The 72,089-nt window shown below is 38.3% G+C and overlaps 1 protein-coding gene and 1 long non-coding RNA gene across 2 annotated transcripts; one reads left to right on the top strand and one right to left on the bottom strand.

Moving 5' to 3' along the window:
- Positions 1–15,693: 15,693 nt before the first annotated feature.
- On the bottom strand, positions 15,694–47,969 carry RAB11FIP2 (RAB11 family interacting protein 2). The gene is made up of 5 exons (XM_048310801.1): positions 47,397–47,969; positions 36,233–36,675; positions 35,080–35,539; positions 23,911–23,956; positions 15,694–20,316 (listed from the first exon to the last, which is right to left on the bottom strand). Exons 1-5 carry the CDS (start codon positions 47,747–47,749, stop codon positions 20,089–20,091), a joined length of 1,530 nt encoding a protein of 509 aa, XP_048166758.1. The 5' UTR covers positions 47,750–47,969; the 3' UTR covers positions 15,694–20,088.
- Positions 47,970–51,780: 3,811 nt separating this feature from the next.
- LOC125329789 lies at positions 51,781–63,359 on the top strand. Its single transcript, XR_007205276.1, has 6 exons — positions 51,781–52,206; positions 53,626–53,756; positions 56,795–56,909; positions 57,995–59,635; positions 60,854–60,903; positions 62,297–63,359. It is a non-coding gene; the product is annotated as an uncharacterized LOC125329789 (long non-coding RNA).
- Positions 63,360–72,089: the final 8,730 nt, after the last annotated feature.

Here is a 72,089-nt window from a genome sequence, read left to right as displayed (position 1 = left end):
TTGCTGAGGCAGAAATGAAAATGAAAAAAGAGAGGCAAAATTAAAAAATTTGTCAGAAGCACATTAAAAATAAAATAAAATCAGTGTTCTGTTTAATGTTCTTGCCCTGAGTAAATCTCCCAGTGGAGTCAATGAGAGATTATCTTGGGCAGGGAGTACTGAGCTGGCCTTAACACATTAAAAGATAAATCATACATGGCTGACGCAAGTCGGGGAGGGGGGAGAAATGTTACAGGAAATGTTTATCTTTTCCAAATCTTTTGTGAGGGCAGTGTTAAAAAAATGTTGATGTGATTGAAGCATAATGTCATTACTTGCCAGGGGAAATACAGGATGTTAAGAGGCTGATTAACCTGCCTTCACAGTGCAAGCATGTGACCCTAAATTTGTACCATATTAACTTTTTGTCTTCTGAAGTTCTCCAACTGCAAACTCATAGGTAAACACAAAAGGTGCAGCCACTGCAGGTAGAGGGTGAGATGGGGGCTGTGGGACACACTGAAAGCCAGAACTCAGCTGAACTTTTTGCAAATACAAGGAGGGTCAGCTGCAGGAACTTCATTTAGATCCGTGCTTAGCTAAAGGTAACCGCGGGCAAATTATGGCCCCTTCAGCCAGAGAGAGTTCAGAGCAGTACTGCTTTTGTCAGCATTGCTTGGGCTTGCACTGAGCTCCTTGATGCAAAGAACAGAAGCTGATCTAAAACATGCACATTTATAATCTGCCCTCTACGAACTGTGTGCATAATTTCTTTATGCTCCAGGACAGACCTACTGCTAAATAAGTTTTTTTCTGCGGCCTCCCCCAGCTTTGTAACTAACACTTTTCTTTGATTTACAAAACAAAGTTCTCACCCTTGGCTGTCAGGGCTTTCTATTTTGGGCTGGGGCAGCACTCTTGGAATGCAGCAGATCATGACTGGGTGCTGCACCTTTGCTCCATGTGGGAAAGAGTTTCCCAGGAGAAGCACTTAAAGGTTTGAGGAGAGCTGACTGCTCCAGCACAAAACACCAGAGGCAAATAGATGCTTGCCAGCTCATGCCTCTTAAAACTGTAAGAACAGGCTGTTCCAGACATATATCATGAGATTCCCGGTGCTGCTGACACCTCAATGCCTGTTGGAACACCAATGAACGGCATCATTACTCTTAAATTCATTAATAAGGTCGCTTACTCTCTGGTGACTCTGCAAAGGTGTGAGCCTTTGCATTAGAGTGAGTCCATAACTTCTCCCAGTGCCAATAGAAAACAGCATTATGGCAAAATTATATCAAACTTCTGATTAAGAAATATTAAGAATATAAGTTTATAAAGTCAAATGTTCCAAAGCTGAGAAACAGAAGAATTAATGGTGCCTTATTATTCACATCTGATTTTTTCCACAGGATGTACTATGAAATTAAGAGCTGAAATTACACCTCTTGCTCTCACCCCACCCTTCTCAGCTGGCAGATGAGCTTTAAAGACTCATTTCTTAGAGACGTTTACAGGCTCTCAGCTGTCTCAGTGTTTCATATTTCTTAACTATGTTACAACATCCACAGGAGTTGAATTGGTGCAGCAGTGGATGAGGAAACTCAAACCTCACAGTTGGTTTGGAGTGATGGATGAACAAAGAAGAGATTTTACAGGGAAAGGAAAAATGTGTGACACGTATTTGAAGACTATCACACTGGGAGAGTACCATTCTTGAGGCAGGTGACTCAGACTGCAGAGCACAGTTGAATTTTATTTTTCCAGTCCCCATGGCTATAACCACTCCAAGACAGTTGTCAGTGTCCCTATAGGCTTCTGTGCCCTGTTGGACTTGCAGATTCTTACCACACCTATTTGTAAACAGCTGCCTGGGCACACCAGTGGGTCCTAATTAAGCCTTTTAAAGTTCTCCATTGCAGAGTCCCTGAGGTCTGTCATGGATAGGATAACCTACAAACAAACCTGATCCTCTTCACTGGGACCATCCAGAACAGAACAGCAAGGCCAGAGGATGATTTGCTAATTATGTCCCCAGCCTGAAAGATAGTGGCTTTGGCTCAGTTTTCCTTCTTCATTACAGTTTTCTGCATGATTTGTGGCAAATCCCCAAAGCCATCACCTGCCAAAGGATGCAAGTGAAAAAAGCAAGAGAGGAATAAAATGTAGGCACTGGGGAACAGAAGTGTGACTCCTCAGGTCACATGTGCACCCACGTTTTTAACAGTAAGAAACCCTTGATGTTTTTAGCCCAGCACCACCATCACCCTCTGAGTGCTCAGTGCCCAGCTCCAATACTATGCCAGAACATGAGTGGCCTTGCCTTTAACACTGAACATTCAGCAGCAGCTCTTGCAGGTTGAAGGCATCAAATATGATCATCACTGCATCAGAGAACTGAGACCCTGCCTCCTGCCTTTACCAGCCCTGTACTTTGTGTGCTTTCTGCAGTGCTGGAGAAGCTTTAGCTACAAAGTGGAGCGTCCTTGTGCCCAGGACTACAACAGCCAGTGGCAAAAGCCTCTTCCTGGGAAGCAGATGGTTTGGATCCCAACACAGTCATGCAGAACAGGATAGAGAACTTGAATTTCTTACAGCTTGGCCAAGGCTTCTAATCACTAACGTGGTTTTTATCCTCTTCACACTCCTCTTTCCCTTCATTAAAATTAAATTTTTAAAAAGCCACTATAACTTCAATTTTTAAAAGGAACTACAGAATCATCTTAATTAGAGAAGAGAGTCTAGCTGCATTATTATTTTGTGTGTTTGTGTAATTATACACAGAATAGTAATACACGCCACACATTATTTTGGCCAAATCAGTCAAAATACCAGCTTCAGCATCTCATAGTGCCCTTAGATTCATCTGCATCAATGAACAGTCTGCAGTGCATTGCAAAAGCCTTTTTCCACGTATGCCAGTGAATGTAAGAAAACTCAATAACCACAAACAAAGTGTGTGGCGCCAATCAAATAATTTTAAAGTGAATCTAGAGAAATAGAAGCGGTGTCATTTTCATGCTACAGGGTGCATTTTATGTTACTTGATTATCGAACCCTTTATTCCATTTGCTGTAACAAAGGTTCCAAAATTGGAGTGCACCCACGGGAGCACCGTTTACAAGATTCATTCGGAGATGTATCAACAGTTCAGGCCCACGAGGTACAGGAGAACATTGTAGAACATTCACAGTTCATAAACCCTAATATAACAACTGCCAAGCCCTATAATATCTTGCTTTCAGAAGAACAATTCACTCCTTTATACATCAAACAGCAATTTTCCTAACTGCGGTAATTTTATATGTGATGATAAATTCGGGTGGAAATTAGCCCGATAGTTTCTCAGGAAATGTAAGGCAAAGAAATTCCCTAAACTTACTGCACCTTTTTCAATATTCATGTATTATTTAAATACTTAACTATAATTGCATTTCTTTGGAAAAACTGGGTACCTGTGCTCTTAACACTGGCTCAGGTCTTTCTCTCCCAAGATTAGTCTCAGTGTGGTTTGCAGGATTTACCATGACTACTTATAATCACTGGTTGAAAAATTGACAGGCAAGGTATTTTTCCAAGAAAAGTACTCTGTAGGGCTTAAGAAATAGATATCTTGGTAATCGAATTCAGAAGGGGAATGCTCATACATGTAAAGAAAGGTCATTGTTGGCTGAAGTGTGACAGACCTAGTCTGTATTAATTTATACTCACCTCATGAAAATCCATGACTTCCCCGAATTTTGGACTGACTTCTGACAATTGCAGATCCCAGCCAAATATAACAAGCTTTTACTACGGTGACTTTCAGGTTGACCCATTTGGGATAATGAGCTGCACAAATACTGAGAGTGTAAAACTTAGGAGTTCTTCCTGACTTAAAAAGATCCAAGGAACAAGACCAGCTGCAATTTGAACTCTGGTTTGCATAAGCCTTTATGATATCTTGCAGCATCAAAATAAATCCTCAATTTTTTAATTACTGCACCCTAAGTGCCCTAAGTCTTCCTTAGCAAAAAAAAAATTAGTCCATCAAACCCAAATTAGATAAAGTCCATTTCAGAAGGAGCTGACTTTGCACTGGACTCTAAAGATTAAGGAAGGCCCCAAAAGCTGGATTAGGTATCTTAGATTTCATATTCTTTGTTTTATTTCCCACTTTAAATAGGGATGGGTAACAGAAGTAATTTTAAAATGTTAGATTTTAAAAAAGGCTTTCAAAAATAGTTACATTTACTTAATTCGCAATATTTTTTAAATTTAAAATTAAGAAATATTCACACAAGTTTTCTCTAAACTTTGAAGGAAGTTAAGCTACTGATTATTTGAAGTCCTGGCTAAATATCTGTATCAGTTAGTCAAAGTCTAATCCATATTTTGACAACACTATCCTTTTCTATTGTAAAAAAATGCCTTCCTTTTACCTCAGTTTTTTCCAATAGTTCTGATTACTAATTAGCTCATCCACAGCTGAGAAAAAAATCAAACAGGAATTGCAAAATGGAAGAGATATTATTTTCTTCTTTCTGTCTGTATAACAATACAGTGTAAGAGGGAGAGATTTATCATCTCTAAAATTATGACAGATAAGGATGAATGTAAGTAAATTGATTCAATTTTCTAACTAAATACAATATTCCCTTTGTTTAATAATTGAATTTAGATGAATTTATATTGTTTTCTTATATATCTAGCCTACCCAGGATAATTTATTTCAGTAGCATTAAGATTAATTCCTAGATTTTATATCCACTGGAATTATAATTTATACATAAATGAGGATATAAACATAGTCCAGCCATAATAAATGCAAATAGAAACAAATCTATACAAGAGCCTAAATAATAAATACAAGATAGTGTTCCCTATATATAAGCAAGTTATTGCAGCCTTAAAAGTGTTCTGATTGTTTATTGGTATTATTTTAATTAGTTTTTTATTATTTTGGTTTAAATCAACTCAACATGGCTCAGTCTTTCTAGGCTGCATTGCAAGCCTCTAATAGCACATCTCCATTCTTACCAGAAGGTTGGGCTGGAGGAGCTTCAGTCCTCCCAGTGTGCTAAACCCACCATTTTCCTTCTGTTCCTGTTGGAGAATTTTCCATTTTTCCCTCCTTAACCTCATTATCTATCATACTTTAACTGTGCCTTTCACACTTTGTTAACAAGCATTTGTACATCAAACCTGGGGGTTGGTTCATAAGAGTTCCATAATACTATTTTTATATAAATTTTATATGACCATGATTTTTGCTAGTCCAAGGAGTGCATTGCTTAACTCACACTACATCCAGAGCCTTAAGGGATACCAGAACAGGATTGTCCAACTTGCCTCCTGAATTCACTCATTCACTTGTGTTCAAACAGACTTTAGTTCTGTCAGCCCAGCTCCCTCTATATCCTCTGACTCTTGGGTAAACATCAATTTAATGCTAACCTCACAACATCTTAAATTATTTCCCAAATTCCAGATTATTATAATTTCTATCTCTCTAATATAAGTAGGTAAATCAATAAATTGAATATTCCATGTTTTATTCTACAACTAAATGTATTTATAGGTGCTAGGTGACTTGAAATTTTTTTCTCCCTTACAGTCAATGAGAACTTTATTTGACTGTATATTCAGACAAAGTTTTATCCTTTTTACGAGTTTCCCTTTCTAACATAAACCTTGGAGAACACAGAATCATACATGATTGTATCATTTTTTATAAACTTGTTGTTGTCTTTATTGCTACAGCAATAATTTTTCTGCTAATACTGATTGACTACTTTTTATCAGAATAAAAACACAAAACTCAATATTACCTGTTTTAGAGCCCATATTAGCTTTTATTAAAGTTTGCTCTTAGATTTCTGGAAGTAGTTGTCACTTCTAACCTCAGCACAGAGACAAGACCTTGTTGCTGCCTACTTTTACATATCTCTGGGAAGTTCTGCAAAGTTTGAGTTGAGTTCATTATTGAGTTCATTAATATCAGCTAACTGGAAGATGACCCAATTCCATTCCCATTCCTGACAAACACAGTCCTGTTAACATAAAGAAGTCATTGTAAAAGTATAATGGATTGCAAGAGGGTTTTTTTCGTTGGTTTGTTTGTTTTTACATCCTAAAAGATGTTACCCAGTGCAATTCTGCATTCTGAGACACAAAACCATGAGATGTTACATTCCCGTGAGGAAACAATTTAATTAACACAGATTTTCTGGAAAGGTGATGCTGCCTGAGGGTATGGGAGGCTGGACGAGATGATCCAACCTGAGGTCCATTCCAGCCTGAATTATTCTACAATAGACATCCCATCCCAGTGAGTCACCAGATATTTTTTAAACTGACTGGGAATTTCTTTTCCCCTGAGTGCTTTGGTCATGAAGAAATAATCCAGCTCTCTTGGTTAGACTTGCTAATGGCCTTGTTGCACAGACTGTCTCTTCTACAATGGACATGAAGAAGAGAGATGCTCAAATTCAACTTTTCCTCCTCTCTAGGGCTGCGCCATTATCTTCCCAGTAGCAGCTTTTCCTCATGCCTCACCAGGCTGACCCCACATGGAGGCACGGGGAGTAGAGGAAAGTGCTTTTGGTGTGGCAGATCCTGAAGGGGAAGGAGAAGCTGCTGATTCAGGAACAGCTTCAACCAGGAGTCCACCTGCAAGCTGTGGAAGGCAGAGGAGATGTCTCGGGGGCTAAACAACATCCAAAGATGAGAGAAGATCCCAGAGGGCGACAGAAGGAGTCAGAGTTTGAATTTACTTTCTTTTTCAACGGTTCAAATGAATTTCAGCAATATTTACAAATACACTTTCCTTGCATAAGGAAAGGTGTTTGGTGCAGTAGAACTCTTGCAGAATGAACTGAACAGCAAATTCTCATGCACTCAGCTTATTACACAGATGCACAAGACTTTCCTTCCAGGTGCCTCAGCCCTGCTTGGTAGGAAGCATCACTGTCAAAAACACTTGATCAATTCCTGTAGCAAATTTGTCAGATTGGAAACTCAGTTTCTGGGATATTTGAAAGATAAATGCTCTGCAGAAGAAACATATCGGGTTTTTATCTCATCCTTAAGACATTTACAATAACTTATTATTTGTTCAAATGGCAAAAATCCCTTTTAATTACATATATTTTCTGAAAAACTTCGGAGCTACACTAGTTTTGTGAGTCATTTGTTAGAAAAGATTGAGGTTTTTAAGAGGATCCAGCTGTAACTTGCCCTGAGCACTGTATAAATTCTTCAGTAAGTACTTGTGTCTGAGTGATTGAAAAACATACCCAGTAGTTTTGTTTATCAATGCAAAAACTTGTTTAAACATATTCAGAACTGTGTTTCTGCTTTTATTGAACATAATCTCTCTGTTTCTCTTATTAAGGATGCTTTCATACAAATGATCAAAATTATGAAACCTTATACCTCAGATTCACAGAGAACTGGAGAAAATGTAATGGTGGTAAGTTTTGATGTTTTCTGAAGTAGGAAAACTACAATATCTCTCTACAGTGTTTTGGCTTGGGGATAGGTGCTTTGAAAGCATAGCACATGATGTTCTTTCACCCAGAAAAAAAGTAGTAAAGTAGACTTTTTTTGGCAAAATAATAACTATCCTAACTTCCATACAAATCATCCAAGTAAACCGAGTCTGATCTCTTCATTCCCAGCCTTTCTGGGAATCACCACTTGGCACCACTGTATGCTTGTGCTTTCTAATTATTGGAAGGAAAAGATAAATTACAAATGAGAGAAAGTTAAGATCTTCTTCTAAGATCTTCTGAAGAAGCACCTAGCTGTGATGGCGCTTGGTTTAAATATTAAGAACACAAAGAGAAAAATCTGCTCTGCTTTAGTGGGTCACTTGATGTGCCTCAACTGATTTATTTCTGGATTCAGAGGTGTTGTCTCAATGTTCTGCCTGTGCAAGCCAATAAAATGCAACAAGGTGCCAAATGTCTCCCAAGCCTCGTGCTGGGTTTGCTGCTCTCACTGAAATGCACTTACTAAACATTCCTGGGATAATGGCTTTCCTTTGGAGCTACAGACCTCAAAAGGAAAGCTGTTATTCCAGAGTGCATTGTTCTCTCTTGAGATAAAGGGAGAAACAAAAGAGAACCCCTCCTGAAATGCCTCTGATATTTTTACCCAGGCAACCTCCCAGGTCCCAGTGGAGACTCGAGGCTGTAACTCAATGCATGATTTTGCATAATTGGACCCATCTTAAATTGCTGTCTCCTAGTGTTGCTAACGCTGGAGTCTGACCTTGGCTTTAATTTTTAAAAGTTTACTTTGCTGAGGCTTCTCCTTCTCAGCTTCAGTGATACTCAAAACAACGGTAGAGCAGCTAATAACTACAAAGTGGGCAAACAACAGAGCAATCATCAAACTTTTGTACTCAGATACCATTTTAGACACCAGTGATATTAGGAACAGAGAAGGATTTAAATGTGCTTTGACATGGGAGATGATACCGGGGAAGATAAATGTTTTAAATCAAACTCTGTTTAAGATAAGCACAGCATACAAAGTAGCTACTTGACTCTTGATTTAAAAGTGCAGTTATTCTGATACATACTTAAATATACAGAACTGTATCTGGAAAATAATTCCAATGAGCTATTATATGAGTAATGAAAATACAACATGATTGAGCTGAGTGCCATTTTATTTATTATTATTCTTCACCTAATTTTTACAACTTGCAGAAGCTCATGCTCTGCACTTATTTGAAGCCAAACACAGGTACAGGTGCACGAACGTGTAAAAGTGTTATTAAATAGCTGAAGGAGAAGCTTATATTCACAACTGAAGCTGTGGCAAATCAACATCTTTGCCTGCTTACCTCTGTGCCAGAAAAGGAAAAAGACTCAGAAAGCAACAGAATGATGCTGCTGCCAACTCACAAAAATCCTGGGCTACAAACACGTTGTATTTTGTGCAATTTTAATATTAGACAAGCCAAAATATTTCATTCCCAAGGACCAGGATTTATATCTAGCCCTAAATTTTCCTTTTTGTCAGCAAAGCTAATTGCTACTTTGAAAACAGGTGGGATAAGGGTCCACTCCCCTGGATCTAATATAGTCATTAAAACAGGGGCAAAGTGGGAATAACTGTTAATATTGGGATTTAGTAGCCTTTTAAGCTCTTTTTGACCTGGTATAATGCCAAATTTGTGCACTAATACCAAAGTTTGAAAAAAATAATTAGGAATTTCACAACTTTGTAAGGGTATGGAGACAAAAAAAGGAAAAAAAAGTTTTGCATAGAACTGAGCCTCCTGAGTTTTGCTGCTCTTGAGCAGCGGTCTGATAAAAGAGATTCATGTTTTTTAGCAGATATGCTGCCAGCTTTTCCCACAGGGAGCAAAAGGCAGTGTAAACTCCAGGGCCACATCAAAATAAACACATTTTATACCTGTGGGAAGCAGGGAGGCTCAGTGCTCCAATAGTCTATATAATTAATGTACAGTAGTTGAGGGAGTTGACAGGTTAGGTATTAGGGAGAAATTCCTCCCTGTGAGGGTGGGGAAACCCTGGTTTCCCAGAGATGCTGTGGCTGCCCCACCCCTGGAGGTGTTCAAGGCCAGATTGGTCTTATGGAAAGTTGGAAGTAGATCATCTCTGAGGTCCCTTCCAACCCAAATCATTCTGCATTTCTATAATACAAGCTGATACAATGTACAGATAACAATAATCCAAGTGTCGTGCTGAGATCCTCTCCTGTGCTAACTGCGAGGGCTACAAACTGCTTAAAGGCTTTCAGACCCTGACTGTGCTGTCCAAGTACCAGTCCTAGGTTAGCAATGAGAAAAATACGACATCCTGCATATTTTAGAATGTGATGATCTTATCCCACAGTAATTGTCTAAATGCTCTAATGAGAAAGCATCGCCTTCTAAAATACTTCAGAGAAAGCATCACTTTGTACCTGGGACTGCCTGAGAGGTGATTCCAGCTGGCGAGCATCATGCCAGTAACTCTTCCCAAGCTAGAATGTCAGCTGCTTTGTATGGGGATTTATTGAGGGAAGTACAGTTCCAGGACATCACAAATAGCGCTCCTGGCAGAAGACCACCATTGCACTGAAAGATTTTAATTGTAATAACAATTCTGCTAACCTGACATCTTCCCTTTATAACTGCATCACTCTTTGTTTATATGTCAGTCTTTGAACAGCTCCATTAGCCTTTAGTCAGACAATTTTTCTTTCCAAGACAAGTCAAACGTAGAATCAAAAAAAGAAGTAAAATATTTAATATTTTTAGTATCTGCTATTGTCCTTTGGGCAACAAATAAATAAATAAAATCAAAGGCTTGTACTTGAAGTAATTTACTTTGGAGGACAATTTGTGTGATTTTTTTCCCAGGCTCCAGGAAAATCTGAGAAACCTGTTATTGTTTGTGTTCACAGCATCCACCGCTCTCCTGAAGAGCAATGCTTACTGCAGCCAGCCAGTTATTGCCTCCTGAAAGGAAGCAGCTATTGCTTCTCATCCCCTGCCCCTGGAAAACTCAACAAGCTCATTCTGCACCTTTTATATTCTGAGAGAGATGCCGTTCCCTTCTACAGCTACCTCATGTATTAACATCTGATAAGTTTTCAACACAGCAACTACCCAAACTCCTCCTCTCCCTCTAAAATTAACATTTCTCTTTCCAGCTCCCGATTGCTACAGACCATCATTGCTGAATGCTTTTCTCCGGCTATTTCTAAACATCTTGAAGTTTTGTGACCTTCAGAGATGCCATGATTGTGAGAGAGGCTTAGGTTTCTCACAGAACTCTCTTTTTTTTCCAATGCCAGCTTTTTTTAAGACACACACAACCACAAAGCACAGCTTTCCACTCAGTTACAGCAGCTGTTTTTTGCAAGTCTACATGCTTCTCGGAAGGATTCAGGGAAATCCTCTTTATTCAGGTCTCCTCTTTATTCAGATGAACTGCCTAAAACTAATGAATCAGAGCTGAATGTTCTCATAGTCCTAAGTCAGATGAGGAAGACACTGAGTGTATTTAACAGAACATGTCCTCAGACTTGGCAGCTTTCCAAACAAGTCAGTGATGTCCCACATGACACAATCAGCAAATGTTACCTTTCATTTTGAATGCTCTTTGGCTGACACACTTCTGTGTAGTAAACCCAGACAGGAAATGCAAAGGTTTGTGGGCTTGCAGACAAAGAACATCCTGAGCAACCCATCCTGACTGATACTTGAAATTCATCTGCTGATTTGCTCCCTTTCCCCTAGAATTAAAGTGACTTTCTGGTCTTAGGGGAACACACACCTTATTCAAGAAATCTGTTCTCACCTTGCCATTTATTTCACTGCGGTTGGCTCGATTTAGAATGTGGCTTTGAGTCATCCTTCCAAAGTTCAGGATAGTTTTCCAATGAGATCCTCAGAAACTTGCTTTGATCCCGGTTTTGGCAGTCAGCTCTCGTCACATATTTCATTTGTTACTTTAGATGTAAGGCCCCGTCCAAACCAGCCCAAGAGCAAAGAAGAGGAACGGCCTCCAAATATGGTCAGAGCTAAGCCAGTTTCTGGAGTAGTTTAACACATGGGCGTGAGTAAGAATGAAGAGAACTGGAACAAGTTTTAAATAATGCTCTAAATAGACTGTGGTGAAATGTTCAGCACTTAAAACTAAACATAAAATCCTGAAACAGATAAAAGAATAACCGTGAGCCTGTTAGCAAATATAACTGTGGTGATCAACTCCAGCAATAAAATTCTGCTTAAACCATCTGAAATCATATCCAATGAAACAAAGGTTAAGTCCCAGACCCTTATTGAGTATTTGGTTTATAAAGAGCTAATAAAGTTTATACCATTAAACACAACAGATGAGTTTTTTCTAAAGCAATTATACTGGACAGTTATAATAAAAATACTTACCAGAAAAAATACTCTTCAGTATCTACCAACTGAATCTTAATTCAGATCACACAATTCTTTTGCTTTTAATTAGGATTATTTTATGTCTCCCCACTATTGATGGATATTCCTTTCATCAGTCTCTCAACTTCAAATTCACACTATTTCACAGTACTCTGTGTGTGGATTATGAGGCCAATTACAAGAGGGTCTCAAACAGCAGTCACATTAATCAAGAGAAATGTTACATGCATTGTAGCCAAATATAATCTGGCCATTAACAAAAAAAATTAAAATGTTTTTCAATGTGAAAGTATCAGAAAATAGGAAGTTTTCTATCTGATCCTGGAAACACAAACAAGCCTGGTATTTACACGCCACCTACTTCACAAACACCAAAAAGCCAAGACCACGCCTCACAAAGCATCCACTTTTGTAACTTGGTCCTCACAAGTAGTACCCAGCATCTGCTGCAAACTGATTCCTACTCTGTTGTCCTTGAATTATAAAGAAATAAAGCAAATTCGATGTTATCCTGTTGGATAAAGGAGTGCCTGAAGCTACATACCCAAATCGAGCTGCACTGCAGCTCAACACAAAGGCTTATACAAATTTTTAGGAAAACCTTACTTCTCCCAGAGCTCACTTTTAACTTTTACAAAACACAAAAGAGTCTATCAGATACTTTGGCTTTGTGTACTTTGGAAAAGAATAATTTGAAGTCTCACAATATATCCTTACAATTTAAAATATGTAACTGTGGTAGCTTTTGAATCATAACTATAAAATATTGGAGCACATATCTATAAAGGAATTAAAACTATAAATTGCATGAACACTTCAAATTGTTTCTTGTTACAGAAGTTTAATTATTTAGTTTAAAATAGCATGTAAAAACTCCTTAAAAATAGCATATTTAAATTGCTTATCCAAATGCAATTGCTATGCACAAGGCAAGACTTTTCTTTTAAAAAAAACCCTGACATTTTGTATTTTGTGCTTCAGTGTTTCTTAAAAATAAGCACTAAGTAATCTACAATTAACAAAATATAAGCATATTTAAGCTATGAATTATAAGTTAATGAAATAAGCTGCTTTAATGGGAAAACATTTTATTAGGAAATGGAAAATACCCATAGCTGGAGAGTCAGCAGTTGCTTTTAAAGGATGCAATTAAGCTGCCATTATTTTGGCAAAGCTCTGGTCTCAAAGAGGCAGATTTTCCTAATGCATTGTAGAAGTCCTTGGCAAATTACACAGTATTCATTAAATTTAAATGGAGACCCTTGATGTCTCATGTAAAGATGTCCCAGGGAGTCAATTTTCAAGGAATTCATAATGTGAGCAGCAAGTTATCGGAGAAGGAGACATTCAGCACCTCGGAAGGCCCCAGATGAATGATTTAGAGGAGGTGATACGACACATTTTGGCCACTCCACAAGACGCTGAGCCAGACACCCACTTCAAGTAACAGCAAAGGCAACCTGGCCAGCCATGTGCTGCACACCCCAAATTTCCTCAGACACTTCCTAACTTTCCTAGGAAGGTGGTTTTTCCTGAATTCTGAAAATCCCTGAATTTAATACCACTGTCAGCAGGGCTGAAAAAGCAGAAGTGACAGCTCTGCTTCTGCCCAACACCTGTCCCACAGCTAAAACTTTGGGAAATCATCTCCCTGTTAAACTCCCACTTTTAGGGGGCTTTCACCCTGCCACCAATCTTGTTAGTAAGGGATGCTGTGTTACCTCTTCCCATTACAAACAGAACCTGGCACACACTGGGCAAATAGATCCCTTAAAATCAGACTCCTAGTCCTACTAACTTTTTATTGTTGTTGGGGTTTTTTTGATCCTAACATTGGAATCTCCCCAGTGTTGCTTCTATTCATTCCCTGCATGTCACACAGCAGACACTGTTTAGGCTGAAACAAACAAAAAACATCCCGCAAAGTTTCTCCCCTTTTTAGTATTCAGCTTCATTTAAACGTTGCATGGCCCTAAAACCTTTTTAAGCTGCTTACTTTTAAAGTATAAACATGTCAGTGTTTAGCCACGGAGGGTACTTTTCTGTCCTAAATCATCATCCATTTATCAGAGACTGATCTACATTACTAAATGCTGTAAAAACACATTATAAATACATTGCAATAATCCCCATGTAATAGCCACTGGTTTCCAGCACTGAATATATTGGTATTTGTTTAAATATTACACAATCAATGCCACACAGTTTCCAGGTTGGGCTGCACTCAGTGTGGTAGCCTTCTCGCATAATAACTCAATAACCAATACAGAGAAAACAGCTTCCTTTAGCAGACAGACTTATTCCTATCTCTCCTAAAATGGACTATCACAAAACAATCCAAAAAAATAATCCAAATTTTAATTCATTAATCCAGAAAAAGAGATGGGATTTATCATCATTTAACTTTACCAGCATGCCCAATGTTACACAAAAGGGTAACGTATCCCAAGTGAGCTGCAGCCAGAACTTGCACAATACTCCCATAAAAACAAATTAAAATAGGGAAATGAAATCCTGATCTTTACTCTCTATGGTTCCATAAAAAGTAACTTTAATAAGTGCAACTGGAGAGAGAACTGTCCTTAATGATACTTTTAGTTTACATCTAATTCCAATAGTTCTTTTAACTGCTAAACTATATTTAAAATATCCTTGAAAACCTTTACTAGGGGCTTGAGGTGGCTACTAATGAAAACTCCAAAGACAACTTCATGCTGGTGAAACTGGAAGCTGTTTAATCAAGCTGGGCTCTCATATTGTCAGTAGGACTGCAGCTGGTATCAGCTAACAAACATTATTCCTCTGAGGGTGGGAAATGGTGTGGCTCCCTTTTCAAACGGGCACAGGAACTGAGATTAGTTACCAGATGTGAATTACAGATGGTATTCAATAGGCAGTGTGGTGCTTTCTGAAACCTGCCTTCCTCCTGCCCTCATTCCTCACCTCTCACACACCGGGACAGTTACAAAATCTGTGAGCCATGGGGTGACACAGCTGATGGAATCTGCATAGAAACACATGTGGAAGTCCATGGACAGCTCATAACTGGCTGTGATTTCCCATCACCACCACACTGCATGGACACCTCTAAGAGAAGAACCCTTTCTGAGCTTTCTAAGCCCATAGACGTATTGACAAAGGACCTGTTCACAGAGCAAGTTGACTGCAAGGGAATCCCTGTGGAATTCAAGGCTCCAAGAAACTGGGTGAAATATTCAGAGTTCTTCTCCCAAGCCTGGACTGTTTTCCATGCCTCCTTTACCATCCAGAAAACCTGCTGTTGTCAGGGGACAGACTTTGCTGTTTTGCTGCTTCATGGGAGAGGAGAAAAACTTGTGGGAGCATTGAAAAAAATACTTCTGGGTGATGGGGGAGGATGCTCCAGTTTTCTGTCATTCTGGATGGGTTTTTGTTCTGTCAAGTATTAAGAGAAATATGTCACATGTTTTCCGTATCAAAATTTGCACAGTGTTTGTTCTCATGCTAAATGCTGTTCTGGCCTGCAGTGCCAAAGGTCTCCTGGTAATATTTAGACAGCCATGGCATCAGAGGAATAGTGCATTTAAAGGGATCACAGATACCATACTAAAAAGGACATACAGATTAGTACATTTAGGAATATGCCATTTTTTTTCACTAATTCTAAGCTTTGGACACTACCGAAGAGATTTCCCCTAATGGCTACCCTGCAAACATCTGGGATATTCATTTAGAGCTGTCCCTAAGGAAATGCCCCCCTCTGTGGTCTGAGAGCCTCAACACCGTGGAGTTTAGGAGTCACATGCTTTGCATAACACCAATTAATGTCACAAATCAAGAAATACTGCGGTAGTGCATTGTGGTGCTTTATTAGTGTTAGACATGCAATATTTATTTAATGAACAGAAATGAAAATATTAAGATAACATTTTAATCAAATTAAAAGATCTGAAGTTGCAATAATGGAACAAAAATAAAGTTTTTCATGCATTCTAAGTTTATAGTTCTCACAAGTGCATATAGTTATGATTCTGTACCATAATTTAAATGTAGACAAACTACCATTGATTGCACGAGACAAAATAAAACCCTTAAGTTATAAGTAATGTTCATATCTTTTACAGACTTCCTATATAACCTGGATCTTCAGCTTTTTATAATACATTGTAATACAAGACATCTGGAAGCTTCTAAGATGAATAGGAATGGCTCGGCCACTTGTAACATACAGTGGCTTCTTCAATGTAGAAATTATAAAAGATAAAGCAAATGCCCACCATGCTTTAGGAAACTGTGACCTTTTCAACAGAAACAAATCTCAAACCCCTTCATAAACAGATTAAAGTGCTACCTATTGCATATTAAATACTTCCAGTGACTGTATCGAAACTTTTAAGTTAGAAATCCCTGAAAATAGGGTTTCATATGAAAAGTGCTGACAGACCCTTAAATCTAGCATCATGAACACAGCAGTGCTATAATCCTTCAGCAAGTACTTCAAAGAAGGGGAAGTTAGTCAACATGCTCTAAATTCACCACTGTGAAAGCCCAGCTAACGCCTCTATCGTAACTACAACAGCAATGGTACATAAAGAGCAGAAAAGCATGAGCTCACTTTACATACTTGATGTAGGACAATAATCTTTCTTTAAAGCTGGAAGTGTAAATAAACCCCCAGTGCAGCAGTAAACACATTAAGACAGCAGTTCTGTTTGTTTTAAGATGCATCTAAGAAAGGGCATCCTGTACAGAAAGAAATGCAGGCTAGTATCTAATGAGCATGATTTTCATCAGGTCCCCAAATCACGAAACCTTTCTAAATACAAGGCAACATTTCCACAGCTGGAAAATTACAAATAGTTCTTGACACAGAGCCAACAGCAATAAATGTAGTTATGTATAATCTAGGCAGAATGCTACATTCATTAGGAGGTGGAAAACCAAGCTAAACGTAAAATACAGCAGCAAGAGGTAACATATATAAATATTAAATATCCTTCTTGAATGGCAGAAAGTTTCTATTTCTGACTTACAACTTACATTAAAGTATGGCCTTCATATTTGTCCTTTAAGTAAGCAGAATACACGGCTATGAGCAGAGCTGTTTCAAAGGATAATTTCAAAGTATAGTGCATGCATGGATGAACTCTTATGCTAATTTATGAGAGAAAATATCCAAATAGTATGGAGATGCTCAAAATTTTCATCTGTATATTTTAAAAGGCAGGAAAGACTGACCACAAGTGGCAAGATTTTATGGGTTTAAAATGATCTGCAAGAAAGTCTAGAATTTTATCCTACGGGAAAAACAGAACTTCCTTTGTTTTCAACATACAAATTACTCTGTATGAAAAGTTTTCATCTGAAAGCTGCATGGTTCAAAAAATACTTGTGGTGAAGATGCTTTTTAAAAATAATCTCAGAATATAGGAAATGCTAAAATTTTCTTTCTGATTAGAAAATGATGTGTATGTAATCTTTCACAAATTGCTCCAAAAGCAGCTTGTATCTTTACCTATAAACCCTATAAAAATATTTTCATAGTTGTTAATGTCCCATTCTGCCTCTCTCAGCAACATTACCTCTTCTTAAATTGCATTTGTTGTTCTTCCCTCTTTCTTGACAAACTGTTAGAAACAATAGGTGCTTTTATTCACTTAAAGATCAGATAAAGACTAGATAGCACATTCAAAGCTTCACTAAATTTCTTCACTAATGCACAAAAATTGATCTTTTCGCTACCTTTAATCTGCTTATCGTTCTCGGTATGCAAATATGTCAAATGATCTGCTTTTAGTCAATTATGCAGTTTGCTATTCTACATTTACATTCTAAAAGAAGTGATTTCAGAGGTGCTAAATATAGTAGAGTTTCATTTTAATAATTAAAAGTTGGCTTGCATGTGAGAAGTCATTGGAGCACATTCTCTGGTTAGTGCAGTGGTTAATCCTCACTGGTGTGTATGATTTAAGCACTGTGGATACTAGAGAAGGTCTCATACCAGTTAGCTGAAAATGAGTGTGGAATTCAAAACAATTGCAGAACATTTCCCCATTAACAACATGAGAAAACCGCTGGCTTTGGCCAAACATTTGAAAATGTTTAAGAACTTCTATGGAAATACTGAGTAACCGAAATACATCTTGGCGGAATTAGAAAATTAAAATCTAATTGAGTGCAAAACCCAACTTCCAACAGCAAACGTACCATAACCTGGTATATAACCTTTGGCACTTTGAATACATTACAACAAATTTACAGTCATTGAGATTTTAAGTGGGTCAAAAGAACATTCATGTGGTTTCTGAGGTACCAAACTTGATACAACTTGATACATTTGACAAAAGAGAGACTGCCTGGTGTGGGATGGATTTCTGCACTACAAAATACAAATGCAGAGCTCTACAACTGGGCAGGGCTGGGATCTCTCAGGATCCGTCCAGGCACAGGGATCTACACCCAGGGATCTCACTGGTGGGTTGGGAACTCTGGCAGCACACATTTTAGGGACAGTGCTAAATGGGGACGGGAGGTAGTTGCTAAATAAAAGAAGAAAATAAAGGAGGGAAAGCCAAAAAAAAGTAAATGAAATCTGAGAATATTTGTACAAAGAAGTTTTTTTTGTAACAAGAATAATTACGTGCTGTCCTACAAAACTAATGACATCAAAAGCAGTCAGATAAAACTTTTTCAACCCTTCCACATATTCAAGATATTACCAATTCCTGCAGTTTTTAAAATGAAAATATATTTAAATCTTTTACAACAACAAGAAAAAAACTGGAATTTAATTTCAAGCTTTTTGGTCACCTTGGCAGCAGCCATTTCATGGTGCTGTAAAAAAACCCAACAGATCAGGAGCAGAAAGAGAGGAAAAGACAGTCATCCTAAATCCAAATCTAAAATATTCTCTGTACATTTTTTAAATAACATTTTACTGTTTCACAGCCACAGAAAATCCAAGTAAGACTCTTATTAAGGAAATTAAAATTAAAATCTATTCATGTTAAAATTTTGAGGGTTCTCCTACAGTATTTTCCCATTATACCTTCATCACTATATTTTTCCAATTCATTGAATAACAGATACCTTTTTCATACATCATTTTACAAACAATTATTAAACGATCAGGAAGATATTTACTACATTCTTGGTTCATTTGCCTCAATGAAAACTGACTTTTAGAACTATTTACATGGAATACGGACATTTTTAATGAAAAGCCTAAGTACTCTATATGTGTTTAAGCAACATGGCCTATTTCTAAAGGCATAGACTTTGTTGTCATAAGATTTAAAAAGTTAAGACACATATATCATGTAAAACTCAACCTTAAACTGATTTATCGTGTCTATTTAAGTCAGCCTCTCCATTCCTTCTACATTTCCATCGCAGTAGACTTCGACTGAACAAAAGTATTCCTATCTTTATTCCATACTTGAGTTCTCCAGCTGTACCTCTGTGAACACTGTTCAAAGTACTTTTAACACATAAAAAGGCATGCAGTAATTCATACAAAAAGATCCTCAAAACAACCTTATGTCATGAGCTCACTACCAAAGTTCACTCATTAAACACAAAATTCAGCATTTAAGTGTAAAATAACTGGTTCCAGCATGTGCCATGACAGAAATGGCACGGGGTTTTTTTACATTGTTCTATAAAAAGCACATTGTATAGAATACAGCATTTACGCTGCAAGGATTGTGCATCCCTGTTTTCCTCTAATATGTGCAGAACTACATTCCATTGCAACAAACCACACTTAGGTTTAGTAGAGTACTACACTGGATTGAAAACAGTGGTCTTGATGGCATGCTGTAAGAAAAGAATCAATATATTTGCCTAATACCAATAATCATTCAAGAAAACATTCATAACAGCACAGGCTTCCCAGTTGAAACTACCACATGGTGAACACTAAGCTGTTATATAAACTGCATGGACATATTTAATATGTATTATTAACTCTATTTTAAGTATTCTGTACCTAAAGGTGTTTTCAAAAAGAAAAAAAAAAAAAAAGTTACTTAGGTAATCTAACAGAATACTACTTTTGGCAGCCCTGCTAGTGTTTTGATTAAAAAAACAAAAAGGAAAAAACCCACGCCATTGTCTCTCCTCCCCGTTTTCCTGGAATTTCTTAGGAGAAAAGGAATGAAGAGAAGTCAAAATATTAAAATGTGATCTCCTTCCACTAATGTATTCAGCAGAAAGTACACTCAAGTACCACTATCTCAGCTTTTGGAAAATTTGCCAGCTTTCCGAGAAGGTTCATATGGCACTCTGAGAATACTGGGGGTTTCCTCCATCACTCGTACCAGAAGATTGTCAATGTAATCCTCGAGCTCCCGAATGTGGGTGTCCTTCTTCTTGAGTTGCTCTTTGTGTTTCACCAGCTCCTGCAGAACCTCCTCATAAGTGAGGTTTCGGTATCCTGCAGTGGCATCGAAAGGATTTCCTTCCTGCAGGTTAAGCGTAGAAAAACACCAGATTTTATTAAGCAGTTCAGTGTTCCCAGAAAATTGATTGGCTATTGCTCTTCATGTTTCTCATGTGCATCTCTTGACATGAAAACCAATTTCTTTCAGCAACACCTCTGTTTGCTGCAGCACTTTTCTCTCCAACATCCCCACTGGAGCAGACAACTGGAGATGGGCTGCCCAGCTGGATGAACATTTCCCACACTGTCATCTCAGAAAAAAATCTTCTCAGTGAGATGGACACACAGTCAGTGTGTCACAGTCAGTGATCATACAAGCAGTAACCACAACAACAGCTGGCAGGTCCACTTTGGGAAACCAACCACCTTAACTATAGAAGAACAAGAGAAGTGCCCTAAGAACTCAACTCCTACTGCAACTTCTCTGAGTCTTTGCCTCTGGAGAGCATCACAGCAAAGGATTTACTCAGCTCTAAATGACATCAGCCCTCATTTGTCTTTCATATTCATATTTTTACTCACCAGTAGTTCTCCAGGCCTTGGCTTCTGAATCACATAATAAAACTTTCAATTTTAAATTTCAGGTGAAGGTAAAAGGTTGCCTCTTACTTGCACCAGAGCGCTTTAGGTAGAAATAAATGTGTACTTACAAAAGATCTTGCTTGCTTTATAGCAGGAGAGGCCCAGAATTAAGCAGTAGGGAAAACAAAATTGTGTCTGTAATGATTTCTGATGATTCAGTAAGTGCAGGTATTAGCTGAGATGGACAAATTAGTCATCTTAAAAATCGCAACATGTGATCCAAAACATATAAACCTGAATGTCTTCTTTTGTGTTAGTTTATAAAAGTATCAGCACTATTAGACATGTTAGGCAGGAGGCTTTATCTCATTCAGAAATGAAAACATTTAGAAGATATGGAACCTAAAAAATCCTGCACTTCTAAGAGGACACATCAGACAGCTTTTGTTTACAGCAGAAGCATGTCATTAAAAATGATAAAGTTTGCACAGCTAAGAAGCACACCACATAACAGTCATACTCATTCCCCTTCCATGCCCCATTCCTTTTCTTTCCCTACAGCTCCATACTTGCACACTGGCACATGTCCATCCATTAAAATATGCAGCTGGCCAAAGTTTTCAAATGAACCTCATTAAAAGTGATGGTGCCCTGCAAATAGGCTGAAGTGTGACAGATCAGCCTCTCCATCAATTATATTCTAACAGTAGCTCTCAAAAATATGTGCTTTTAAGGGTTTCTCTCTACATTTGTGACATTTAATGTCACATTTATGGACGTGTATTCGGTATTTTAAACTTACCAAGTCAAGGGACTGTAAGTAATCAATAACTCTCACTTTATTAAAATGGCTAACCTGATGAAATTTATAAATTGGTTAGTAATCAATTTTCAACAAATATAGGAGAGAAAATAACTTCACTTTGTGGTCATAAGTTTAGCACATTTTCTTCTACAAGAAGGAAGTAAAACTTTCTCTCTATGGTAGCAAATTTTGGTACACACTGGAAAAAATATCATTAACACTTACATGCCTGAAATATAGGGTTTGCCTAATATTCTGATTTGGCAAAGGAACAGGAATTAAGATGCAATAATGACTTTAATTATGCTATCAAGTTTACTGGAAAATTGTCTGTAATATATATGCTTTAAAGATGTTTTATCATACACATGCTCCATACACGTCTCGGGGTAGGGGGGAATAACTTATCACATTAATTATGCAAGAAAATTCTAGCTAAAGTATGCTAGTATTTAGAAATTAATATTGTTAAAATTAAGAAGATCTTCTAAGTTCAGTTTGGGCCAATAGGTGATATATGAATGTATAAAGAACACCTATGTCTTTAGATATCACAATTTAAGTGCCTAACAATAATCTTATAATGAATTATTAAGGAAAAAAAAAGATTCTAAGCAACAAGCCATGCAAAGAATGATTGTCTCAGCTACAAAACCCTGTTGGGGTACACACCGCCAGCCAGAGGAAACAACGTTAGATAAAATGAAGGCCTGGCAATCCCTGATCATCTCTTCATTGTTCTAATGAGGAATTCTGCTCTGGGAATATCATCTAAGCTACTTTCACATCTTTTGTCCTACTTACTTCATCTTCCTTTCAGTTCTTAATTAGGCCTTAAAGAGCTCACACTGCCCTTTCAACTGGCTACTGCTCCCATTTAAACACTGCTTTCAGAGACAGGTGTTGGCATCAGAGGAGAAGACATACAAACATAATTACTAAATAATATGCACAAGGAAGAAATATAATAACTTGGTGAGCGTTATTATTACAGAATCTAATAATAAATTACTTCAAACACCTTAGAAAGCAATCCTGAATATTTAAAAAAAATTCAAATGGTTTCATTCAAAACTATGATTGAGATATAGTTTCTTCCCCACCTAATTTGTATTTTGCATTAAATGAGCACCACATCATAATCCTACAACTGACATTTAGGGTAGCTGGTATTCCAAAAGAAAAATTATCAAGGATTTCTTTTATCACCTTTAAATCCTTTAAATAAAACAATTCACATCTTATTTCTTAAAAGAATTAAACCGATGCTTTTACCAGCAATAAATTACATGATTTGCAGTAGTACATTTGCAAGCACATAGAAACTGTAATTATGGTTACTTTACAAACAATGGCTGCTAAGTTAAATCAATTTTTTGATGTCTCTTTTTGTCAGAGATTAAGTAACTGCCTGGTAGAATTCAGTTTACTATCTGATCAAAGGCAGCCTTCAAATACTCTGACATCTCTCACCAGCTACTTACATTATAAAAACTTGGGCATTTACAATAACATCAAATGTTATTACAAGTCATTTACATAAACCAGCAGAAAACAAACAGTACAAAGTCATATTTGCTTGTGAAACTTGTTTTCTATATATTTTAGAGATTGAAAACAAACCCACTTTTAAAGATGTCATCTATTCACAGAAAAAATTCTAGTAAGACCACATTTTCCTTCAAACAAAGACACTGCCTAGGCAATCTGTGGATTAGTTTTTGCCTTTTCTTAGTACACAATTTATTCTCAGTGCTTTTAGAAACAAGAGCGTTTGGAATATTACCTTCTAGTATTTCTATTTTTTAGTGTTTTCAGCTGTTCATTTATTACGTGTATTATTAATCCTATCATATATGAGATCATAATTTCAATTTTGATCTGCTTTCTAAAGACTGTCCTCAAGTCTCTGATTATAGTAATGACTCCTGTTTGGTCAATTAATACATCACTGCCTAGTGCAGAGTTCCTCACCTGACCATTATGTCTCTAGAATCATCTAAACCACCCCCAAAATTCCAGGTTTTTGGGTTTTCTTACTTTTTGTGCAAAGAACTAAATTCCTTCTTCATCATACCACAGGTAAACTCCATACTGAGTGCAAAACTCTTCTTTATTTCCAAATATACATTAAGCCTGTGCTTTTCTATTTAGGTTTTCTGGATATGTCAAAAAAACCCCCAACATTTCCATATAAGAGGTTAAAAAAAGAACAAAAGCTTATAAGCTTACACAAATACCAATTAGTTGGCATTTACTGATGGCTTTCCATAACATTTCATAACTCACCGTTTTTTTCCTGAGATCCTCAATGCCAGAAGGATTCACATTAAAACTGTAGGAGAAAAAAACCAGACAAACAAGTATTAGCAGTGTACACTTATTTGACCAAAACATCTACTAGAAGACAGTACTGAATTAGGCATGCAGCTACAAAGTATTTAAGATGATTTATTTTCTTGATTTGTTAAACTTAGGAAAAGAAAATATTAGAAATTAAAGGAAATTTTAATATATTTTGTTCATAATTCTTTGTATTTTTCATATTCTTTTTGTCATAAAATTTGAATAACTAATTAAGAAATGCAAGAAAGGCTATTATGGATTGGGCTTCCTTATTTCTCCTCTTATCTCTAGACTTAGCTTGAGCTTCTAAGCATGAAGTGCTACTTTAAATGAAATATCCTAGAAACCAGTCCCTGGGATGAGATTGATAAAAACCAACAACCAAACCCTACAGACTAACAGGTATTCCCAGCTTTCATGGCAGCTCCTAAAGGACAAATTTCCTGTAGAAATTCCAGTGAGATCACCAGCTTAAGTCAGGACTAAAAAGCCATCTTCTGTCAGCTACATTTATTTTGTACTTAAAATTGAATAAATAATCTATTATTTAATAAACCTGGTGATTATTGTGCATATCCAAACAGCACAGCTCTTTGATGATGTTGTTGATACTGATAAAAACAGCCACTGTCTAAATGTCAGGCTTGAGAAACGGCCCACTGCTCTCTCAGCTTGGTGTAATTATTAGCAAGTATCTTCAAAAATCAGTGTTGCTGTGTTCTTAGGTACTTGCTACAGCAAGTTTGGAGAGAAAACATTCTCTGAAAATGTGTTCAGAGTTCAGATATGGCTCACAAATATTATTTACTTGGTAGCACCACGGCAGACACATTCTTCCACATCACAGAATCTACTGTTTTGTTAGACTGCATGTACTGGCTTTGAGGGTGATGTTTGACTGAGAGCTACAAAAATATATCTACACTTTTTTTTTTTTTTTTTTAAGATTTTTTAAAGCAGGGAAAGTATTTTGTGACTGTTTACCACTCTGTTATCTGAATTTATAAGTCATGTATTTCATGGTGTAAAAGTGGAAGGGAAAAAATTTATGAACTTAAAATATGTACAATATATAAAATACAAATGATGATATTTTTCTGTAAAGACTCTTTTTTTCATATTAAAGTTTATTTTTTACTTTTTTTTTTTTTTTATTCTGTACATGATGTTTAATTTCCAAAGCAGGCAAACCTGTGCTCACACAGAAGTCCTGTAAACCATCTGTGGGCTGAGGGTATTAGACAGAGACTGGATTACAGGAACAGTCACAACTAGAAATCCAGAGGTGTCTGAGGAATCAAGTTTGGCTAATTCCCATTCTACCTGTTTGTAACAGTGATCCCCAGCAGTCTGCCTTCTTTGCTGGAGACCACTTTTGAATGAGGGGCCTCTTTCATCGGGTATTGTCCGCCAAGCCAAAGGCAGGATTCCTCCCTCGCAGCCTCCTTTCAACCTCACACTGATGTGTCAAACACATGATGAACTCGCTCCATTCATGGCTGCCTTCCGTGATCCGAGTACAAAAAAAATGAGTTAACTGAACTGGATCGAATTAGCTTGGTGAAAACCAAGAATGTCTCTATTTAACGAAGTGTGGCGTTAATTTGGGATATCTTTCTTTTGGGACTGTTTCCTCATGTTAGACAAGATATAGAATAATACGGCCTGACTGCTCAACTGGGCAACTTTCTGAAAGGTTAAAAAAGCAGGATCTTTCACTGCCCTGAATGACTTTATAGTTTCTGTGAAATAAGTTCTGGGACTCTTTTTCATAGCGGCAGCTTAAAATGAAAGCAGCAGTTCTGACTACGAGAAGCTGCATTTCAAAATTAGAAGTATAAATCACTGGCAATATGGACTAGTTGTTCAGGGTTTTTTTAAGCAGTAAAAAACCTGCAATCGTTTCTGTAAAATTGTGGACATCATAACTACAATTACAAAAGAGAACATCTGTGTATTTTGCAAGAAGAAATTTGAATACGCTTGCAAAAAAAATGAAAAGCTATTAAAATATTCCCCAATAAAAATCCAAACTCCATGAAGACTCATATTTTAAGGAGATATGTAGAAAATATACTGCTTCTCAAGGAAGAAACAGGTGCTGAGATTGCATATAAAAACATTTTTCTAAATCAAAGTGTCTGCTAAGTAAGGTGGTAGCTTGTCGGCCTTGCTGAGCTCCGCAGGGTTTCCTGCCAGTGCTCCCAGCCCGAGGTGAGTGTGAGCAGATGCAGACTCCCACCACTGCACGCCTATTTCAATGTCTGAGGACCAGGTAACGCCTCAAAAGAAAATCCTGTAAAGTTATGAATGCATACAGTTGGTGGAGTTGTCTCTTTGGTGTATTGAAATTCACGAGAGCGTTTATTTTTTAATTTAAATTTCATCACAATAATACACCTCTAAAGTTACCATCTCACTTGATTACTGGCAATAATTATAGAAAACAGGCCTCTAGGACTGCAGCCCACACTGACAAGCATCATTCCAGCAGCCATTCTCTCGACTTCCTAAAAGCATTCTGAAATCATTGATCTAAGCAATTGTAAAAAATAACATTGTTTTTTCCTGTGTTACAGTCACAGTTCATAGTGATAGCATGAGTTATAATCCAACCTCTGGGTTTTTTTCCCGGGGTTTGATAAACTGGCAGGGAACTTCTGCTACGAAGAAGTTCACATGTTCACAGCTTGGGGAAAAAAAAAGTATCTTTCTGGATTTTTGTGGGGGTTTTTTGAGTGCAGTTTACTGTGACCAGTGACTGTTAAAAACTGGCATTGTGGGATTCTATAATTATTGTTTGTCAATTTTGCCCAAACTAAATTTGCTCAGTTTACAAGTAAAAACATATTTCTTTTCTAACAAATGCACTCCTCATGTACCTCAAGATGATGCCTCAGGTCCCATACTGATTTTTAACTGTTTTTCTCCTACAAGTAATAAACTTTCATTCTCTCAGATCGCCTTTAAGACACGAGCTACTAAAGGGTGGTAAATCAGCACAGACTAAAAATCAGCGTCAGTAGGATCATGGAAGTGGCACTGAGCCACTCAACTTGTACATCACCCCTACCCTTCTCTGGTAGAATAGACTTCTCCAATCCAACACAGCAATTAGTCCTGTACCTCATTTCACTCATCTGGGAATTCAATTAGCGTCCTTAACAGCTACTTTATATAAACTTACATTTTTACCAGATTAAATCATATCCATTATTTTATTATTCCATATTATTTTACTGCTTTGGATATAACTTTCTTTTTACATTTTTCTTGAATAGTAAAGTTTGTTTTAATTTCTGGGGTTTTATTAGCTTGGATTTCAATTGTAGCTCATCTGAGATGAGAACCCTTTCCTATCGCCCTGTTCCTGAGGGGAGAAAGTGATGAGAAAGAAAAATAGTATAAACTAATAATGGAGACAGATACATTGCAATGCTGCTTCTGTAGAGGGGTTTGGGTTACTACTTCACAATCAGAGCAAGCACATTATTTTGCACTTTATTGTTATCTTCTCTATTTAAAAACATTTCATTAGAACTACATAAAACTTTTTTTTCCTGATAACACCTATCTTTTATGGTAGTTAAATACTTCCATTGCATGTTGATAATTTACAGTTTCTATGGGAAGAATACAGTGGAGTTGTGTTCAGGATGTGCCACAAGTTCAAGTTTATGAGTGCATCTTATAATTTTGTCTATTGAAGTTTAATGGTAGTTAAAAATTCAAACATTAGGTCTAGTGGCTGCTTAAATATTTAGCTTCTGAATGCCTAGAGATTAAAACAATCTTTATCAAATCTTTCCTATAACTGATTTAAACATTTTACTGCCATTTACTCTGACAACATAATGAATGGGAATCAGACTCCTAAATTATGCTCTGTGCAAAGAGTGTTTTCTTAAGGAGCAAAAGCTTTTTACTTTTGCTACTCATATTAGTTACATGATAGTAATGTATACTATTAGAAACTAAAATCAGGATATTTACATTAATCAATACTATCCAAAGTATTAAAATTTATGTTAACATTCTGTAAAATATCCATTATACCAATGAGCTAAGTGTGAGCTTTCAGTTTCTTTCCTTTAGTATGGAATGTCTGCATACAGGTAATTAGCAAAGCTCTGCCATATTCATTTTCCATTAGAGTTGAAATTCCTATTCCTATCCTACTTCTTGGTCTTTGGACTGATTCTTGCTACAGTGTTTATGCATTTTTCTTTGGATTCTCTCAACATATCTCAAAACCTTGAAATATTAAGATGCCATTTAGGTTATTACCAATGCACTAGGAAAAAAAACCCAAAAGAAATTAATAAAATCAGATACAGTTAATGAAATTCAGAAACTTAGCCTTCCACAGAATATTGTCAGCCTGCTGTGCCTGGCAATGCAGAGTTCACTTCATACTCTGAGAAGGAATGACTGTCTTGTCTGGCAGCTAAACAAGTACAGAACAAGCATATTAACATTTATTTTGCAATTAGATTCTGGGGAACATCACTTAAGACACTTCATTATATAAATTGCTCTGCTGTCAAGCCATGTTCCATGGCTTTTTGGAGCTTGGGTAACCCCAGGAAGACAAAAAAAGAGGATCAGGTTTTGTGGCTATCACTGCCTTTTCTTGATTAGTTAGAATTTTAAGTATATAAATATTTCTCCTTTTACTAGGAGTTGTGCTATAGCAAAAAAGTCTTTTTCTCAAGAGACCACTAAAGAACTGTTAGACTAAAAGTTGTGCCAGGATCTCCACTAGAAGACCCTATTATTAGACATCTCTAAGTCAACAACAAACAAACAAATAAATCAAACAACCCTAAAATTACACTTTACACTGAAATTTCCAGATCTGTAGAACTAATTCTTAGTTCTTATAATAATGAAACACACACAAAAAAATACATTGCTTTTACATAGTTTCTGCATTTATTAATAAAGAAACAATAGAAAAAATTATTCTTTTTTTAAAATTAAATAGAACAGGCAGCCCATCTTCCCTTGGGAAAGATAATATGGCTCATACATCCTCTCAAAAAAGATTTCGCATCCTCTAATGTGCACCAAGAGACAGTGAAAGCTCGAAAAAGTCTTGTCATGCAGCCAGCAGGATGAACTTTCCTAGCAGTATCCCTAAAACAGTCAACTAATTAGGAGTGACTGATTGCTGGTGAGGAGTCTGCAAAAGTCAAGATTAATACTGAGTATTTCTACAATATCCCTCTAAGAATTGATTGCTCCAGCCCACCTTAGTCATGTCCTAAATGCTGTGACCACTGCTTTGTAGGAGCTTTCCAAAAGATTTCATTATTCTCCTATCACATGCAGTGATCTTTTAAATCATATGATAACAGTCCTGGCAGGACAGACTAAGAATCTCTGCATGACTTCTGCTTGTTTTTTAATTTCTCTTTACCTCTCATGTACCAGCAATGTATTTCTTTTGTTGAAATAATGTTCCACTGACAGCCTTACCACACTGAATCAACAAATATTAATGGTCTAGACAACCATTATAGCACTGTCATAGTCCATCAATACTCTACCTAGACTGTAGATCACAGTTGACTAAAGTCTAGTCAAATTTCAGAAGAGAACTGAAAAAAAATTATTCATTTCAAGAAAAGGAATGCAGAAGTACATTGTTCTTAAAATAAGACACGCTAACACTAACAGAGGAAACAAAATTCTGAAAATACCATAGTTCACCTGATGCCATTTTTTGACTAACAGAGAATAAATATGCCAAAACGTCTTAACAGATTTTATTGCTTTAGCAAGCACAGTAATATATAGAGAGCAACAATTCTGAAAAAGGCACATGAAAATTAGAAATAGTGAATTGTATTGCACACTGGATGTCGTATTTGGCAGAGAAATACACAGCCACTACAACCCTTTGCTCTCATCAGGCAACTTCTGGGGTTCTTCCAATGGAGCTGCTGCCAGTAACTCTGCAAGACTGAAACCATTTAACAGTGACTTTGATTATGTTGAAGTTATTGCACTAATAACTCACCCTCAGTGTGGTTTGGGATAACAGGTTTTACTTTAGAACTTCAGCTGACTCGAGACAAGCACCTGCTCTACTCTCAGAGCTCAAGTGACAAGCAGTAACCCAGAGGAACAACAGGATGTAGCAAAAGCTTCTTTAACTACCTGACCATCACACATTCAAAATGTTAATGTTTGTTGCAATGTAGCAGACATCAGCTGTTCTTTAGACCTAACAATTTAATATGATCCAAACACATCGCTGTGATCAAGAGCCTCCTGTTTTCATGGCACCTCACTCGTTTTTTTACCAATCTAATAATGACCATATCAAAATGCAGAGGCATTGCTTACTTCAAACATTGCCTCCATTGGGAAAAACAAAACTGCAGTCCCTGATTTGTTTGGAACATGTGACATTGGAGAGACAGGCAGCTCTAACAGCCACATGTGATGAAGGGGGGAGAGAGGCTGAAGAAAATAACCACATTCAGAAATTACAAAGCAGAAATATGCAAAAGAGTTTAAAGGTTGGGTTGGTGTTTTTTTCTTTTTGAGTTGCAAATTTGAAAAACAGCCGAAGCAGTAAGAGAATACAGAAAAAAAAATTTAAGTATTTTCATAATTTATGCTCCAATTCACCAGTGCCTAATATTATAAATACGAGCATTATTTGTAATTGTTATAGTGAAGCCTAATAAGATACAAGGTTCTTTCTCCTCCAGTATTCCATCTTCCACATTGCTTAGAATGTGACACACTTATTGCTACAACTTGAGATAAAGTGTAATCAGAATGCAGACACAAGCTTTATCTTCTTTTCTCTGAAATATAACAATAGTTAGGTCAAGAAAATGCTACTTTAGATGGGTTTTTTAATGCCTCTCTAGATTCACATATATGTATATGTGTATACACAGACACACACATTTTTTATGTGTGTATATTATATACATATATATATATATATATATATATAACTGCTTAGTAGAAAGCTTCCAAACACCTATCAATCCAGTTTCCCAGATCTGGAATTCAATCTGACTAGTAACAACCTGTCAGCTTTAAATATTGGACTATTTGTCTCCCTGTGTCCAGTGCCTAAGATCTTGTTAATTACCTAAACTCCCTTTCTGTAGGTCTTGTTAATTACCCGTCTCCTGTCTCAGAGGACCTTGTTAATAACTTGTACAATCTCTCTAAAAAGGTCCTAATAACACATTAAAATTAAAGATGCTTTTCTTTTAGCACTTGTCAAGTGGTGTAAATTGAGAAATTTTCACATCAGTTTATTAGCCTGTAGTGTAGTGTCATGTATTTTCCTAAACAAAAACAATTTCAGAAAAACGATGCACAAGCTTTGGTTATGGCACAAAACAATCTTTGTTTTCCACGAGCACCCTCAGTTTCTTTAACTGTGTTCAACACAAAAGCCACGTGGCTTCTGACTGCAAATTAACCTCCTGAGAGCCATGACAATAGCAGTAATTGTAAGAATGAGTGCAATTTGAGGCAATATTAAGTAGAAGTTTCAAAACAGTGCATTAAGAAATATAAAACCAAAATTATTACTGGTAAATGCTGGCTAAGAGCGCTGGACGTTTGCTTAAAAATTCCTCACTGGTTGTATGATACAAAACCTCTGGAACTAACAGATTTTTTAATATTTGCAAAACAAGAATTTTTTGTTTCACTATGACTCTTGCATTTTTAATTTATCAAGGAATCAGCTCATAAATATCTCTACTATGCCTGCAACAGACAATGGAACCCCCCAGTCTTAACACTTAAGTAACACTGCAATATCGCATCTACAAAAACATTTAAAAAAATACTCATTTATCCACTCAGCATTTGCAGGAGGTAACAAAGTATCATCCCTATTTTACAGATTTAGCCAAAGCCACGGAACAAGCCTCTGACAGATCAGAGATTAATAGAAATTAGGGGTCCATATTTTGAGATTTCCTGTCAATAAGGATTATATACAAACCAAATAGGTTTTGTTTTGCTTTTCCAAAATACTTCTAAAACCTTCTTGAAACAAAAATAATAAATAGTAGAAATAAAAATAAATAACAATTTTCAAATAATCCTGGCATGCTTGCTTTTAGAAAAAAAAGTCCTACAAGTGTTGCTGAACCACTTCTATAATTTTTGGATCAGCAACATGTGGAAGATGTACTTATCTTCATTCGTTTAATTAGTAAGAGTAATTAGTGACAGAGCATGCAAACAGCCAGCTAAGCACTGAAGGATGGGCTGGTGAAGGGCTATTCAGCAGCTCACCCAGCCAGCAGCTGATGTTACGAGCTGCTGTTCTCCATATTGTTACTGCTCAGTCAACAATACCAACCACAATTAATTAGGATGGACTTAAGCCTGACGCAAAGCTCACCAAAGTCACTGAAAAGCCTCCCACTAAGGTTACAGATGTGGTTTCAACAGTGCTGAGAACTTGACATTCACACTGTAAACATGAAGGAGTTGGGTTTGGTCGATTTTTTTGGAGGGTTGGGAAAGAGGGCTGCTATGGGTTGGATTTTTTTCCTTCCACTTTGCTCTATGTCCAGCCTGGTCCCACAGACTGGATGTTGTTTTATGGCTACAGTGTGCCCCTGGAATACATCATCCAGCTGAATTTCATCAGACAGGAATCCAGTTCAGGATGTTCCATCACCCAAACCAAGGCTTAGCTAAGTGGGGTTAACTGGGAGATCCACCTGCAAAGCAAACACCTGATCCACAGCAGAACACTGATTTTGGACACACCTTAATAAAAAAAACCTGCCTGGTTTACTTGCAGAAATGGGATTCATGCGAAAGAGCTTAATAGCACATTGAGTAAATAAGAAACAACCCAAAGTCTAAATTCCCTGTCTACACTTTCTGCATATTGTTTTTGTTACCCAGCCTCATTTACTTTGTGCCCACATATTCATACAATTCTTTCTTCAGCATTACTAGTTCAAAAAATTAAAAATGGATTCCATTCGAGAAATACTCCACAGATAAAAGGTAAACTGTAAACTTATTAAATATGCACATTTTGTATTAGTTTCTACTTCAAAAGAAAATAACTGTACAAGATACATTTGAAAGAAAGTAAACTAAGTCTAAAAGGTTCACACAGAACATCATAATGGAACATATAAAAATCAAGAGCTTCTAACATATAAAAATCAAGAACTTACTGCATGCTAGATATTATGCCATAACAGCTGTCTCACAAAAAAGGTCAGAATGTTTACTATTTTTGGCTTTTTGAAAATAAAATAATATGTATTTGTCTTATCAAAAGTTTATGTTTACATAAAAGTCAAGAACTAGTAAAAGAGACTCTCACACAAAGAAGGAAACAAATGACTAGAGTCCTTCTGAATGGGCACTGTGATGAGCTTTTTAACTACAAAACAAAGAAAAAAGTCCATCATGATTACCATTAAGTTTTATATTTATCAAGATCTGCTGCATTCAAGAACTTCAAAAGATTTCACTACTTACATCTAGCATCTGCCTGAATGCAGTTTCATTTTTAAAAAATTAAATACTATGTAATTTTAATTGTTATTTAAATTATTTCTCTTTAAAGGAGCTTATTTAAATGGAAGTTTAACTTCTGACAAACCAATCTACAACCTAACCTTACACTAACCCAGAGAAATACTTCATTAAACAAAAAATATTCTAAGATTGTCTATAAACATGTTATTTAAGACACTAGGAACTGACTTGGCTCACAGAAGGCACTAAGAAGATAATTTGTTGAGGTCTGGATGAGCTTCTAGTGACAAATTCTTTTCTACAGCAGTTCAATTTCAGTTCATTTACCAAATTCACAGCCATTATTAGCTTTGTTAAGAAAATGATTCTAAGTTTAAATCAGGAGTGCATGCATTCTAACCCATGAAAAAAACTGAGCTGGGACACAATAAGATCCCTCTGTTCTAAAAGAACAAGATAATAAGAAACATTTTTCTTCTAAAAGAAACTACTCCTGTGTCATTAATTAAGGAATTAATACACAGGAAAAGGTGAATTTTCTAGAACCATGTTTTCCATTTAAAACAGTGATTGATCTTACAGCCTTTAGATTCCAGTTTGAAGCATTTTAATTTTAAATGCATTTTCTACTAAATTTCAGTTATTACATAGAAATGAATCATTACCTTGAAAAAGCAAGGCCTGCTAATTTCTGGCATTTATATACAAAAAAAAAAGAATGCAAATGAATGAAAGTTAATTAACTTCTTAAACGTTTATCTATTGTGACCAGTATATGTGGGTGGGAGTGTACATAAATATATATATATTTTTACATATAAAAAGAGAGACAGGATATCTTTCTCACTAGCTAACAAAACCCAGAAAAGAAACTAACTGTGGGTTACACTTTTTTTTTTAAGGAAAACAAATAAAGCATTGATAGACAAAGAGAGATTAAAATGGATTATTTAAATCAAAGTTTCTTATCAGCCCTTGTAACTTAATTCATTCCGCTCAATACATGAACTGCTGCCTCGTGCAATGATTCCAATATACATCAAACTCAGCAAAGCTGCAGTGAGCCAAATGAATTCAAGTGAGATAAGTGGTCATGTGAGGGCTCCCATTTAGAAACCGAATGTTCTTTAATTCTTGTACTCTAACATATAGAACCTAAATACTCTTTTTTTTTTTCCCCAAATAGTGACATCCACAGGATTTCTTTTCACTACTCCCATTTTCACCAATCTTTTAGTTATTCAATTTCCTCTTTCCCTTACACTTGAAACCTTTCCCTCTCAAAACCTCACTTAGGGCAATGTAACTATTAAGAACGAATGTTCAGTTTAAGCAGAAGACTTCAGGGAGAGCCCATTCTGAAGCACAAACAGGTCTTCCACAAACACAAGTACCCAAGAACATTCACAGCACATATCAGTAATAAAATGTCACTTCAAAAATAAGTATGAAACAATCAAATTATATAAAAAGTTCGTAACTTTTACTTAGAAACAGACAAGCACTGATATAATCGTGTATAAAGCAAAGACTGTGCTCCTCAACACTTCCCATTTTCATTTATATAACATGTTCAAGATATCAGATTGAAATACAGCAAAAACCTACCTTGAAGATGGCAACATGCTTGTAGGCTTGAAGTTTGCCATAAACGGATTAGTCGAATCATAATCAAAACTCTCCTGATGAGCTTCCCCAAACGCACTCGGTGATTTCAAGTCAGTAGAACTCTCTGATCCCCCATTGCTAAGTTTATCTGACCTCTTGCTATCTTTTTTTCCAGTCACTCTTTCAAAAAGACTAACTTTCTCTTTCTTCTCTTTTTTAATTTCTTTTCTGATCTCAACAGGTTTGGAAAACAGACTTATGTTTTGATCCCACGTTGCTGGGCTTTCTTCAAATGGATTCTTCTGTCTTGGCAGTGTAGCAAATTTTTGGGGTAACGAAGCACTCACATTAAATGGGTCATTTTGTGCTTCAAGTGCAGTTTCATCAACTGTGCTGTCAAGTTGGTTCATTTTAGAAGTATCAACACTTAATGTCCTTCTGTGTGGAGATTTTAGACTCCCTGCAAACAATCTGTCATTAGTATATTATCAATGAGACACTATATCACAGTTTATGACATGCAGAAAACCCATTCTAGCTTAGATCTAGAAGCTTTGCAATTGAGTCTCGGTTCAGAACACTAGTGAGTAACTAAGCTATTAAAGAAAAAAATTAACAGCTGTGGCCTCGATTTCATGTTTCAGAAATGTTTATGGATAGGCACCACAGGAAATTTTTGTTTCCTGCATGAAAACAAAGATCTGTAGAGAAGACAGCTATGACTGTTGTGCCATTCCAGAAAGAGACAAAAGTATGTTAGTGCATAATAACTTTGAACAATGCAAAATACTCACAGTTCTTTGTATAAATCAGGTTTAAAATTTGGTGATAGTTTTTGACTTTTTAATTAGACTTACTTTTCACAAGATGTTATTTCTTTCACCTAGAGTCCCCTCTGGAATGCAATATACTCTCAGATGAGGACATAATAAAAGAAAATGCTAAATTATCATACATTATGAGCCATGTGAGTTATTTCTTATGCTCAGAAACAGCAATTATGAGCCACCAGCAACTAAAGAAAGTGTAAAAAATAGGCCAGTAATATCTCTTAACATTTTGGCCTTGTAAGTGCTTCATGAACTGAAGCACCAGATTCTGAATGCCCTAATAGCAGTGAGCTGTAGCTCTAATGGTCATGAGTTTTACTTACCACCTTCATCAACCGAGCCAAAGGACTCCAGCTGACGCCTGAAAAGATGGGAGTAGCCAACAGTGCTGGATTTCATTTTGTCTGAGGAGACGTGTGGTCCTGTTAGATCTGACATGGAGTGAGCTGAGGACAGCCGCTGAGGTCCCAAGAGGAAAGGTTTTTTTGGTTTTGATTTCATTTGCACTTCACCACTACACACCTCTAGATTTGCATCAGGTATGTGAGTGCTTGGGATGATTGCAGAGGATGTATCTGAAAACGTCCCATCATTTTTCCGACCCTTCATTTTGTCTTTTAGTTTAGCAAATGGAGATTTGGTTTTGTCCTTCATTGACAAATCAAACATACTTGCTGTCATGTTATTCCTCATAAACTGAATATTGACATTTATTTCTCCTCTGTCTTTAGTTCTCTTCCCTTGTCTGGATTCTAGGGGAAACCACCTTAAAGGAGAAAGAGCGCAAATTAAGTTGTGTTTTCTGGAGACTACTCATTACACTCTGGTTAGTTGGTTAATGCATCCGGTTAGAACAATTTAAAGTATGAAAACCCAAATCCTACATCGAAGATTCAACCATTCTTGTACTAAAAAACTTCTTTGTTTATATTTGTTTTCAAAGAGAAAACTTAATAACTAAGCAAGACGAAGTTCTTTACAGTGTTCAGCTGTTTCAAAATCAAAATCAACTCTGGAAGCTGACTAAACTTCATCAAAGTTAATGGGCTTCCATCTGCTTACAAAGGAGAATTTGTACTTAATTATAAATATAGATACATTTTATTTTATTTTTTTATAGTTTTCAAGTGTCCTTTATTTAGTAGTGATGTGTATTAATGTATTCTATGCGGCAACTACTTGATCTAGTGACCTTTTCTCCGTTGATTTTGCTCAGGTTTATACACTGGCAAACATTTTCCCCTCTTTCCTTTCTTCTAAGCACTGGTTAAGATTTATGTCAACTGCAGCAACACTGGCTAAGAAATATCTGAGAGCCCTGAACAGCCAGCTACCATTTCAATTCTGCAACTGCCTCCCCTCTGGATGCTGACAGTAACTCCACGAGCACAACTGCGAGCACGTAGGTGTATCCAACAGCATCCTCTCTTTTGCAGGTCACCAGCAGGATTAACTTCAGAAATATTTCCTTTGGAACCATGACGTAAATCCCCACTCCTTGAAAAGAGATCAAAGGTGTGATCATCTGTTTCAAAAAGCCAAGTGTGCTTCTTTGCCAGGTCTAGCAAAAGCTTTATCATTATCCAAGTGTCTTATTCATTCCCTATTGTGCTGCATTGTCCCATGGAAGCATCTGCACAATTATGGCTCAATCCTCCCTCCACAGCTTCACCTAAATGAATGACCAACACACAATCCCTCCTCCACAACCATCACCAAGAGCCCTTCCCTTTTTCAAAAAGGGGCACAAGGGCATATTTCAGATCCACCAGCTCCGAAGAAGTGCTCTAACCCCACTGTCAGGAGAAATCCATGCACACAGATTCCCACAACAGTGCCTTACCACGAGTAAATTTTGAATTGGAGAGACTAAGAAATTAAATTCTCTATTAACAGATACAAAATTGATGATACAGTTATACATGCCTTTTTTGGTTGTTGTTGTTGCTTTGTGATGTTCACAAGATTTTATATTTCATACTAAAGTAGAATAATTAAGAAATATCACACCTCCTCTGTTCTGGCCCCGAACAACATGAATCCAGACCTGTAGAGCCAGAAGCTCAAACCAGTAGAAGGATAATTAAATCTTTAGGAAAAAAACTTTTCTTCTGTTGTGAGGTAACTTCATTTATATACTTTAAATGAAATGCAAAACCTGGAATATGTATCTGAAGAAGATGGATTGTTTTTCCTTTTAGTTAATAATGTTTCACTTCTTTGGTAACTGATTCCAGAAACACTTTAAGTCATCTATAGAGTCCTTAGAGAAAACACACACAGAACCAAGAGTCAGTTGCCTTTGTGCTACATAACATGGCAAAAACTGGAAGACAAGATAGCCTACTTTCTTTAAAACTCTTTAAAAGAAAATATGTTTACATATTCCCTTTAAAAATACAAACAATACACAGCCATAATGAGCAACCCCTTGCTCAGACAGATCCTGTCTATGCAGATAAAAAACCCCAACAAAAACCATCCTGAATCTGAGAAAGCTGTCCCATGGTTCCTCAGCCACCCACTAAACATACATACCAGTACAAATAAGGCTCGTGAGTGTTTTAAGAGATGCAGGAGGCAGAAAGGACTTCACTTTTTGACATTCAAATGTAATGGCTCAGCCTACACTGTAACAAAACATTCCCTTTTTCCCTCTCCTCACAGGGTTCAAACATTAATACTCTGATAAAACTGGTGAATTCTTCTGTTTCTGCTTAGGAATTACTGAAACTTTAAACTGATGAATGACACTTGTTAACTTGTCTTAGAACAACAAGAAGACATGAATTCTTAAGCTTTTGCTATGTGGAAGAATGTCTTTTATTTTAAAAATTCATTTAACTCCATTATTGGCATTCTCATCACTAATCAACAATGCTGTGTCATTACCAGCACTTACCTGCTAAGGGCAAATGCCATGTACCATTTTGACACTTACCTCTTCTTAAAAAGAAGCACACAACTAATACCTTGCCTTCACAGTTTCTACATTTCTTTTCAAAGTAGACCTTGAAGAACTTGACATTAAAAACAAGTTCAGCTGGGCAAACAACGAAACTCTCCCTAGGAAGACAACAGAAGGTCCTGCAGGAACCAGGTTCAATACTGCTACTGATTCCAACGGAATTTAATCATAAACTCTTCTACTCCAGCAAAATTCCTCTGGTCTTCAGTGGAATTTCTATTTGAAGAATGATTGCTGGATCAAATCTTTGCATGAAAGACAGATATTTAATTTTCACAGGCATTTCAAGGAGGCTTCTTTGTTACCTTGGAGAGTTTATCTTGTTTTAGTTATAATGAAGGTTCCATATGCTTCAGCTCATAACAAGACAATATGAGAAGCAGACTCAAATCATGATTTTCTTCAAAATTCAAAGGCAACTAATTACTTTTTTAAACAGATGAAAACAAATGCAGGCAATGCATTTATGTGGAGCTGCACGTGAATGAGCAACTCAGTCTGTAAATGTTTCTTATTAGAATCTGTTTCGACAACACACGGGCGTGAGCAGCAAATAGAAAAAACAGCTTATAGAGGAGAGAAAAAAGAATCGGAAAATGAAGTCCGCTGTTTTCAGATAACAACATTTGGGTCCTAAAACACTAAATTCCACTATACTACTGCCAATTTAAAAAATTGAAATGTATTATAAAAGCCAATAAAACTTGCTATTTTGGTTTTGTTTACAGTACTTTTAGCCACAATAAATGCTCCATTTGTCAGGCTGCCATGAGCTTATTCTATAGAAAGCCTGTACAAAGTAGGAAAATAGCCAATAACATACATGAACAAAACAGGGTGGTTTTTATGAGAGCAGATGCCCTTTTACTTAATAACCAAATATTACATCCAGTCTTGCAGACAGTCTTTATTTAAACAGACCTTGTACAAAGTCTGGTAAATTTTCCCAACTTCAAAGGAAGCCCTATTGCCTTTGGAATCACATTTATTCTTCTTGCTCTCACCTTCAAATATTCTGTAGGGCAATGTCCTCCATACACTCTCTAACTTCAACTTTTTCCCTGTGGCTTCCATCAAAACAACCCTTGCTTCTTTCCCTTGTCTGTTTTTCAGGGTGCTAGTGGGCTCTGCTGTCTTGCACAGGTTTCTGTTACTTTTTACTTTTAAGTATTCTATAAATTGCTGCTCTGCATGCTTACAGTTTTCTTGAATGTGCAAAGAGAAGATCAACATGCAAGGCTAAAGAGGAAAAATCCTGCTGACCAGGCAGCCCTGAAAAGCTAAACCCCTATGTGAAGCAGCAGGGCTACTTCCTAACCACAACAAAATCAGTTGATTCTGGCCACACCTACAATTAGGGGTGGAAAAAGCAAACTCTCATAACTTGTGCAGTATTACCAGCAACAAACCCTTCACCTTAGGAAAGAGACAGGAAGGGTGAAGGAGAAAACTGAAATAAGCTACTACAAATGAGCAAGTTACAAAATCATGGCCTGCCTATTTCATTTAAATAGCTAGTGATCTACAAACAGACTTTCAGCTGGTTTTTCCTCCCCTTTTCTGATTTTACTTGTTCTCCAAATCTGCCACAGAATCTGACACTTCCAAGTCTTATCCCTCTCTCTCCTTTAAAGAAGCATCACTCAGCCTATTCTGCTCACCATGTAACAGTGAACAGGATGGGCTGACAGCATGGGTAAGAAAAAGCACTACCTAATTTCAATTACATTTTAATTACACATTTTAACAGCCTCCAAAAGCATTGGGTAACTTGTCTACCAATCTCAATAGGAATCAAGTGTTCCAGCCAGTACATTCAACCTGTGCATGACAGACGATCTCCCAACTCCAAACATGGAAAGTATTGAAGGAATTTTCCCATCTTTCTGCTTCTCAAATACATCACTCTGCCTTCCCTCTACCAGTAATCATCTGTTGAACTGATCTAGTTTTGCTTTGCTGAAAGCATTAGATTGGATCCAAAGAATTTTGCAAGATATTTATTCTAATTCACAAATTATTGAAGAAATTTTGCAAAAAGCCACATAATCATCACAGCATCCGCCAAGGCTTCTGACCTTGAGTTTACAGGCAAAAATCGGCATCATGATCTGCTACACAGTAATGAGGAGAATTTTCTATGCAGGCAGATACTTCTAAACTTACCCCTAAAACAGACCATCAGAATCTCAATGATAGAACATGTCCGTCAGCTGTCACAAAAACAAAGTTGATGACTACTGTCATGCTAGATGCACTGAAGAAACTTGCTTTACAAAAGCCCACTGACATAAATGTCCACAGCTTATTGATAAAAAAACAACATCCAAAGCCCAGAACTGTCTGACGTTTTCATTTAGCAGCGTATGCACTTTGAAAAATACAGAAGTATGTTTTGTGATAAATCATTCCAATACCATACTGAGAGACTGCCCCAAAAGTCAGCAAGTAGGAAAATTAAGGCAAGGGGCTGAGCACAGACTACATTGTGTATGACGGGAAATTAAGAAGAAAACAAATAATTTATTAAAATAAGTGATGACACTCCCAAAGATGAATACTCTTACTTTCTGGAAGCCAACCAAAATGAGATACTCAAAGCAGTTTAAAATAAATACTACAGAGTGACATTGTAACACCACAAAACATATGGGAACTGACAGCTATCACAACACCCTCACTACAGGGTTTGCTAACATCAACTCGAATCAAAGTCATTAAAGTTGTCTTAGTTTACTTATTATTTTGGCTAAAGACTATGTGTGAATACTTTTATTTTAGAAACAAAATAACTGAAGGTATGAGAATTAAAGCCAGTTATTTGAGTTGAGTGTGTGTGCGAGCATGTGTGTATGTGCACAGAAAATGGAGAAGCGTATCAATCCAGATGGCACTTAGACTGACTCAGAATTATGATGTATTGAGAGGATGTGCATGGATTTGTTGTCAAAATGTAAATGCTGGGAATATTACTAAATAATTTGAAAATATAAGTCCATAAAGCTATAACTGGGCAAAACTTTGTTTTCTCCCATAACCATCTTTCTCTTCTGTTCCTCACTACTCACATTCCTTTTTTTTTTTTCTATTTAATGAGTGGTACCACAAAACAAGCTGCATGGAATCTCCAGGCTGCCCTTTATTTCTGTGCCTTTAACAAATTTCTCAGTTACTACTCTTCCCACTTTTGACTTGAGTGGAACAAGATTTTTCTCTTGCTCTAACCACAATAAATACATTTTTTGTTACACCCTGCCATTTCCACTATTACTGAAGTTCATCCCTTAAAATGCATTTTTCTGGTTTAAACTAAAGTTAAGACTAAAAATTAGTAAATAATAGTGTGTTATGTTTTGCAGAAATATTATTAAAATTGTTCCCACTCATTAACAAGTACCGAGCCCATATATTATCTATTTACTCTTGTTTGCTTGTTCATAATTCCAGATGTATTTGAAGTCACCTACTCAAGTGCCTCCCTCTTGCTTGTGCTGCTACAGATGAGAGAGAGGACAGAGCAGAGGCAGTTGAAGAGGGAGCTCACATCCAAGACAGAGGCTGCCAAGAAAGAATTCACATTAATTTGGAAAAAGTCACACAATTTGCATATCTTCCAGGAAGCTAAGCAGCACTAAAGTAAGTGCCTACAACACAGAGGTACTGATCACGGTCAACCATTAGTTCTCTTCGCTTGCTGAGAAGCTGGTTTTGACTTTTTTATTATCAATATAAGTGGATAAGTATCTTTAGAAAAGGCCAAGATTCCTTCACTGTTTATGCTCAAGCAAGCATTTCTTTTAACCAGTGCTGCAATTTGTATGTGTGTGGAGGGGAGTGTTGTTGAGGTATTATAGACTCCAGGGAGAAGAGGAACTAAATCAAAAATAAAAGATGTCTCCTCTGACATTTCCATAAGAAATAATAACTCTACATCACCTGCCTCCTTAAATTTACAGCATTCCAAACAAGTGTTGCATCTTAAATCAGCTGAACATACAATAAAATGAGCCGTCCAGGGAAGCACACAAAGGAATGGACAATAAACAGAGTGGAATTAGAGTAACAAGGATGAAGCAAAAGCTGAGGAAATAAGTAACATCAGGAAAGTTAACAGCAATTTGTTCTTCTAGTGCTGTGTTCATTTAGCCCTCAGGTGGAAAAAATCTAAGCACAGTCATTGTAAAAAACAACTGAAAAATGCTTCGGCAAATTAAGGCATGTCAGCAAATAAGTATTTTTCTTATTCCATGGTAACTCAAAAATTTGTCTTGATGCTATGCAATCAGATTATCAGCAGCATTAAGGCAACCATGAATTATAACTGAATTGAAATTATTACAAAAAAGCATATATTCTTTAAAACAATACATTCATTGATCATAATTTACATTTCAAATGGAAGAGTAGAAGAGGTATATTTATTTTGCAAGAGCAGACGGAAAAAATTGTCCATGTATTTCTTAGGATGAATTAAAAAACCCATGCAACGTTATTGCAAAAAATAAAAGCCGTGTCACAAATGTAACATTTGAAAACTTTTGCTAAATACACTTTCATTTAAGCAGTTTTTCCAAAGCCTTTTGAACTGTAGTAAAATCTTTCAGCATCTGGAGCTTAGTTTTCAGCTCTGGAAAAAAGAGCAGAAGTAAAAAGTCCCTGTCCATTTCCAACTAAAGCAGAGATGTCAGAGACACAAATTTATGAACTTTCACAGTACAATGGGCATTGCTGCACTAAGGCAGAAAGAAAATGAACTGGGATCCTGCAGACGCTTTGGATGAAGTCTCTGGAAGAGATCTAGTGAGGGACCATCTGAGCCGCATCTGGATCTAACTGTTCCAGGAATTTTTACTTTTAAGAATTTGAAAAATTATCAGTTTCAGAAAGGAAAAGGACATTGTATGATGCTGTGTACAAAATTTTCCCTATCAAGTTATAGTAAATAGACTACTTTGTTTCATTAAGTCTGGAGCCAGAGCAAGTTTCTTAGAACACAAGACAAATCCTATCATGAGGCCTCTGCCTGAAAACTTTACTGCAGGGAGTATTTGTCTTAAGATGTGACAAGTAACAAAAAAAGCTACACAGAAAATAAAGGATTATTTTTCCCTAACATAACGTTCCTGAGTCTGCAATGATTTTTGAAATTTATTTCTTCCAAATTATAAAATATTAAATTTAAAAAATATGTAAAAAGCGAAATGTCACACACCCCATGGTCTTCCTAGGAACTCAGAATCAGCTGGTAGCCTTCACTTCTCATACCTCCTTACTAAAAAAGCACTAGGGAATTGCTGACAGGGTTCAGCATTGTGCAGAATATTAAATATCTTTTTTGCAATACCCTGGTGACTCTTGAGTCTGTCTCTTACAGCACCATATGTACAGCTGTGTTGGAAAGAGGAAGCTATTAAATATATTAAAAAGTAGAAATATTACCAATAGACACTTCATCAAATAACTGGATCTCATTCATCCCCAAACAAAGCAAGAAATGTTAAGGTTACATCAACATAAGAAAATAACTCTGGATTTAATAACAGCACAAGCCTGTTGAACATATTTGAAAGTAAAAACATTGCTTAATAAAACAGATTAGTGTTTCTGAAACAATGAATATAGCTTTCAACCATCAGAATGCTTTGGTAGCAAAGACACTGGACTTGGTTTTGAAAGGTGCTGGGTGTCTCAGTTCCCACACCATAGTCACAGTTAGAAGGTCTTTGGGTCCAAATATATTACCCTTAGTTTACTGCCAACACAAGACTAGGAATATTTTGTATCAAAAAGGATTTAATAAAGGGGAGGGGAAAAAGAGCATTTTGTTTGAGATTGCATTCGTAAATCTGTTCTTGAAAGTTTGCCCTCGTCCCACACACATGCACGAATATTGCATCCACATCTCCAAGTAATGCTTAGAGGAGACAGCAACGACACACCTGCGTGGCACAAGGGCACACAAGCACACAACCACGAAAACTTCTCAAAAACATCTAAACTTAAGAACTCCGAGTTACTTTGTTTCTAAAGTGAGCTGTAGAAAGGACATTTTTGAGGTTTCTAAGCACCTAAAGACACCAAGGGGAAAACTGGACTTTCAGTGGCTCCTTCCTCATAAGAATTTAAATCAGCATTAAGCGAGAACGCACTGCCAAAAATCCCACTTGCCGCCCAGCCGCACTTTTACACTTACATAAGACTTTTACAAGTACGGCTGTTCGGCCCTAGAAGCCTAACACCCATCAACTTTTAATAAGATTTGCAATCTTAAATGCTCAAGTAACTTCTGAAGAAAGCTCTTAGGCTGTTTGTAAAACTTTCCCCGTAGGCCCCCATCTTGTGCAGCAGAGCTCGCAGGCAGCGCGCAGCGTTCCCGAGGAGCCGCGGCGATTTCAGTGGTGGTCTGGAAGGAACTGCTTCATGTCTACATAGCAGGAGTTCCTCTCTCACACTTCAGAGAAAGAAATGAGAAAATAACACCTATGGAGCCGTGCTAAGCATAACTTCCTATAAAAATACTGCAGATCTGAATGTTTATTTAACTATCACAAGGACTGTGTTACTTACCCCACTTAAAAATTTCTGGAATAATTTGGAAGAATCCAGTACTACTTTTGCTAAAACTGGTGCAAGAACCTATGTTTCTTTTTCTAGGGAAAAGAGGTTTTGCTACTCACAGTAATACAGGAATAATTTACATATTTTACTCCAGTTTCTGAATACATATTTCTATCTAGATTTACATTTAGTAGCATTCCTCCCTCATTCATTCACCTTGTTTACCATCTTGTTGCTAGGTGTTTCAACTAAGGCAGATGCCTACTGACTTGCAAGATAATTACAACTAACGATTCAAGAATTTTTAAGATGCATGTCTAAAGAGCAGTGAAACTTCTTGAATCAAGTGTTAACAGAAATTAAGACCCTAAGGCTACAGGCATTACCATGTATTGCATCAAGATAACTGGATTGTCCCTAAAAAGGTAAGCAATTAAAAAGCGTAATACTCCAGACAGTGAACCCACAAGACATTTTGCAGGAACCACTTCTTTCTTTTTTATGGTTTGTGAATATACTCTTTTGCAAAAAAATCAGTCTACAAAAACAAACACTACGGCAATGAGAGCTTTGACTTGTCTTTGGTGCTCTTCAACCTCAGCCATGCATTTAAGTAGCACCGAGTTTTGAGGTGGTTTCAGAAGAAACCGCAGTCTGACCAAGAAGCCCTGCCTGGTGTTAACCATATGGATTTCCACCTCCAACTGCCAACGCTGCTGGAGGTTCAACCCTGGCACAGTCAGAGACAGACAAGCGATGCCAGTCTTTTAGTGGCTTGGATGCAAAGTCCAGCACCTCACCACAGACCCACCATCACTATGGATACCAGACTTCAGTTTTAACAGCTGAGATTTGGGAACAGGAGCTTTTGTACTCTACTGAAGAGACACCAGAGGAGGAAAAGCACCTGGAGCAGGAACTTTTTAACTGCTGCAGAAATATCTGACAGCGCTCATATGTCACTGTCTACATAGAGCTCACTTGGAGGTCTCCATGCTGTTCTTATTCAGCTCCTGTGGGACGAGCATACCTAAACCAAACCCAAAGCATGGAGTCATAGGCATGCCTACAGTACTCTCATACCTACAGTCTGAGTTACAAATACACATGGAGGATACATGATGCTGCTACCAAACACCTTTGTGTAACCATGTCCTGACTAGGAACCTTAAAACAACTTTACTCATTTAGTTGAGAAACTCAGAGAATTAGATAAGTACAGTTCAACTTAATAAATTGCTATGATGACTTTTTTTTTAATTCCTTTTTTTTTCTTGCATTCCAGTGCCTGAACTTCCTGACAAACACAATTTTATTTGAAAAAGGCTTATGTAGGTACTGATGGAAGCTACCACAAGAGCCAAAATTTCTCTTCAGGCTTCTCAGTTAAGGCCTGCTGTACAGTGCAGCCTGTGGGATCGTGGCCTAAGATTAATCAGGACCAGTAAAGCACTGTGCTGTTGTGGTAAGCCTTCATTAAGTCACAGTTCATTGACCACTAAAACATAAATATAAAACATTTAAAGACACATAGTTGAAGCAACTGAAGGAAAACAATTGTAAAGAGAACCACACCAGGTTTCAGGGCATCTGAGTCTCACGCATGGTTCAAACTGAGGTAGGAGTTGAATGGGGGGTATGGCCCTGCGCAGAACAAAGAAAAATGCTTAGAAAAACAGACTGTAATGAGTTCATGTTACACACAAGAGTTTGTCAGAAAAGTTAACGTTATTGACAGTCCTTCCCTGTGCAAAGTAAGCATTTGATTATAGTAAACTTCTCTGGAAGAGGTCAGGCCACAATGACATAACTGTATAGGTTAAGAGACTGGAACACAGAATTGACGACAGAATTAATTTCATTTCAACGTATGTACATTCATAGTAATGCTATTATTTCCCACCCTCCCCAAGTGCAACTGTCCAAGGAATATGAATTATAATGAAAAAACCATCACTTACTCTGTTTTCCGCCTTTGCTTGTCTTCAAATATATCATTCAGGTTTATGGCCACCTGTCCTAAAAACCGGTCCAGCCCCACCAGCGACCGGTGCATGACAATCAGGTACAAGATGTATTTCTCTGGATTCTCCTGCATGAGTAATCCAGGGAGCTCGAAGGAGGCCTCTTCTTTCCAGATGGGATCCAGGGTCTTCTCAGCCACCGAGGTGGAGTACTTCTCCTTGCCCAGCTGTATGATGGTGTAGGCATCGTTGCTGCCATTTTTACCTTTTGGCTTCAGACCTTTGGCTTGAAGGACCGTAACTTGCACGTGAGTTGGGAACCACTTCTGGGCTTGCTCTGCCAACATCATCTTTGAAGGTCGCAGCAGCAGCAATAACAAACGCAAAGTCTGTCAGTCCTCGAGTGACTGTGTAAGGGCACTTACGGCGGAGACACCTGTCAGGGGCTCAGCTGGTCCTTCCTCTAGCGCTCCTGGCCGCGGGTGGCCCTCACCAGCCCACGGGTCCCCCCCTTCCCCGGCAGCCCCACCTGCGGCTCCATGGCCGGGGGCTGCAGGTCCCGCCGCAGCCGCGGCCCCGCCGCCCTCCCGCGCCCGGCCTGGCCCTGCCCGCCGCTGCCGCCGGCCCGGCCCCGCGCCGCCCCCAGGGCATCCCCCGGGCAGGGCCGCTCCGCCGCGGGGCCCCGCAGGCCGGCGGCGGCCTCCCCCTGCTCGTCCCGGCTCGGTGCCGGCGGGAGCTCGGTGCCGGCGGGGGACTCGGTGCCGGGCTGCCCTCCCTGCCTCCGTCAGTCCGCCCGTCCCCGCCGCGGCCGCCTCAGCCTCTCGCCGCGCTGCCCCCCCGCCGCCGCCCGGCCTGACGGGCCGGCTCCGCCGCTTCCGCCTTCCCCATGCTGCGGGCGGCGGCGGCGGTCAGAGGGCAGAGGGCAGGGTTCGCCCCCTCCCTCTCTTCCCTTCGCCGCCGTTCCCCGGCCGCCCGGACAGGCGCTGCCCAGCGCACCGAGCACCCCCGCTGCCCGCGGGCAGGGCCGGAGAGGACGCGGCTCCCCCGGGCGTAACCGAGTGCTGGGTTCCCGGGGGCCCCTCCCGGCTGAGATCCCCGTCCCGTTAATTAATTCATCGCTATTTTTATTTCTAGAGCGGGCAGAGAGTTCTTCAGGAGCTGTGGAGAGGAGGGAACTTGGCTAAAGGCGTCTATTGTTACTATTATTCAATATGAAGGGCTCGGGGGCGGCCATGGAGCCAGCCGGGAGTGGTGCTGCTCTGGAGCCCACCCTGGTGCCTACCGCTTCGGGAACTTCTTTATTTTCAGCCCCATCCACCCGCCCTGGCAAATCTCTTGGATTTAAATGAGAGAGCGACAATTACAAAATGCAAAAGTATTAATAAAAATAATATTATACAAGATGTTTTGAGGACACATAATTTTTCCGATTGTACACCTGGAGCCTGCACGTGTTTACATGTGCACCTGTAAGCAGAGTCACAGGTATTAACATTGTTTTTACCAAAATTAAAAAAATTAGGGTTGCAAGGCTATGTATCCCACCCCTGTAAACCATAAAAAGCAGGGAAACCAGCAGCCAGGTCAGGTAATACTTCACCCACCACCCCTCACTCATGAGCTCCTGGTCCATGGCTCACAAGTTAGTGAGCAAAAAAACCTTGGGAGACCTTCTCATACTCCTGAGACCTACTGGAAATGAAAAACATAAAGCTGAAGGCCGTTAGGGAGTGTAAAGAATGATGCTGCCCACAATACCTAATGCCAAGCAAGTTATTGTCCAGGGCCATAAAAGTTTACACACAGTCATTAGCCTAAGTCCCAGCTCATGTCATCTCTGTACACAATTTTAATAAATACTTCATTGACCCTCAGTTTTTGGCTGGCAGTTATAGCTGTCTGCATGCTGTGAGAGTTAACACAGAATTGGCACTTCTTTCCCGTATTATGTCTGATTTTTGTTGATACGAAAATAGATGGTCCAGTTGGAAATGGTAACTTCAATACATGATCATATTTAGGCAAAAACATGTAAATGGATTATCTAGGGTAGTAATTTCTGAAACAGTTATAAATGCTATGGCTGTCTGCCTTGGTTTGTGATACTGAGATGCTAATAGTCAATTAAGGCTGCAGGTCAACTCTTTGGTATAAATCACCATCCCCCTCACCTGAAAACCCCTTCCCCTACTCTGCAGCTGTCATTCTTCCACATCCTCAGGTATCTTTCCCAAATGTTTCACAATGAATCTCCCAGGAGGAGCTGCTGTACTTGGGGAAAGAGTCGCTGTATTTCAGGCTGGAAGAGCCAGAAGGGATTATGGGGCCAGTGTTCTGCAGGAGACTTGGGCCATGGGGGAAAGCCATGGGGTTCTTGTTGGAAAGTAGAGAGACTTTTGTACATCAGAATATTTCTGAAATTAATTTTACCACATACAAATTCTGTTTTAGTAGAATAATATTAATTGCACTGAATAGAAACCAAGCATGATGAACTCATCAAATCAAAACAAGAAATGAATTTTAGGTAGGCAGAATGTATTTATCTAACAGAAATTTAAGTCAAACATCATATCTTGCATGCTGCATCTTAGGAAAAGTTTTATGAGTTTTTACAACAGGCAGGTTTTGTGCTTTTTGCTTGCCTTTTATTGGTATTCTCTAATTTCTTATTATTGTCTCTTCCTAGACAGGGGCTGACTGGAATACATGTGCACCCAGCTGAACAGGGGAAGGTGGAAGAACTTTTGTACTGCTGCAGACCATACATCAATGCAATACCCAATCTGCCTTAACTGCTTTCAAAAATAAACAGATTATTAGTCCTCCACTCCTTATGTGCAATCTGGCATGTGAGAAAAGGAGTGTGGAACCTTTCCCCTTTCTCCTCTCTGCTCAGCTGGTGGAGCATGCACTGGGGAGATGCCCTCTCAACTCCTCCACCCCTGTGCTTGAAGAGAATTCTGCTCAAAGGTGCACCAGATATATTTTATTTCCTCTTATATCCCTCTAGGGTCAAGCTGAAAGCTGGCCTTTTGATTTTGTCCTCTTTGGAATAGGGTAATTGTCATCTTCTGGAATGTAACGTGGGATATAAACGAGAAAATATCTCAGAGAAATAATGATATCTCCAGCAACACAGTGTCCCCTGGCACTATGTTAGAGCATTAATCCAGAAATGACTCAGATTTTCATTCACTAAAGCCACCACGACTGCTCAGTGCCTGTATGCAGTGTAGGTTTTGCTCATCGCTGTCCATGATTTAGTGACTATTACATTAGAAAATCCATTTTATTTCCTATGCACCATTTTGGTTACAGGACTCTACCATTCCTTCAGTGCACCATAGATAGATATCCACTGTTGTTCTGTAATAATAATCTTTTAAACTCACTGTTACTGCTGTGTCATGTTTTCTGTCCAAGTCCACTCACTCTGTGGATGTCTCATCATGAATTTTCTAGTCCTTAGTTTCTTTTAGAGGATTTTGAGCTCAAAACATTATATTTGGAGCTTGCACTCAAATGTAGCTCTCTTGTATGCTACACTGTGGTAAAAAGTTCTTTCCCTGTGGATGGTTGGTAGTTCCTGTGTTGTTCTCTGCCTTGTCCCTTTTCCCTGTTCTGTCACTACCTGTATAGCACTGGAGAAAGCTGAGAAAAGCAAGCCCAGAATTCTTGCTGATGAAGAAAAAGCCATCAAAGCTGGAATATGTGGCCTCAGAAAATTGTTTCTGCATTTCTGATTTGCAATAGCTGTCCTGTGTTCCTGGTGGCTACTCCAACACCCCATCTCCTTGGTAGACAGTGATGAGAGTGAGTTTAAAAAAAAATTGTTTATCACAGAACAGCAGTGGATATCTATGGTATATTTAATACAGAACCTTAAATCTCATGTGTGCCTCTGCTACACATTCTTCTAGTCATTTCTGACCCAGAAGATCAACACTTTTTTTTTTTTTTTTAAAGAGGGAACTCCAAGAATTATAGTGGATTTTTTTTAATTTCAGTAACTTGTAATTCCCTCTCAATTCTCCCTCCTGAGCCTACAGTACGTCTGATTGAACATGAGCCTTGATATTTTGGCTGCCCTTTCAAAAGAAAATGCAAGAAAATCTTTTTGCCTGTGCTGCTGAGACAATTCCATGTTCTGCTTCTCATTTCCAGTCGCATACTTGCTAAAGAGGATCAGAGCAGTTGTGTGTACACTGGTAAACTGTAGGAGGTAATTTGGTGATTTAATTTCTCCCTGATTTCCATTTATGAAGTAGGAAACATTTTGTTATTTTTTAATGAAAATGCTATCTCCTCCTTGAAATTATTTGCTGAATAATTCTTAGTTGGCAGATCGCGGGCAATGTGTTTGCTTTGAACCTTACATTGCTGTGAGGAGCAGGCTGGTTGTGTCTCGACATGTGACAAGCTTCTGCTTTCTGCCTTGCTGACTAACTTTCAGTAGCTGTTGCAACTGTCCAGACTGTTTTCTGGAAAGGCTGTGCAATTTTTGAGACACTTTGTTGCCTGTTAGCTTTATCTTAGCTGTCGTTATTTTTTCAATTAGTGACTTCTTCAGGAATTCACTGGAATTAAGTGACTGCAGAAATCAAATAGCTGCGCTCAAACCCACTGCTGTGAACTGGAATATTTTTCTCAAGCTACTGGTATTGTCTACTCTCTTGGTTTGAGAAGGATTCATTATGCTGGAAGTATTTTGATGTAATTATTAAATGCTAGAAGAATATTCATGAAATTTCTGTTCTGGCCCCAAATTTTGCAACCCGGAATTTTCAAGGTTCGCTGAGGCTGGGTAAGTTAGGCCACTCTCCTGGTGTGCATGCTTTCTTTTACCTTTCACATTCACTCTTATGGAACATCTCCTCAGAAGGAGGAGACCTTTGGCCTCAATACTAGGGCCGAATTTTCTCTGGAAGCTTTTGAAAACCCTACACACACCTCAGTGGTCCTGAGCTCTCAGGTACTGCCACTGTCATTTCTTCTGTGCTGTTATTCTCTCTAGCCAGCTGTGGGTTTATCTGCTTGGGATGCAATTTGTGTTTCTGCCCTGCCTCACTCTTCACCTGTCTTTCTTGCGTTACTGCAAGGAACGGGATCATACAAGAAATAGCAAAGGAAATGTGTCTCTGAAGAGGGGAGTGGGGACTTGAAATCAGGCAAGTGCCATAGAATTGTCCATTGTTCTGATAGAAATCCAGTACTTTTCAACCGGAAACCTGCAGTCACAGATATGGAAGTACTGTGTGCAATATCAGACTTCAAATAAATGCCAGGTACCACTGAGAGTGTTGGAACCATCATTTTTTTTTGTTCATTTTTAGCTGAACATGTTCCACAGCCTTTCAACGCTCTCATCCATTGTGAAGTTCAAAGAGGCTTAAATGCTGTAAAACAGTCATCAAATACTATAATTAAACTTGCCAGTCACCCAGATTTGACCCAAACTGCCTGTGTCTCAAGATGTTAGTCAGCTGTCTGGGTTAGATTTCAATTCAGCCTTTTAAAAACATGAAAACACCTAGTTCTCAGCAACTTCTGCACAAACTATTGTGCTCTTCTGTCAAAGCCTCTCTGTCATGCAAGCTCCTTCAGCACTTCCAACCCACCATAGCCCTGGGATACACCCTGCCCTACACCTGGTAGAATTCAGACTGTCTTCAGCAATACCCCCACAGGTGACAGCACCAGTGACATGAAACTCTTTTAAAACTAACCTCTGCAGGCTAAATTCAGATTTGCCCTTGGCTTTCCTAAAACTTCACGGAAACCTCCAGGTTGACCGTTGCAGAATTATCTGTTCAAAAATCACAGAAACACAGACTGAGGCTCACATTGAAGAGTTACATTAGAAGTGGAAATCGGCTACATGGCATCCATTTTTAGACTTAAATGTAAACATTTTTTTTCTTGTTTTCGGTACGTGTCCAATGATTGCACATCTTAAAGAACTTTTATGCACTGGAAATGGACATAAGTAATACAGGGAGAGTCAAGGATAATTTTGTCATCTTTGCAGAGAATAATATTTTTTTGTGCTTGACAGAACCTAAGAGACATTAACAATAGAAATAAATAACTTCAAAATTATGACCTTTCAGGTTTCTTAATGAACCAGGATGAGAAAAAAAAAGATTTTTATAATTGTTTGAGTATGAGGCTTCTTCAGAAGTATTTTTCCTCTGTTTAAATAACTCCTGCATTTATTTTCTAGGTCATTTATTCTTTATAGGTCTCCAAGGATCTCAGAGACCATTACCTCACAAATTCTCCAGTTATCAACTCCCTTAAGGAGAATCTTGGCAAATACAAGAAAATTATGTTCTAAAAAGAGTTCTTTGTAAGGTAAGCTCTGAACTTCTCTAATTGTTTTCCCTCTCTAGGACCTCAAAGGGCTTTATAGGACCTACACATTCAACATCATTAGGCTGCCATGAGGACAGACTGAATGCAATTATTTGTAAGAAGATTATATTGTTATATCATTTGTTTGTGCACCAAGTTAGCAGTCACAGCAAGTGGGTAAAACACCTACCCACCTTCAACGATGGTGTACTCCTTTAAATGAGTGCATAAATGAGTCTTCATTGAAGTTTGGTCTTAAGTAAAACAACACACTTAAACTTCCTGCTCATTCCTAAGGCTTTTTCCCAGGCTTAGCTGCCCCCAAAATCTCTTCCCAGGGATTTTCTTCTACCAGAGGACTATCCTGTGTCTCTTCTGTTGTTGAAGGGTCTAATGGAATCCACCTGCAGCACTGAGGCCGCCATGATTAATCTGCATTTAACTGCAGGTTCTCAACACTTCCTGCGTGTTCATAACAGGAGAATTCTTCTTCCCTGGTGATACAAAAAACCCCACACCCCAACCAACCAAACAAAAAGTTAAATAAGTTAACATAAAATATTTAAGGAAAGAAGGAAGGAAGGAGGGTTGATGTGTTTGTTACACTTAGACTTAACATGTCTTCTTTCAAGTCCAAGGTACAGCAAGACATGGATTTTCTAACTCTTCACACCCCACATTGCAGTGCTCAGATAAAGCCCAGAACAATACTTGGTATTTTGGCAGAATTTTTTTTCTCTTGCCGAGCTGGTGAATAATTCAGATTTTTATACCATCTTTCCTCCTACCAATATCAATTTCAATTTGGATTCAGCAAGGTCTTAACATAAATATGTGATTAGAGAAGGAATCTAACTCAAATTGCTGTAGTTAAGTTTTATGTGTGTTAAATGTATGTACTCCAAGCACTCTTCTCCAGTGTTACTTAAAACCCTCCTTTCTTTCAAGTGTGGTTTATTCTTAGAAAACTCAAGCTGCTCCTAGAATTCTGCTCGCAGTAAGAGACAAATTAGATAAAAACAACTTCTTGTGAGGAGAGAGCTTGCAGAGCTCTTGCAAGTAGACATGGAGTGCTGCTTAACAGCTTTCTATGCCCTTTTGGTAAGAATTATCCAATAACTGGTATATAGCAGATAGAATTTCACTTTTCCAAAATATGTGTAGTGCATCTTCTTCCCAGCCCCAGAAGTTGGAAGGATTGTGAGGGCTATGGGAATACTGCAGATTTATTTTGGCACTGCCTAGTGCTTCAAGCATCCTGGAAATCAGCACTGGATATGTTCTCATAGTCTGGATGTAAATTAGCCATATGTGCATTAGAGGCATTATTTACAGATTGAATTGTGCAACTAACTATACTTAGGGCCTTAGATAAATTATTTCTATATTGGGTCCAATTTTTGCTGTCATTTACAGTAATATAAATCTAGGATCACTACACTGAAGTCAGTGGGGTAATTACTTTGAATTTTCTCCAGTGTGCTGGAGAGCAGTTTAGTCTCTGATTATTTGCAGCTCTGAAGGCTTTTCCCCTACACTAGAAATCTACCAAGGCTCTTCTGTCACTTTGTCCACTCTCTCTTTAGAACTGTGCTCACAAAGTGTACCTGCACATGAAAACAAAGTGATACAGGCAGGATTACTTGGTTTTGGAGTCTGAGTAAATAAAAATGAGAACAGTTGCCTGGTGTTAAAATCTGTTGTTTCTTTGTTCTTCATATTCCTTTGTCTTTGCTTCCAAAAGTTTGCAACCAGAGCTCTTTCTGGTTAAAAGTCACCACTAACTATATTAGGATGTAGACATCACCCTCTGAGCCTGTTCACCACCACTTTAAATGGTACTTTAGCAAAAGTGATTTGTCATTGCCTCAGAGTTTTCACTGCATCTTCATGGTTTAAACCAATAGTGCATCCTCATTTTACACTGATGTTTGACAGCATTGCCTAGCTGACTGTGAAAAAGCAGTGAACAGTAAAAGCTTTCTACAGCAGCTCTTTTGAAATTCCCATCAGCTAGAAAATTATGAAATCAAAGATGGACCATACTCATGTCACTAGAAAGATAGAAACCCTGCTAACACATCAGAAATTGTTCTCTAGGAACACTCTTGCTGATGCTGGGGTACATGTGATTGTCCATATAAGAACACAGATGTCTCATCATCCAGCAACATACGATATTAAGGCATACCAATGTTGGATACAACTTCGTAGCTGTGGTTCAAAAGCTCATGTTAGGGGAACACACTGGGATACTGGTTATATCTTTTTCAACTCAGTGTTTCTAATGAGAAGAAGATGTCTGAATGCATTTTCTGTAAGTCATAATCATTTGAAAAAATGCATTAGCAAGCACAGGTCTCATAAGTGATTTTAAATTATCTCCATATTTTGTTTTCCTTCAGCTTCTCCTTTGTTTCTTTGCTGCTGCTCAATCTCATTTTTTCTTTCCCCATATTACTGTAACAGCATGTCTGCCTTCATTTCCAGTGATAGAAAAGCCTATGTTATTAAATGCTTCACTTTGGCAATCAGATATTCTTGCTGTTTATTTATCTAAGGGTCTTTTGTGCAGCATCCTGCAACTACCTGGGTCCTTCCATTGCTAGTGACAGTATCAAGAGGTCACAGAAGCTGATAATTGCACCACTGCTGAGTTTGAGCAGCATGGTAATGGCTGGAGAGTTCTGAGTAAAGAGGCACAAGACTAATATTACTGTGCAAATAACCTTTACTCAGCAAAACTCACAGGCAGTTGTAAATACTAACTTAAATATCATCCCAGCCAAGATATGACTTCTCAGGGTCATCCCTGGAATTACTTAAATTGCAGAAACAGAGATTCACTTCGACATTTAAGTATCTAGCATATGTTCCCAAAGAAGACTTTTTTTTATCCAATGGCAAGCCTGAAATTTTATGTGTGAGAAAAAAACAGGCAAAGAGGTAAAAGAAAGATTAGAGCAGTTGGTCTGTGCATGGTATCAGTGGAATCGGACAAAGCAGATTACCTCGCTCCATTTTTATGTTTTCTGCAGGAAAGCACAGCCATGGAGGGAATCAGGAAGGAAAGAGGGGGCTGCTCACCAAGCCAAGCACAGATGACAAGGCTTCCCAGAGCATCAGCGTTGCTGTGAAGAGGGAACTCTTCAGGTAGGTTTTACCTTGGTTCATATACTCATGTTGGCTTTGCCAGTTAGTTCAGCTGAAGAAGACTGACCTGCCCCAGCTCTCCTTGGTCACAGGGACCATCATGGTTAACACTTTTGCCCTGGCCAGAATGCCTCACCTGGGAAACCTGCACCCAACCCACTTCCCAGCTCTCCTTAGTCAAAGGGCCATCCAGTCCTGACTGAAAAGCTTCTGGGGTGAAGAACCCACATTCCTTTTGTAGAAGTTTTCCTGATGACTAATTAACTTCACTCTTAATAATCCTGTTTTATCTGTAATCAGAACTTGACCATTTCCAGCTTCTAGGTCTTGATTCATTTTTATATTTTAAATTATGGAGCCATTGCAAATTTTCTCCACATGTAGGTATTAATATATCAATCAAGTCTCTTAACCTTTGTTTCGATAAAGTAAACAGATTAGGCTGCAAACATCTATCCCTACAAGGCAGATATTCCAGATCTTGAAATCATTCTTTTCTGATCTATTTTCAATTTTCCATGGCTTCTTTGAAGTGTGAACACCAAGACTAGTCATGATATTCCAGTAGTTTTCCCACCAGCTCACACACAGCTGTACTTCTTGTGCCAGAATCCCTGGCCCAGTAATTCTGCTGCTAGCTTAGGTTTAGGAAATTCAATCTAGGGTATTAAAACACTTGCTATATATTTTCCCTGCATAATTGGAAAGCAGTGAGAGATCAAGCAATGGATCAAATCTGCAGGGGAAAAAAAAAGAGGTTCCAATTCTCAAGTTAATTGTCCTGAAAAGTTTGGAGACATTTACTGCAGAGATACTCTCCCATAGAGCAATCAAGTGCTGACTGTAAGTCTGTTTATGCTTTGGACACATCTGTATGGCAGCAGCATAAAGAGTGTGTCATGCTGTTTAATATCTGTCAGGCTTTTTTTTTAAACCACTTAATAAGCATGTATGTAAATTCTGCGCAGTAAAAAAGTTCTAACAACTAGAACAAGAATAACCTTTTATGTGGTGGCTCCCACCCTTAATCCCAGCTTCTACATGCCAGTTCCTCCCCCCACTTTCACATCCCCATTTCTTGACAGGTGCCAGAATGTTTCGGAATTTTCCTGCGGCTTCACCATGGGAACTGCCATTTCACCAGGAATGAATTTGACCCGCTGAGCAATAAAGCTGAGGCAAAACACTTACACTCCAGCCAGGATGGGGGAATTGCTTGTTTTTCTGTTGGCATGTTCTCCTCTGGCAGTTTTTTTTTCACCAAGGAGCGTTCCTTGTTCATTCAACCTTCCTCTAACTTCACCTTGAGAAAGCAACAGGGCTTTGAAAGTGTCGTTTTCCCAGCAACAGCTGCTGCTTTTAGCATCCAACAGTCTTTAAATCCATAGAAAGCTAGTTTATATGGACAGGGAAGCATTAAATGCTAGGAAATGAGGGTCTTTAGGTAACTATTCCAGATCTGCTATATCTGCAGTTACAACAATTGGTGGTGTAGGTGGTGTTCTTTTACTGGCTTTTAATGAGACACATTTATTACTGCCTTGCGATAAACCAAAGTAAAGCCATAAAAGTGACTTTCATTGAACATTTGTTTGAGTTCTGCCTGGGTCTTATAAAGCTTCATTTGTTCAAGACTTCAGTTTTTGTTTTACATGCCTGCCACCTTTTTGGTAACAGCTGTTATCTCCTTCCATAGCTGAATACAATAGGCTTCCCTTCCACGACACAACAGGAACTTGTTTCATGACTGGTGTGAGACAGAGTTGGGATTTGATCCTTCATAATCTGCTAAATCAGCAGAGTATCCCAACCACTCCATACAACCAGGCAGAATGTGGGCTTGAAACTGCTCATGTTCGTTTGTTAAAATTTCACAACAGTCGAAAACAGTCACTGTGCAGGTTGGTAACAGAACTGAAATTTTAGAACAGCATCTAATCCAGCAGTCTTTGTTCAGAGCACTGAAGACCCATTGACTTGAGAGATCCTTGATAGACCCAAACCTCCAGCCACAGCAGGGTGATAAAAATAAATGTTTTTTTTAGGTCCAGCAGTGAATTTAAAGCTTATGCATTTTCTTCATCTGCTGGACTAGTTCACATTTCACTACATATAAGTTCCAATATTGCAGCTAAACTCTCTGGAAATATTCTGCAAGAAATGTTCTTAACAATTCACCTCCGTAAGTTAATACCTATTAAAACCTAAAAATGAATTAGATTTGGAATTTCCTGGATTCTTGTGTTTGTCATGCAAATTTTCAGTGCTGTTCTTTTTATGATAATATGAAATAAAGTAGTTTCTTATAGTAACATTGTAAATCATTTGCTTTCTATTACACGCAGCTGGTTTTGTTACAGTAATGATTTTGTATGGGTGCACACTGCAGTGCGTATTAAAGGCAATGAAATATTCTTTTTTCAGGGCTCACATGCAATTGATGTTTGTGCAAATATAACCAGATAATGACAAAACAGTAATTTATTATAATATATTAACGAGGTTGTTTTTTCTCTCTTCTCCCAAAATGCACCTTCTTCCAAACTGCCCTTCCCCCTGCAGCAAATCCTTTTTTTTTTTCTTGTTTACAAAAATGACTCCCCACCCTTGCAGATGCAGATTAGAGTTTTTCAGCTCACTAGAGATCCAGAATCAAAATCTAAACCAGCTGGTGCTTTTACGCGGGTGTCTTACTTTAGCTTACTCAAAAGAACACAAGATGAACGGTAAGAATTAAATAAACCACAAATTATTTTGGGGACTGTCTGGTTTATATTAGAAGTAAACTTTTCACTGCTGGCTGTTGTTTCAAAACTATTGCCTCTATTTTTGATATTCATCCTTGGGATCTAACACAAACTATGTCTTACTAGTTTAATCCATTGTTAGGCCATGTTTAAATATCTTTTATTATAGTCATGTGCTATAAAATCGTTCTCACTGGAGTTTGCTGGCTCGAAGCCAAAGGGTAATGCAGCTTCAAGTGGCACAGCGCAGTATTAAAAGAATTTTTTTCCTTTGGTGTTGGTACTTACCAATTTCACACCTTGAAAAGAGCCCAACTACATCAAAATGTGATGTATCTACTTTGAGTGCAGAGACTAGAAAAATATTATAGCACGAGAGGAGTGCAAAGAAAACATTTCAACTGTATCAACAGTATATTCATTTTGGTGCCTGATTAGCAATTTGTGTAATTCCTTGCTGCGGAGCCTGGAAATTATATACATAGGTTTTTCAAGCTTCTGTTTTTAGAAGTAACTTTGTTTTTAACTTCCTGCAGCAGGACCACTTACAGGACTACAATGGCCATTATTTAGCTCATAGTTAACGTTAAATTAAGTCATTTGTATTTAGAAAGATTCTTTTTTCCTCCTCTGAAATGATAATTGAACGAAGGGTGTAACATCTCCAGTTCAGCCTCTGACAGCATTTTTTTTCTCATGGAGAGCCACAATCACGTAAACACTACCAATAAAGTGAATAAAGAATGATAATAATGCTTGATAATGGGGACCTTCAGTTCTGCAAGCATTTTGGCAAGAGCAGATTACTTCCCTGATGCATTTCAAAATATTTCCAGGTATGGACCAAGTTCCATTGGGGTGACCGAGGATTAGGACAAAAATAATTGCTACCATTATTTCATCGCTGTGGTCTGTACCAGCACCTTCACTGTAGGGTATTATGACATTTAGTTCTGTTGTTTCAAGTTTTCATGAGGAAAACATTCCCAGAAAGGAAGGAAAGAGACTTTAGGAGCAGTTAACCTCTGCAGCTTCCAGGGAGAGCGCTAACATTCAATATATGCCAAACCCAGCCCATTATGTTGAATAATGAGTGAGTAGATCTGAAACTTTGTACCAGACAAGATGAAAACAGATTGGGCAGGCTATTGTACCACACTTTATTACCTAGTGAAATGTAATTTGATCCATTTGCAGGAGGAAGAACCAGAGATGCTTGTTTCAGCGTTCAATTGTTCCAGAAAGATGTAAGTAACCCGGTGTTGTTATTTTTATATCGATTTTTATGAAACACGTGTAGTTACATTTTTACAAGGCAGGAGGTTCTCTTAATGATGGCAGCAAGACAGGCAGTGCAAATGTTAGGGGGCTGAGCACATTCCTCTGTCAGATGACAGAGGGCAAGAATATATAGTTTAACTTCGGTCTTACAGGAGTAAAACCAGAACCAGACATTCAACACCAAGCAAGTTGCAGTCAGGTTGGTTCCTGGAGAGGTGGCTTTCTGCTATTGCTTCATTCTCCCAGTCCCCAGGTGGGGATGTTTGGTAAAACGAATTTACAGACAAAAGCTTGTGCTAGATTCACCACACAGCATCTTTAGTGGTGGAATTTCAGCTTTATACATGAATTAGGTTATTGATTTCAAGGTGTGGTGTGCTCTGCTGTGATTTAGAGATTTTTACATACTAATTTTTTTATTGAAGGTTAGAATAATTTTGATCCTGCCTGCCTGAATTTGCAATAAGCATGTTAGCAAAAGATTATCCTTGTATCTTTAAAAGGGAAACCGAATTTCATTAGCATAACTTCCTTTTCTTTTTTTTTTTCCCTGAGACCCTCTTGAGTTGAAATTAAGAAGAAAAAAAAGGACAAGAAGATACTGTCAGGGAAAGAAAAAAGAAGAAAAAATGTTCCTGAACTTGGCTATTACATAAATCACAGTAAAAATGCTGAAATGCTGTTGAGCCAGGTATGATTGTGTTTGGGAAAGTAGCCATTAAGCCAATATCAAATGAGACATACATATTTGGATATAAAACTCGACTTGCTGCATGCCTTTGGGAAGAAAAAACCCCCAAATGTCACACTTGATTATTATGGAAATATTTAACGTGAAACAATAGACTATAAATAAATTAATCCAGGAAATCAGACAGGTACCCAGGTGTCTTAGACTATTGCTTTATATTGAAGGTGTATGTGCGAATGGACCTTTACATTTTTTGGATATTCAGTCACAGCTACTGGTGCTTTTCTTTTGTATTTCTATTTCAACATCAGAAGACAGTCTACTTTTTTATAGGAGGCCCCTTCTGAGCATGTGGAAGGTATCAGGACCTTCACAGATTGACGTTGATTCATTCACTTGTCTCTCTTGGTTTCTTTTTTCTTTTTTTCAAAAACTGTGGCCTTTTGTTTTGTTTTGTTTTGTTCCATACAGACTCTACAGCAACTCCTGAAATGTCTAAACTCATATTAACTGGCACACACCTTTTATATTTTATTTCTTTTTCAACCATCTCTTACAGCAGCTCTTTCAAGCACTGATCTCATCTTGTTAACAGCAACCCCATTCTTCCAGTAGGCTTAACCTCTTCTCACTGTTTCTGACTTTGTATCGTCCTGTCTCATCCCTAGAAGAAAAATCTCCATCTGAATTTCTTCACCTCTACTTGGACATGGTTCTGTCTGGTGCTCCTTCCATCACCCTCTCCATTCCCTCTGACAGAAGACCTGCTTTCATCCGGCTCCTTTTACCTTTGTGTCTAGAACAGACAGTGCTACCCTTTCCCTCTGGTTGCAGTTGCTGCAGCAACCTGGCCATGAAAGCTACGCACCTCCTGCATTTTTACTGAGGTGGTTTTTTGCTGGGTTTTGGCTCAGTACAGACTTCTCAAGCCAAGAGCCATCCTATTTTGCAGAATGTGACAAACAACGCTGCAGTTTCCACTGGGAGTCGCTGGAAACATCATCTGCCCCTGCAGCCCAGTCTCCAAGAACCAGCCTGAAAGCTGCAGCTGGAGGTTGGCATCCTTTCTTCCCCAGCTGTAGCTCTCAGAGGTCACTGATATAATTTTAGTACTTGAAATGGTGCCTTGCAAGGGTTACAAGAATATTCAGTCCTGGACATAACAGGGAGTGACCTCAGCTGCAAAATTCAAGTGGGGATGCAGAGCCACAGACTGGAAGAGGAATATCCAGAGTAGGGCTTTGGTTCACACCCATTCCCAATGCACAACATTTGTATGAAGGAAGACTCTTCAAAGCTCTTTGAAATGTGTCTGAATGCATGAAGAGATTCCAATGGTTTAAACATGTTTGAAAATCCCAGATGCAAAGCAATTGTGGTTCATTACACCTATCACTTCCCCACTTCCTCATTTTTTCTGTCTGCTTTAAATGAAGAAGCGTCTGAGATCCATAAATTTATTTCTTTATCCTCATTTGAACACTGCCATAGATGCCATTAAAATATCCATACACTGGAAATCTCAAGAAACATATCTGTATAATATGTTTAATAATTTGTCATGTTGCAATAGTAGATAGAGGCAGAAAAGCCTGAAAATCATTTTTTAGAAGCTTGTTGTTATAATGAAGAACCTTACCTGTGGTGAAGTAGTAGTGCAGTTTTTTCTCTCATTTGCACAAATATGCCAGCTAAATATATAAGTTAAATAAATGTTGGCTTGAACCAGCATATCTCTCGGTGTTTTTTTGTTACCTTTTTATTTAGAAGATATCAACTGTCTTTGCACAAGAGTTGTTTTATTTGTCCTGTCCCCAGAAGCTGAGTGTTCTTGTGAACTGACCTTTCCAGAGTATTTCTGTATGTGGGCTCTTCATCGCAGCTGCTGCAATCAGGCATAAAAGACACTGTTAACCTAAAAGGGATAGAAAGATCTAAGTCTGCTAACTTCTGCTGTCCAAAGAGAAATAAAAATGTATCAGAGGATGTCCTTCCCCATATTTCCTGAGCGGAAATGGGTACAGAGACAATAGAGAGGTGATATTACACCCTAGAGCCAGATCTGGGGACGCTTATCAAGCTAAATGAATCCTTTGCTCGCACAATCTTCTCAGTTTGTTCTGTCCTGAGGGAGAAAGCATTCAAAAACACAATCACAGGATCTTTATTCAATAATCTGCCTCTTACAGTGATACAGAATTTTTAGGTCAAATGATGAATGGCAAATAAAAGCACAAGGAAACAGCAACTATGGAGAGTTTATATAATATTAGATTCTGCAGTAGCTTCAGCCTGGGGATGAAGGGGCTTTCCCTGGGAAGCAGTAACTGCTGGCCCTCTGGACAGAGCGCAGCAGAAGGTTCCTGGAAACAGAGGCCATACCTGTAGATAGTATCTGACTTTTTTCTGAACAGCAGATAGCTTTACAACTCACCTGCAGCAGTCGTTGTTAAGGGTCAGATAAGCTCGTAGTTCATAGTGGGAAAAAACCCAACCACCCTGCCCAGCCCAGCACAAGATGAACACATCTGATAGACATATGGATGGGAGGGTGATCTGGAAGTTAGCTCTTCACAGCATGGGGATAAAAACAACTTCCAGATGAAATCACAGGTGTTCATCAAATTCTTTTTTAAAAACACCCCAAACTCTAAAAAAAGCCCCAAAGAGAGATTCTTAATCCTGTCAAAATAAGGAAAAACATCTCGTGGTGTCACGACAATAGAGCAGGGAAGGAAAAGGAGCTGTGAAGTGAGCAACACTAATGGGTTAATTAATGATTATGCCTATCTGCAGTGGAGAGCTTCTCTCTTTACTGGAGATTATTTGAATGACAACAGGGCTTAATCCGGCACATCCTCCAAGACAGTGATAGAGGCTGGCTAAAACACTGCACTCCACTATGGAACAGTTATTTGGTGCCTGTTCTGGTCATGGATAGATTTCCCCTTGACCACGAACTCTGCCTGGTTTTACTGGTAGTAGCCACTCTGGTGATTTAGTTTTACTGATAGAGGACATCAAGGTGCTTTAGAGCAGATGATTCCCCAGCTGGAGCAAATGGGACTGCTCAAACCATTCGATGGGGCAGAGCAGTGTTCATGCTGAGATAACAGAGTGCAGCTTTGGGTTTGTTCCTTTAATTGTTATGGCACAGTCGGCCTGGTATAACTTGAAGTTTAGACACCTCATTTTACAGTAGGTTTTGCTCTGCCATCTCTCAGGAGCAGATCAAGGCACCCTGAGAGCAATGAGCCCTCTTCCTGCTTTCCATTCAATTTCAATAGTTTCCTTGTGCAGTTGCCTCACATGAATCTTATTTCTGAGGAGCTGCTGGTAGTTTTGAAGGTGATTTACCAATGGCCCAGTGATATGAGAGCAGATGGGGATGTGATCAGACCATGGTCACCCTAAGGTCCCTTTCTGAGCCACAGTTAACTGGAAACGGGGTGTAATGGCTTTATCTGCTCTGCAGTTCACTGTCCCATCAGGGAGCTCATCCCCCTACAAATGGCAGAGCTCCTGCTCACTGACCTTTGCTGCAGATCTTCGCAGTACATCAAAAAGATTAATGGTGCGAGTTGGTAGTTCCAAGACCCAGATCTCCAAATAGAAGATATTTTTTAATTACTGTCCAACCCTATTAGACAGAGGATTGTATAACATGTGTTTCCTTTTAGGGATGAACTGCCCCAATGGCAGTCGCAGAGCACTTTTGCATAACTCTTTCCCCCTCCCCCTGGCCCTATCTTTGTGCTGATGTGTTAACGTGCAGACATCCTGCTAATGGCTTGGATATGCTTAATCTTAAAAAGCAATTTTGAGGACAAGGTTGGGTCTCTACTACATCCCTGGGGGGGCTGTTTCCCGAGAGCAGGCAGCACTACCAAGTCGTTTTGGGATTTTAACTCCTTAGTGCCAGGTATGATTTCCCTTGAAAGATAAATCTCTCTCCCTTTGCCTCATCAAATACCATCCTTGTTTTGGCACAAAGGTTTGGTTTATTTTCTGGTTGGATTCTCATCAGTATTATCCATATTTTTATCTTTTGATGAGGGTTTAATCACTTAAAAGATGTTCACAAGCCTCTGCAGCAACAAATTGGCATCTGTGTCTTAGGACACTTTCCAGTTTTACCTGAGGTCACAGTGTTAGAACAGTGAAATACATTCCTTTTCCACAGTGTGTTATTTCTTGAATTCAACCAGTAGTTTTCATGTGGACAGAAACGTTCAAAAAGTTCTCTGCCAAGCAAAGCTTCACTCACTGGCTTTTAGCCATCCATCAAACTGGGATGACTCCTTCAGCCCTTACCTGTATGAGTGATTTGGCGCCCTTCAAGCAGACTTAGATTACTTGGATAATTACAGGTTTTTCAAATGCGAGATGGTTTAGGAGCAGACCCATCATTTTCAGTGTGTAGGGTTTGCAGGGTGTAATCTTCAGTTTTATTTCAGAAATTATCTGGTCTTCTCCTGCTTTCTTAGCTGTCCACCCCTACTGCTGGTCAAGCCAAAATGTTCCACTGTTTCAAATACCTGGCAACAACTATTTAATTTGACAATTTGTAGATGGTATTCCTGTATTACCCTTTAGGACCTTAATAATAGGTTTTTCTTTAGTGAAGCATTAAAACATTAAAGGCCATAAATTCCACAGTCACCTGTATCCATTTATTGCTAATTTATTATGGAACATATCATAAAACTTTGCTTGACATATAGGCCTCTTCATAACTATAAATCTTTTTTCAACTGTTTAGATAACTTACGCTTAAGTTCAAGGAAAGACGTCTATGAACAAATATTTTAAACATCTATTTATTATGCAGCACTAATACGTATAAACTATGTGGCAAATACTGAGAAATATTACTCTGTAGTCAGATTTATCACTTCAAGCTTTTTGGGGATACATCTATTATAAAAATAAAATAAAAACTTTGCGTCAAGTATCTGCTTTATTAAAAGGTTTAAGGGCTCTAACTGAATAGAGCTGTTATTGCAGTTAACATCAAATATATAAATGTTTCTCTTCAGATTAAGTTTGCCATTTGTAACCTGACACTGCAGAAAGGATTGGAAGTGCATTTCACAGGGGAGAGCAAAACCAAAAGTTATCAGACTAGGTAATTCTATATCTAAATAGTGTCTATAGTATCATTGTTGCTACAGAGCTTGACCTTGCTCTCGTGCAGCCATTTTTAAAATCCCGATGATGCTGGATCATATATATGTATATAGAAATAATATAGAAATAATTCAGGCATTTAATTTACTTTTATCTCAAATAATTGCTTGGGATTTGACACTGTTTATATTTCTTGCTTTTAAATTACCTGCTGTTGTATGTAAAAAAGAAAACATTTTCTTCCTTGTGGTGTATAAATTCAAGTTGCTTGGATAAATCAAACCAGCATTCTACAGAATACTACTCTTTTTTTTTTCCTTTAACATTTTTACCCTGGCTGAATTATTAGCAGATGTATTGCTAATAATACATATACATTATTAGCATATGTAGTAAATAATTGGTTTTAGCAGCAATGAGCGTGCATACACCCAGACAGCTTCTTTAGCAAGAAGTTGGTTTGTAAAAATATTGTTTGGGTGCCTCATTAAAAGGCTCTGTTTTATTAATCCTTTTCCTGCAAATGAGTTTGTTTGCACATGGAAGGTCATTTTTATTTTTGAAACAAATTCCCCTGTTAGTGCTCTCACCATCAGTTCAGCTTGGTGTGTGTTTGCAAATGCTCTGTGGCCTCAGGATTTTCTTATAAATTGTTAAACTATATGACCAAAATCACAGTGTAAGGCCAAAACAGTGCAGCAAGCACAACTCTTAATTGGTATATTAAAGTCAGAAAAAAGGGATGGAAATCTTCTGCAGTCTTCACTAACTTCTACTCTTTAAAATGAGCTTGTTCATAGTAAACTAATTAAAACTGTACAGATTTTTTGCGTACTTGAGAAACCCCAAACCCATCTTACTCTAACGCAATCACAACATCATTAGCATCCAAATGGAAGCAAAGCAACTGATTCATCCAAAATGTACACAGATTGTTCACCAGTTTTCTGCTGGCTTCATCACTGGGTCCTTTAAGAAGGCTTGTTTCTTGGGATGGGACAGGGAGGATTCCTGCTCCATAACCTTTACATCCAGTCACCAGCCAGGTAGGGAAGAGAATCAATTGTCTGTTGCTGCTTTGGACCTGTCTCAACCTCCCAATCACACTTGCTGATTTCTGCTTTCAGAACATCATATAGAAATATTTCCCCCTCCCGAATTCTCCTCCTGCTCTCTCCTTAGTCTCTTTTCCTTATCCTTTTTGCCAGTCCTTTCCCTTTAGTGTCCTTCCACTCTCCCCCATGCCCCTGCTCCATATACAACATATGGAGAGAGCCAGATTCATGATCTATCCTTAGTGCAAGAAAATCAGCAGCTACTGTTTTTGATAGACTTTTTGTGCCCCAGATTCTTTTTCTGGGGTTTATGTGTTCATAAAAGTATTCCTTTTTTTGGGACTTGGTGAGAAAAATAACAAATTCATGTAAAAATAATGAATCAATATAAAAACCTGTTCAAGAGAAGAATGCTAGCAATTTGTAGGCTTAAACAAATCAATTAGCTTTTGATTATATAGCAGACATCATTTCAACATTACTTATGGACTCTGTGTCTTTGCAACAGGCTTCCAGCACATCTCTAAATTCTGCAGTTCCACAGTAATCAGCTTTTCATATTACTTCCTGAGAGTTGACCCTGATGGATTGTAATTAATTATATTGCTGATATCTGACAAAATAAGCAACTTTCCCAGTTATTTATGGTCTTAGATTTCACTCAACTACATGATACAATGTCTCTTTAAACGTTGTCAGGTGCGGTGAAAATTATCAGCCTCAAGCAGCGAAGCCTGGGGAACAAGGCAAGGTTTAAAACTAATACCATGAGTTTCAGTTACTGATACAATCTTACCACAATAAAAGAATTACCTTTAATAAATATATTCCAGGACAGTCTGTGATGGGACTCAAGGAGCCAATTAAGTGTTGTATTCAAATGCTTTTTCTCTGCAGAGAAACTCCTGGGCCAGGCTCCCTTCTGGCACAAGTCTGCTTAAGTCAACAAATGGAGTTACACCCGAGATGAATTTGCCATGCTATGTTTTTCTAAATAGATTAGGGGTCATTTGAAAAGCTGTAAATAAACCTTTCAAATTCTTTAAGGAAAAAAGAAACAAATCTCCAAGAGGAAGAGAAAGGGAAAAAAGGGGGGGGGGGGAGGGGGGAACAAAAAAAAAGAAGATTTATTCTGCTTTCCCAGAACTGCAAGTTTCCAGGTGTTCACCTTTTGATCTGGCTACAGGCAATGATTTTCTGAAGTGGTTTCTGATGGTGCCTGACATCATTTATGGCACTTCTGAACAATCTTGTAATGTGCTAAACTACACAAAATTAAGTGAGTTAGTGGCTAACTAAGAGCAGCAAAAGGGCCATGGATATCACATGCACTTTGCTACTTGCAACAACATGTGTAGCTTTGAAGCAGAATTATTTCTTTGACTTGATAATGAGAATAAAATAATTACTGTTCTTAATTATTAATAGTACAGTGGGGTGACAGGCCCTTGGATTCTCAGTGTTCAACACTGCACAAACACAGAGGCAAAAAACAAACATATTTTCCCTAATAACTTACAGCCCAGCTTAAGGGAAAACACAGCAATGGAGGCAGCAAACCATAGGGAGGGAAAAGATGAGTGGTGTGAACCTACATTAAACCAGCACAGTGTTGTGCCTGGTTGGACAGGCCATGTTGCTCGTGCTTGATTAAATTTTGTATATATCTTATTCATCGCCTGTAATTAAAACATAGAATAATCCTTGCCATGAGCAGAACTGGACTCACCTGGCAGATGCTGCACCACTGAGCCAGTGGGAATTTTGCCATTTATTTCCATGGGTGATAACACAAATGATGCTGTTGAGCTTCAGGCAGGCAGGACAGCAGTTACCTCTGCAGGACTTGCGTATGAAATCAAACTTAAAATGGCTCAAGAGTCAAAACTGGCACCTCTGGCAAGGCAAAGCCATTCACTCAGCTTCACTTTTTTCCACACAAGCTGCAGTTTATTCCTTTTTCTCAAAAAAAAATGCTGTCAGAGAAGAAATTTTCTGTTGTGCCCAAGGAGGGAAACTGTTGGCAGTGGTTTTAACCTCTGCATGTCTAGGTTTTTTAAATTGTTTTATCTCTGATGGGCTCAACTTAGTGAGCTCTGTAGAGAAGGGAACTGAACACCTGAGTGGTGGTGTGTGGTGGGAGCAGAGGGCAGATCAGATCTGGAAAACCTGAGGATATGATCTATAACTTCTTTCAGCTGGAATTTGCTCAGAGCTAAAGGCCTCTTTTGCAGATTTGTTGTTGCCCAGGCAAAGGGTGATAAAGAAATGTGATTATCTTGTCTTCCAGTGTGGTTGTTAACATGTGGGATCTGTTTCCTTCTGTGAGACACAGAAATCTGTGCAGTGCTTCAGCACCCAGCACAGAAATGAGATTGAAATGCGGCAGTTTTGCATTTTAGAAGTATTTAATCTGTAAATATCTAATTAGGAGTCTTGCAGAATTTGTCATTTCCAATGTTGATTCTAAGGGTTGAATGTGTTAATGACATTTAAAATTCTTATTTTATGCCAACAAAGACTGTGAATGCTTAGCCAAATTAATAGAATTTGCATTGACAATGAAATCTCTTCTCCCACTGAAGAAAATCTAAGAAGAGAAATATATCTTTGAGATCCTACAGTGATTTTGGTAAGTCTTTTCCAAGTGCTTATTCTGCAAATCACTAGATTAATACCATTTAGAAAGATCAGGCAAATGAAGCTGCAATTAAGAGAATTAGTTAAATCCATTATAGACTGCTGGCCTTGCTTTCCAACTCAGGAAGGATTAAGCACCACACCCAAAGTCTGTTTGATCCTATCTTCAGGGCACTATTTATTAATTACACTTGATTATTCATGGCAAACCCCAAAATGAAGCAGTTGAACATTAATCCAGCTGTTACCTTTCCCTCAATTCAGGGGCTTCCTTGGGATGCTCTTCTCATCTTCTTGACTTTTCCACCCTTAACTTTACAGAGTGTTTGTCCAAGAGCCCCTTGCTGCAGGAGCAGGCTCATTTCTACAAGGTGTCATGTCAGTCCTGGTCACTTATCAGTGCTAAATCCAAAAGCACATTGTCAGGAATTATGGAAACAGAATATTTATGCTGACTGATGGGTTCTGTGACCTGTGCTACTCCAGGTATTTGTGGCATCCTAGTGAGAGGAGTCACAGCAGCCAAGCTCCCTAAAGCAGCCCCTCAAAAGCACAACTCAAAGGAATGTCTGTTCTCTAGGATTCATTTCTAACCAAAATTTCTATTTCAGACAGCAACTCTTCCACTAGTCCCCCTCTCCTGTAGTCCAGTGACTGGCTCATGTGACCTGAACACGGCCAGCCCACGACTGAAATCCTGTATTTTATTTGGAGTAAGGCTGTGAAATCACTGACACTTCCAAGAATTAAAGCTGGAGTGCCCCAAAGGTGATTTCTCCTCTCCTTTTTTTTCCACAAGGTTTGCATTGCTCAGGGGCAAAGCAAAGCACAGGGCAGGCGACCAAAGGCAGCTTGGCTCTTCAGGAGACAGAACACCCCAGTGCAACCCTTCATTAATTACCAATATTATATTTACTAGGGTTACAGAATAACTAGAGTGAGACTCTCTAACTGGAGGTATATTATATGGATCATATATTATTACTGAGTTATGGCTTAGGTGCTATTCAGTGCTTTAAGGATAGGGAGGTCATTTAATAGCTTTAATCACAGAGGTATTTTGGCTTGTCAAAAACAAGGGCAGCTTTGTGGTTGCTGTTTTGCAGTGAGAGTCCTTCTGTATGGCAAAGTGAACTGAGCTGATCAAAACATGATACAAAGAAAGTGTAAACAAGCAAAAAAAATCAGCAAACAATGACTTTAAATTTCAAATGTCATGGTCTAAGGGCAAAACAATGAAGGAAAACACAGCACACTTATCTGCTTCCTGTTTCCACTCCATGATCAAAGCTTTTAACTTCAGTTTGTTCAATTTTTAATGATTTTCAGGCGCTTTTTTTTTGCCTCAGAGTCCCAACAAACAAGGAGTAGAAATCAACATGCAGGCCCTTCCCATGTTCTTGCACACCAAAGCTCATTTTTGAAATCCAGCTCTTCCGCAATCAGATTTAAAGCTGATTTAAAAACAAGAATTACAATGTACCCTCACCTAAAACCATAATAATCTCTACTCCTGCCTTTGGATTTGCTGATGTACCATGGCTTTTAAGTATTTACCTTCTAGATATGAAGCTCCTTAGGGCTGTGTAATGCCTTATTATTATTACCAGTCTCTCAAGTCATAATGAACTCAGGA

This window comes from Corvus hawaiiensis, chromosome 8 (genome assembly GCF_020740725.1).
Source record: "Corvus hawaiiensis isolate bCorHaw1 chromosome 8, bCorHaw1.pri.cur, whole genome shotgun sequence".
Classification (NCBI taxonomy): domain Eukaryota; kingdom Metazoa; phylum Chordata; class Aves; order Passeriformes; family Corvidae; genus Corvus; species Corvus hawaiiensis.
Note: the sequence above shows the minus strand (reverse complement) of the source record. Positions and strands in the feature narration are given on the sequence as shown.

Coding starts and splice junctions, on each gene's coding strand:
- RAB11FIP2 (XM_048310801.1), bottom strand. CDS start 47,749: ATGATGTTGGCAGAGCAAGCCCAGAAGTGGTTCCCAACTCACGTGCAA. Junction 36,676..47,396: donor AAGCAAAGGCGGAAAACAGA/GTAAGTGATGGT, acceptor TTCTCCTTTAAG/GTGGTTTCCCCTAGAATCCA. Junction 23,957..35,079: donor AGCATGTTGCCATCTTCAAG/GTAGGTTTTTGC, acceptor TTTCTCCTACAG/TTTTAATGTGAATCCTTCTG.